The sequence below is a fragment of the Alosa sapidissima genome, chromosome 17 (genome assembly GCF_018492685.1).
Source record: "Alosa sapidissima isolate fAloSap1 chromosome 17, fAloSap1.pri, whole genome shotgun sequence".
Lineage (NCBI taxonomy): Eukaryota > Metazoa > Chordata > Actinopteri > Clupeiformes > Clupeidae > Alosa > Alosa sapidissima.
The window spans coordinates 983,996-1,043,178 of NC_055973.1; the positions used below are offsets into that span (position 1 = coordinate 983,996).

A 59,183-nucleotide genomic window follows, 5' to 3' on the forward strand; every position below is an offset into this window, starting at 1 on the left:
ATACAACTTCATGTGTTTGATCCTAGTATTCGAGTAGGAAGAAGAACCGCTTCCTGATCGTTTGTCAGTGAACGTTGGTTTAATAGAATGGTAACAATTGCCTGTCAGCTTAAAATTTCTCCTAAAAGAGGTAAACGTTTGTGACAATCGTCATCTTGCTTTCAAGTAATAAACAGTTGGAAACGTTTTAAAATAAAGACCTATTTCTTTACACAGTCAAAAGTCTTTGCAATCTTCCTAGTAGATATTTTACTTCACAACACAGGTAAGCACCCTAAATGCAGTTCAGCCACTGACCTAGCCTGCTAATGCTATCGGAATAGCTAGATAGTTATGGTTTGAATTCCATGATACTATCATTGAAAGACCACTTGGTCATAGCCCAATATATATATAGATCTAAATGCAAACACGCCTACCTAGCTATATTTTGCTGGAATTGTACCAGAATGCCTACAGAAGCAGAGAATGTGTGCTGCAAGACTTCTCCGGTAATGAGAACTATGGCTTTGATAGCCTGACATTAGCAGAGGTTAGGAATCTTATAGTATTTTGGGACTAAATATTACAGTAATCTTATAGGAATAATTGGGACATACTGTAGAAGTATTATAAGTAGTATTAAGTAGTATTTGGACATACTATAGGTACTATAAGACTACTATAGAAAAACTATAGCGGTTACAGGATATTATAGAGTTATTAGTAGTACTTCTACAGTATTTCCCAATTATTCCTATAAGATTACTATTATATTTTGTCCCAAATACTATAAGATTTCTATACTACTTTTTCATAAGGAGATTGCTCATGTGGTTAGAAAAATGGGCAACACCAGTACCCCTGTTGTCTGTATGACCCTGTACCCAGGATTAGAACCAGTCTGCCTTAGCATAATGTACTCCCTTCAAAATGCACTAAACATTCGACTATGACGATAATGGCCCTCTGTGAGACAGAAGATATGAAAGGTAAGATAAACCTTTAGCTTAAAAGGGACAAAAACTGATGAAACTCCTAAAACAAATATACAAAACAGGTCAATTTTCTATAAACAACTTTATTATATTTACATACAGCAGTGGTACTCAAAGTGTGGTCCGCAAGCTATCTCAAGTGTTCCACAAGTAGATGTGGTAAAATATAATAGATGAGTTGTTTGCAATATTGAACCAACTTGTATGTAAATCCAAACAGTTCTGCAACACTGATGTAACCTATGCCAGTTTAAATCATATGAATCCTATGACACCATAAGCAAGGTGCAAAGACAATAAGCAAGGTGGTTCAGTAAGAAGGCCTATTGTGTAATACTGTTGAAGTAGGTCTACTGTTTTTTTTTTTTTTTTTGCTAGGTGGTCCGTGAAACACTGACAAATAGTAATATTGCAGTCTATTAAAATAATGCAAACACAAAACAAGAACATCCAAACTATGCACAGAATTAACAATGTCCTCTTTTTGCCAGACGATGCAGACATCTGGCCTACAGATCCTTTGTAAGATGGTGCTGGGATTATTTAAGGAAAAAGGTCTGAGTTGTTGTTTCGGCTTGTATTGTCCTGGGGATCCGAAGGGACAACACACAAAACACATTCGTTGGCTATGATTTTATTACATTGCTCTTTGATTGCGCTGGGCCATAGGTGGAGCCATCAGGTGTTATTGTGGAGATGTCGCTTTCATCCTCCTCTTCCTCTTGATCAACCCGAGGTCTTCTAGCTGGCCTTGGATGAACAGGCTTGATGGCAGTAGAGGTAGCAGGCCCCCATGGTGTATCCAAAGTGCTTGTATCAATACTCATACTTTTCATGAAGTATTCTGTTTGGGTACCTAAAGTAAATAAATGTGTATTACTGTCAAGTTACAAGATACTAATAGTACACAGGACATTCACTATCTCACAAAACTGTACTGGCACAATGGAAACAAAAATATTTTAGTGACTGTGGTAAGGTGTATGATGTACTAAGTAGCACACCCACAAGAAGACCTTCGGTAATATCAATTCTATCTGTTATGGCAATTCATGGGTTTCATCAGGTCCAATTACACAGGTGTAATAATCAAGCACCATGCAGTCTGCATTCATAATCGAGGTGCTTGATTTTATACACCTGTGGAAAGTGACCTGAAGAAACCCATGAATTGACTTTCCAAAACATTGATGAGCACATAAGAACCTGTATTAGCCTACTAGAAAAAGACTTCTAGAAACTAGCACAACAATAAAAGTTAGATCACAAACCTTTGCTTCTAACGTGATGACCTAATGTAGGCTAGAAAGCTGTGTAGTGATAGCAATAATTTTACGGTTAAAATTATTAATAATTGAATTGCCATGTGAACCTTCTTGGTTTAAAACAAAGACACCCTCCCCTCCCCCAATCAAATGCTAATGTGGTGGTTCAAGGCCTATCAGTTACACATGACAAAGGATGTTTCCTTGATATAATATATCCATGCGTCATGAAATGTAAATGTATTCATGTTTGGTATCATTCTGATAGTCTCAGTACAAGGATTGTAATGATTTGATTGTGAGAATGTTTGGAACATTCTATAAGTGATATTTCTGATATATATGATATCTCTCCTCATGCTATTCTGATAAGAATGGATAGGTGTGAAGTGGGTGTGAGTAGGTGTGTCTGATACCAAGTGGAGAACCAACCAAGTGGACTTGTTTTTGGTGCCATTTTCTTCTTTGTTTAAAGCATTTAAAAGTAACTAAACTGCAATGTTTGTAAAAGATTTGGGTTTTTAGACTTGTACTTATAAGATGTAGAACTGAACTGAAGAGAGGAGAAGTTGGCTACAGGCCAACCTAGGCCTTTCAGGCCTGGGCCTACATAGACCATAGACCTTTTTTGTACCCTCTCTGCTTGTAACAGAATAAACTTGATTCCTGAGTTTTTCCTGAAGTTCGCCAGTCTAAGATTAATATTAAGTAATTATTCACCACAATTACTTTCAGTAGCCTGACATGAGGATGTGCTCTGGAAGACATACAAAACACTAAGTAAACAGCAAGTAATCAAACAAAACATCATTGTATGTCAATGTAATAATGGCAAGAAGACATAAATTAGACTGAAGTGTAAATACCTGAGCTCTAGTGATAGCAACTTAGCCTAATAGTGCAGGGGTATTGTGTTTTTGATTTTCCCTGTTTAGACTAGAACAATACCCGTACTTAGTTGAGCATAAAATATTGTTGCTAATATTATTATTTGTGGTTTAACGCTTAGGTTAGAAGATTATAGGTTCAACAAGCTAAATCTCTGGGTAGTGTGGTCAGTTTCTTATGAGTGTAGCTACACCAGGCACGTAACTGAAGCATTCCGTTCGCGTTATGTACTGCAACAATTAGCTTCCAATAGGCCTAATCAATGGAAGTAGCTACATACAGTAGCTGGATTTTACCAGGGCCCTTCCTATTAGGCATTCTCTGGTCCTGTAGATGGCAGTAATGCAACTAATTGGATGCAAGCTGCCGTTAAAATTCAAAGTAGAAGAAGGCGGCATTCTCTGATTTTACACGTCGCGGACAGAACACTTCAGTTACGTGCCTGGTGTAGCTTCCTGTAATATAGGCTAGCCTAAGCCTAGCTTGTACCCTTTTCATGCATGCTAACGTGAAGAATATGAACATGCTATTTTGTAACAGACGTTAGGTGGAAAAGTTTGTTTGTACTTACAGCCTGTGAGCTGGTGGTCGATCGCCATGACTGTACAGAACCAGGTTTTCAGAACATCGATGCAAAACCACTTTCTAAGGCAGTGAGTGTGGTCGAAATGATTGTAACACAGAACTAATGTTGCACTACTTCGGTGGTGGTGTTCCAACGATAAATCCGAACTATTTCTTCCTCAACTCATGTTTCTAAGGCAAGACATTGCCAACATTGATGTGTTATTGCCAGAAATAAAACAGGCACGATTTTTTTTCCGCCATGTTGGCAACTTGCTGTTAGCTCCTACTAGCTGCAGAGAGACAATCCCCTAGCCGCAAAATCTTCCAGTCATCCTGTAGGCGGTCACAAGGCAAGGTGGGCGAGGCCATGAATAGTCAGTTTCCCTTCGGCGTCATTGGGAAGGGCTCTTTCTGATTCGCTTGTTTTTCCGTGTATTTTCTTTCATTGGCTAATGCGGGCAATGGGGGTAGAAGATCATTTTCACGTGCAGCATCCATATGCAACTTGGAGTGAGCTATAGTATTTTAAAAGTAACCAGTATTAAACGGTTTCTCAGTGAATGTGACCTTTAATATTTTGTCACTAGCAACATACATCTGTCCTTTGTCAAATGTGTTACGTTCCAAGTAGCCTAGTGCGTAATTCTGCTTCATAAAGTTGAACAAATTGAACAAAAGTTGAACAAATTTGCTTATTTCACAGAAAAATATAAATAGCCAGTTTGGGGTCTACAGTGCAGAGTTGGTAAGTTATGGTAGGCCAACTTGGAGTGAACGTACAAACAGGGGAAATTCTTTCTCTAGTAGCTGAGTAGCCTGATGGTAGGCAGGTGCGCTCGTAGACATACGGCCGAACATGCAAGTGCCAATGAATCGTGCTCTCACGACAATCACGCCGTTAAAATTAAATAGGTTAACATCACTAAGTTCGCCTTCAAGCAAGGAAAACGATGATTTGAAGACATGTTTCGTTGGATTCATTCGTTTCGATTATTTGTCATATTATTAACCACATATGATTATTTGTGAAATTGTGCAAACAGGTGCAACACATTTGAAAAGGAAGGACTGGTAGCATGCAAGCTCCCGGGAAAGATTGATTTAAGAACGTTATCACAGTGTGTCTTCGCGGCACAAAGCAGCGTGGGCGGAAAACAGCGACAATTGGCAGGGGAGGGTCATATCTTTTTTGACAATTCTGTCGGAGGGTCATTGAACAATTTCTAGCAGGCAAGGGAGGGTCATGCAACTTTTGACTGAAGCACTCAAAATTCCTCCGGTGGCCCCTTCACTAAATAACGAACAGTCCCTAGATTGCTGCAGGGCTATATGTCTTGGTTCATGTCTGTTAACAACTCATTGCCGTCAAACGCGTATCTCGCGGTTGCATCCATTACAAACCAACATGCAATGTGAACGTCTGGGATTGGGGAGGGCACTAAATGCTCTACTGAATAAGCACAAAGTCAAACCTTTAAATGAAAAACACTCTTTAATAATCAAATAAACCACCAATGAAGTAAACTTGTGACCATCAAAAATCGTTTATCGCCTGTAATTCCGTGATAACAGGACATAACATGAAGGCATTAGGCTGAGCAACGGAGGTTAATATGCTCTATATTTTGTCCAAATGATGTCTGTCTATCATCGTTGCACTCGGAGAAAACCAGAATGTTTAATTTGTCCTGCGTTTCTTCTACGGCTGCAAACGGGATTCACTCGCAGTTAACCAAATATTTCTTTATTAGGGCAGGGCAGGCATATTTCTGCCTATTAAATTATTTCTAAACCAGTCTGCTAAAGTCTGTAGTTAAGTCTGTGTAGGGGTACAGGTTAAAAATAGAGACAAGCTCATCAACATTAGTGCATGATGGCAAGTCAGCAGACATGAGTGGGGGCACAAACTGATTGAGTGAGGTTAAAAGTCAAGTCAAGTCAAGTTTATTTATATAGCACATTTCATACACAGAGGTCATTCAATGTGCTTTACATAAACAAAACCAAACAATAATAACAATAAAAGCATAGAAGGGCAATATAGTCAAAGAATAGTTAAAAGGTAAAGATCATAATAAAAAGAAAACATAAAACACAAGGTAAAATCATTTAAAAATAAAGAATAATTAGTAAGCAAAAACAAAGGCAAAAGTAGTAAAAAAAGTAATAAAAGACAAAATAGAATAATTATCAAGGCAGATTCAGAATTTGTAACTCGGCACAGTTAGCAGAAAGCATCTGAGAACAGTTTGGTCTTAAGTCTAGATTTAAAACTGGCTACAGTTGGGGCCTTTTTAATGTCATCCGAAAGTTGGTTCCACAGCTGAGCCGCATAGCAGCTAAAAGCTGCTTCACCATGTTTAGTTCTAACTGTAGGTTTTACTAGCAGGTTTTTCACCTGGGACCTGAGAGGATGAGAAGGTGTGTACTGCTGAAGCATGTCTGACAAGTATTTAGGTCCTGCTCCATTTACTGATTTATAAACAAGCAATAGTGCTTTAAAGTCAATTCTGTGACTTACTGGAAGCCAGTGCAAGGACTTAAGAATTGGAGAATTGCTTGAATTTCCCCTGGGGATCAATAAAGTATCTATCTATCGATCTATCTATCTATCTATCTATCTATCTATCTATCTATCTATCTATCTATCTATCTATCTATCTATCGAGTAATGTGGTCAGTTCTTTTAATTTTTGTTAGAGTCCTAGCTGCTGCATTTTGTATCAAAAGAGTTGTATAAGAGTCGAGTAGTGCTAAAAATTAATTCACCATTGGTTTAGTTGGGCAACAGACATGAATGTTGAAGTCACCAAGAATGAGCATCTTGTCTGAGTGAATGGCCATAGCAGACATGAGGTCAGAGAAATCATGTATGAAGCAGCTTGTAGCTTTGGGGGGGTCTATATACCAGTGCAGATAACAGGGGGGTTTGGAAACAATTTGCAATATAAACAGTTGAACTTCAAGAGGACTAGGTTTTTACAGGAAGGAGTTTGCAATTGAATATATTCTTAAAGGCTGTAGCTAGGCCACCACCATGGCCTGAGATCCTTGGGGAATTTAGGAAACCCACTGAGGAGGACATAATTCGGTAAAAGGGGATAAATCACCAATACCTAGCCAGGTTTCAGTCACAAATAGAATGTCCAACTCGTGGGATGTGATGATGTCATTTAGAAGAAATGTCTTGTTAGCTACAGAACGGGCATTTATAAGAGCAAATTTAACTGGCAGAGTTCGAGTTGTTGATCTAGTGGAGAATGTTCATTAAAACGAAGTGAACGAGAGCAGGAGAAGATTTCGATAATCGGCGCTTCCAGCAGTGCGATGCCTTGACGAGGAGCCAGCGGGCCGCATAGATACGACTGTTGGGATGGTGCCATCGGGATTCCCGGGACTTGTAAGGAAATTGCGACGGCTTCCTCGATGCACATAACGGGGCAGAGGGCGATACACGGCTTGTACACCTTAACGGGCAGACTAAGAGATGGCGACATTAAGTCCTGAAGTTCTTTCACAGAGTATGTTAGGGACATACTCCGATGCAACGCAGTAAAAGTGTCACTGGTAGGAGTAACAATCCACAGTATCCATAAAACGTCGGCGAGAGTCGGAGACGGACGCATTTTAATTCCCCATGGACCTCGGGCACCCCGAGACGCACAGCCAAGTTGAAAACATTGGTAGCCAACTGCCCAAACAGAAAAACCTCAGTGTACAGCAGTGAGGAAGGGGAGACTTACACACGCACACGCCGAGGGGTGATCTGTTGACCAGGGCAGTAGATGGCTTGAGTTGGGCTGGAGGAGAAGGTGCACCCGGGGCTGTCCAAGCTTGCTGGTGAGTGAGAACACTATCTTTGGGAAATTAACTATCCGATCAGGAACAGTGTCCATGCACGTTATAGTCCGATAGGATGAGCAGTGAAAAGCATAAACTAAAAATCCACAATCAGCGTCAGGTAGGAAAAACATACAGCAGGCCAGGTGAGCAGCGGCAGCCAAGTGCGCCAGCGTACGCTCCCGGAAGTGACCGCATAGTCTGCTACACAGCCAATCTCCTGACTGACTGTGAGCAGCAAGACGTAAGGCCAAGCCCGAGGGCAGATGGGTAGCCCGGGTGGATCCGCAAAACCCAACCCTAAACACAGAACAGGGCCCCGCCAGGCGCAAGGGCAAGCACTGTGACGAGGGGCCATCCAGGTTGGCCCGCAAGACAACCAAGGGAAGGGGGCTCTCAGCTTTACTCCGGAGCCACACCCAACACACGGTCGGGAACGGAGGGGCTGGCTGCCACATTCAGACAGTAGAATGTGGAGCGAGAAGTCCAAGTGGCCGCCGCACATATGGCGGAGAAAGGCTCCCCGCCATAGTGCCCAAGAAGCAGCTATGCCACGCGTCGAATGCATGGATTCCCGTTGCTGCTACTGGAAGAAACTGGAATCCATGCATTTCCACTGAATTATTTTTGGAATCTGATCCCTTATCATACCTGTTCATTCTTACTCGTTGCTCGACTTATCGTGACTAAATTCAAGATGGCTGCAAACGCTAAACTTCGTGAAGATACTGTCTGTATAAATCGTCTTGTAAGTAAACTACCAGTGCTTTTTCAAAGTTCTCAATGTCTCGTTTTAAATGTCAGGGCCCTCGGAAGTCTACCAATGAAGTGTGGAGATACATTGAGCCTCGTAAATGGGTGTAAAACAGTGATTTATTTGCATGGCTAGCCCGATGCCGAAGCACCACTATTGAAAAAGCTGTTGGTAGCATCGGCTAACTAGCGCCAGATTTTGGAGTGCAGGGGACAAGCCGAGATGGGCTATGAGACATACGTTCACACTCGGTATCATGTTTCAATACACTTTAGGTCAATATCACACCGGAATTCTCCTTTAACATAGGACCCCTTCATTGATATCACCTTCACAATTCTTGCATCCATTGAACTTGTGAGTTCTTGGAGAGTTTCTGCTTTAATGTCTTTGCAGAATAGCCTCCCAGAGCTGCCAGAATGTCAGAATAGCCTCCCAGAGCTGCTGCTTGGATATGAACTGCCTCCCACCCTCGTAGATCTTTTGCTCGATGATTAGGGTTGGGTATCGTTTGGGTTTTATCCGATACCGGTGCTAAATCGATACTTTTAAAACGGTGCCGGTGCCAAAACGGTGCCTGAACCGGTACTTTGTTTTAAAAATGTTTTAAATTTAAATTTTCTTTTTTTTATTGATAAGACAAATTTGAACATGAAATTGAACTGTTATATTCAATTTACTATCAATATCTTATTGCTCCTACGAATAACACATTTAAATGTTAAAACAGCTTGCCATGCATGCACACTCTGCTTTCAAGTTTACCTAGTGTAGGCGGTTTGCCATAAGGTATGTTAAAACCGCTTGCCATAAAACTGGCAGGTCATGGACATTTGCACATAAAACTGCTTGCCATAAAACTGGCAGGTCATGGACAGGTCAACGGCATTTGCAAGCAAGCAAATCTACTCTACTCTACTTTCCAGTTAATTCAGTGTGTTCCCAAATGCTTCAAGAAATGTTATGTCTTAACCCATAACACGCAGTAGTTTTGCACATGTTAGGCTACATGTGGGTGTTGAAGTGTTTAGATTCCCAGCTCTAGCCTAGTAGACATTTTAACAGCAACTATTGCTATGCGCTACGGAGCCCGTGAGGTGACATGGGAAAAAAAAAAAAAAAAAAAAAAAACAGAGAAAAGGTATGTACTTGGGACAAACACTGACTAGGTTTGCGAGATCTTGAGTTTGTTTTGCGAGATCTCGAGTTTGTTTTGCGAGATCTCGAGTTTCTTTTGCAAGATCTTGACTTTCTTTTGCGAGATATTTAGTTTGTTTTTGCGAGATCTCGAGTTTCTTTTGCGAGATCTTGACTTTCTTTTGCGAGTCTCGCAAATCCATCAATGCATATGAGAACCACTAGAAATGTTCCGGAGAGCTTTAGCCACTGGAATTACGTTGCCGTTCCTTATTTTGGCATCTGCGTTGGTCTGAGGTTGCGTTCCACACTGACAAGCCAACCTAGTCAGGGTGCGATTTGTGAAAAAAGCCGAGGGGGGGCGGGGGCGTCATCGCTCCTACACATCACATCACATCACATCACTCCATCCTAAACCTCGATTTCAATAGTCAATTTGATTTTAGAGGCTTTAAAAATATGAAGTTTTGTTTCCCTTTCTTTAACTTGTTTAGCTGTATTCTCCAGTGCAGTGAACAAGCCGCTGCATTCTGCAGTGAGTCAAGACCAGAAGTTAACGTTACCACACACGCACAGTGATAGTCTTTTGATTTTAGACAGGGCCGTTCCTACATTATTCTGTGCCGGGGAGCAACACGCCCATGACCGCAACAGCCATTATGGCCTAGGTATACGCACGCAGCACAGGCGAGCACAGGCTACTAGGAGAAACATCAACCAATTCAGATCAATTAGTTAAAATAATATAGATGAACCATACAATTGCAAGCGATCATGCCACAGCGGGCTACTGTATTAATGTCATCATTGTCCTACCGTATCCTCGAACTCGTCTGTTGCCCGAACGTGAAGCCAAGAACCATAGGCCTACCTTCTTTGCATTCTCTCCCTCCTTTTTTGTATTTTCTATCCTCTGTTTATGTTCTTTTTTCTGGCTACCAAATTTGTTTACAGACAGACATTTTCCCATTAGTTTTGCCTACCAAGCATACACGTAGCCACGACCGGGCCTGTCTACTTGTCAGTCTTGCCCGCTCAATTAGAGGCCTTTCCTTTGTTTACGTTCACCATCTAAAAAAGACGCGCAAGTCAACACTGCGCTGATAGTTCAGGAATCAGTAAAATCGCGTAGGCTACAGCCGGCAGCTCCGTAATTGTTAGGTGTGATGAAATTCGTTCATATTCCACTTTTTATGTCATAAACGCTGCATGCCTATGAAAAGGATTTGCAGCAGGATTGTCCGATGGTCAAGCTGTTGCTTCATTTTGTGTTTTAATTTATGCGACGCACTGATGCTGGGTTCATGCAGTTTTGCGCAAGTTTAAAATGTTTAGCCGACAGCATAATGTGTCATTTTTGTACAATAAGTTCCACTTTTCATGTCATGAATGTAACATGCCTATGATAAGGCTTTGAAGTTGTCCAATATGGTCAATCTATTGTCTCAATTGTGTTTCAGATAGATAGATATAGATAGATACTTTATTCATCCCTAGTGGAAAGACGCACCCAAGCTACATTCATGCATTGTTTTGCTCCAGTTGAAAATGTCTCTGTGTAATTTGTCAGCTGTGATCAAATGCCTTCAATAAATTCCACTTTTATATCATAATTATAACATGCCTATGATTAATGTTTGTATGGCCACCCATTTCAACATTTCTGGCTACGCTACCGAGAACAGAATCTCTCAACCTCACGTCTTGACAGGTCACGTCTAACGTAGCCTACTACTCCCCACGGGGGAGGGGTAACTTTTGATACATTTTTTAAAAATAAATCGTTATCAGCCAATAGGGAAACTCCCAGAAACAACACGCAACAATGCTTTAAGCTGGTAAGTGAGACACATCGATGAATGCACACTTAATGCAGAATCACCACAAAAAGTGTTTATTTAATTATTTATTTTTCTGCCCGAATTTTTTTATTTTTATGGCTCACCGAAATGAGCTATAGCTATTTAAGCACCGAAATGAGGCACCGAAAACCACGTTGTTATTCGATGCAGTTACTACCGTTTGCGTCGGCACCGGTGCCATATTAGATCCGTGTTTCGGACCCCGTTTACACGAGCATGTGTATTTTTATAAACGAAGAGATTTCCCTACGTTTGAGCCTTTCATTTAGACGCAAACAGAGAATTTGCCCCGTAAAACGGTTATCCAAAAAAACTCCGGCCAAAGTGATTTCTTTGGAAAACTTTGTTTATGCATTTGGTTGTAAACTGTGGTAAACAGAGTTTTGGGCAGCCAACGTCACAGTATGCGATAGAAGTACACCAAGTGTGCGACCAATGTTTACATTTACATGTTCTCACGTGCGACTTTTCAGGGTTCTGATTGGTTAATGTCAGCTTGAGCTTATCGTTAGACTGCCACTGTGGTTTGGCGTGCTCATGACAGCATGTATGTACACGGGTTCGTGTAAACACATTTAAAAAAAAAAAACGGTCTCGTGTAAATGCAGTTTTATTTGCAAACGTAGATGGCCAGATATTCGTTTAGGAAAATACCCTGCTTTGTGTAAACGTAGTCTCGGTGCCCAACCCTATTGATGATGCTCCAAAGGTTCTCAATAGGGTTGAGGTCAGGGGAAGATGGGGGCCACACCATGAGTTTCTCTCCTTTTATGCCCATAACAGCCAATGACCCAGAGGTATTCTTTGCAGTATGAGATGGTGCATTGTCATGTATAAAGATGATTTTGCTATAGAAGGCATGGTTCTTCTTTTTGTACCACGGAAGAAAGTGGTCAGTCAGAAACTCTACATACTTTGCCAAGGTCATTTTCACACCGTCAGGGACCCTAAAGGGTCCTACCAGCTCTACCCATGATTCCGGCCCAAAACATAACTCTGCCGCCTCCTTGCTGACGTCTCAGCCTTGTTGAGACATGGTGGCCATTCACCAACCATCCATTTCTCCGTCCATCTGGATTCTGGACCATCTAGGTTTGCACGGCACTCATTCGTAAACTAAACTGTTTGAAAATTAGTCTTCATGTATTCCTGAGCCCACTGCAACCGTTTCTGCTTGGGAGCATTGTTTAGGGGTGGCCGAATAGTTTAGGTTTATGCACACTTGCAAACTTCTTAAATGATCCCAACACCTTGAGGTTCACGAGACTCCAGCGGCTTCAAATACCTGTTTGCTGCTTTGCAATGGCACTGTCTTAATCCTATGAACTTGTCTGGCAGAAACCTTCCTTATTATGTCTTTGTCTGCACAAACCCACCTGTGCTCTGAATCAGCAACAAATTTCTTCACAGTACAATGATAATGCATACGTTTTTGAGAAATATCCAATGTTTTCATACAGTACCATGTCCAAGAGTGCACAATTTCACACTTTTCAGCAGCAGAGAGATCCTTTTTCTTTCCCATATTGCTTGAATATTATGCACCTGCACATGCATAATAGTGTGGAACATCCTTCTTAAGTAGTTTTCCTTTGATTGGGCTCACCTGGCAAACTAATTACCACAAGGTGTCTGAGATTGATTTCAATGATCCAAAAAGCCCTGAGACACAATGCCATCCATGAGTTTAATTGAAAAAAAAAAATGTTTGACACTTAAATCCAATTTGCATAGTAATTTGGAACACGGTGTAATCAGCCGTGACAACGAGAATACCGCGACATCAGGAGCCAGGCAGCTGGAGTACAACTCACTCGTTCCACTGACAAGGTCTCTGGCCGTACAAAAACAGGCTCAGGAAACACCGCTGCAATTCCCAGTAACCGGAACACGAAGCTGGGCAATCTGAGAGATGAGAAAGCTAGCGGGAGCACCCACCTCGGCTGATCGGAGGCTGCGCCGTTCAGCGGGGAGTCACACTCGGTGCGTGAGCCGTGGGTTACACGCAAAATACACCGACAGGACTTACACAGCCTTTGCTAGAACCGAGCGAGGACACTGGGTATGACTGAGTAATGGTGTCGCGACACTCGCCACCTCCTAACTCGAGACTAACAAACAAAACTTTGGCGAGGACTCCTGCAGATAGACTCCTGCGATCCCACGGTGTCACACCGCCAGGAGCAGGTCACCGGCTTGAGGAGCTGGAATGGATGGGTCACTTCTTATAGCTGACCGAAGCCTGCCAAGCAAGGATACCCAAACAAGGCGTGAGCCACGGGTTACATGCACAATACGCAGAGGGATTTCACAACCTTCAAGCCAAGGAGAAGGATGAAAAGGCTACAATAATCCAGGGAGGCTGCCCGTAGACAGACGCCCAACCTTACAAGGTAAGTAGATTTAAAGTCAGACAGAAATTAGGGGAGTTGTACTGGAATCGCGGTGCGCTCCCGTCAAATAGCTTTTAAGTCAGTCGGAGTCAGTCTTTTTATAGTTTTGCCGTTACGACAATATCAAACATGTTTGATATTATCGCAAGTCTCTTCTCTCTTCTCTCGCTCATGCAAATAGTGACGTGTAGGGCTGGGACAACGCGTCGACGTAATCAATGACGTCGACGTATTTTTTGCAAAATATGAGCGTCGATTCGTCAAGCATAACGTGTGCTGCTAAATATTTTTAATTTTACACCTTCAGTGTTTTCCATACGTTGACTAATCTGTGGCTGGGCACCACGAAATCAAAACCGGCCACCACACATTGATGTTCTATGTTGTAGGCCTACTATTTAAATTAAAGATAAGATAAAATAATTTCACACAGCCTTTCCTCGCCCCGCCCGCTCTCTCTCGTAACGAGCCCGCTGCTCCTCCTCTGCATTTGCATTTAACAAAATATTCACGATTGTTGAAGGATTGTTGTTGCCACATACTGTAGAAGCACTGCATAGAACACAGTGGGCTAAATTGCTATTAAATCCGCTTAGCATCGTGACCATGCTGCGCAAATTTGTTCAAAACTGCTGCATTAAAGTTAAAGTAAACTCTGCTAAGGTCTTATCACAACATAGTACATTGAGGAGACTAAACTAAGTTAAGTTACAGTATGCAATCAAGCAGTATCTCAAAGCTAACGTTAGAATACTGTTTGGATGTCAAGTTTAGCATGCTGCGTCATCTACCTCAGCTTCACGGCGCCTTTCCTGCCGTGCAGCATTACTTGCCAGTCGAGCACTGCGTTCGTAGCCTGCCTCAGCTTGATGGCGCCTTGTCGGCCGTGCAATGTCACTTGCCAGGCGAGTATCTCGGGCTTCAACTGACTGAGTATTACATCCATGATGCATTGCCTTGCGTATCCTTTCTCTGTTGGTATGACAACATGCCGAAAGATGATCATCAGCAAAGGTGGTGTAACAGTAGGTCACAATCAGGTGGTCTGCAAAAGATCAGATGCCCAGGATAAACCCAGAAATGTGGTAATGAATATATGATATGATAATGAATTTGGCTGCTGTTCATAACTAATACAGTGGGCAGTGCTTCGACTTGGCCAGCTTCCCTCGCGGTCCGCGCGCGGGATCATGCGGCATCACGCGACTTTAATTTGTATTTTTCCAGTGACGCTGCAACGACGAGAGCTGGAAAACCCTACACAGACTTCACTACAGACTTTAGCAGACTGGTTTAGAAATAATTTAATAGCCAGAAATATGCCTGCCCTGCCCTAATAAAGAAATATTTGGTTAACGGCGAGTGAATCCCGTTTGCAGCCGTAGAAGAAACGCAGGACAAATTAAACATTCTGGTTTTCTCCGAGTGCAACGATGATAGGCAGACATCATTTGGACAAAATATAGAGCATATTAACCTCCGTTGCTCAGCCAAATGCCTTCCTGTTACATCCTGTTATCACAGAGTTACAGGCGATAAATGATTTTTAATGGTCACAAGTTTACTTCATTAGCGTTTATTTTTTTGATTATTAGAGTGTTTTTCATTTAAAGGCATGACTTCGTGCTTATTCAGAAGAGCATTTAGTGCTCTCCCCAATCCCAGACGTTCACATTGCATGTTTGTTTGTAATGTTTAGTCACAAGCGGTCCGCGGTCGCCCGATATTTTAATCAACCCGACCGCAACTCGGACCGCGAATATTAATTAGGACAAAATTATACCCGACCCGCTTATTTACAAAATGTGTGCTTTTGGTTATAGCCTGCATGCAGTGTGACAGTAGGCCATTTCTGTAAAACAAACTAATTTATTTGCGAAACTTTATGCAGTAGAACTACACGCAGTAGGCATGCAGGACATAATGTTTGAGCAGGAGAGAGAATGAGAATAAGAGCGCAAGCATGCACGCAACCACCAAGGATTAGAACACTAGGATAAGATTTGAAGGCCATGGACATACATCTTTCTTTCGAAAACAGAAATGGTGAGGCAAGGTATAGGCAAGAGAGATACATTGCTGGTCAAAACGTTAGCGTCTTTATTATTTTAACTCGCGTCTTCAGCTTCTTTACTGTTGACTTTACTGTAATGATGCTAGCCTTCTCGTGATATTTGTAGAAAATATATATTTAATTAATTTTAACTGACCCGCCCGCAAATGACCCGAATATCATTAAAATATTTTGTTTATGACTCATAACTAACTGCAGGTGACCGCTTAATTTCTGGCAGACCGCGCAACACTATGCGCTATGTAGATCGTTTCTAATTTCTGTGCGCTATGTAGATCGATCATTAATTTCTCAGAATTTAGGTCTACTAGGCCTACAATAACGTCATCACCAAATACATCTTTTATTTTTAGTTGATCAACCACAAAGAGTAGCATAGGCCTACTGTGCACAGTGCACTGACGACTGTAGCAGCCCAAGGTAACCAGTTGTTGTAGATGAGAGGCAACCCCTGGTTTCAGATAGCCTGGACAACATGTTACCTGCGTGTTGCCTACGTTATTAATTAATGGTAGCCTACAATAGCTAATTGATTTGCGTAACATATTAGTTGGCTCAAAGAGTAGGGAATCAGGATGGAGAGAGTCACGCGTGTGTTGCTTTTGCGGGATCAAATCCAGTTTAATGCTAGTTTTCAAAACATATATTTTTTTAAATGTCTTTTGTCCGAGTGGCTGTAATGTAGCCAAGCGCTCATGGAGTATGAAAAGCGACTTCAAACTGCCTAAAACAACTTGTTTGTGAATGTCTGACAACTGCTGCAGCGCATGCACGCGCAAGGAAACCAGTAGGTGGAGAAACCAGAAGGCACACAACACCGCAACGATTTTAAGGCTATTTCGCATAGGCTACTCAATGGTGCTATTTCACACGCATTATAGCGACCCCCACTCACCGGGGTTAGGTGGAAGGTGTTAGACAATTGGCGTAGCCTACAGTGGACTAGGGCTGTCAAAATTGCTCAAAAATGACGTTCGAATATCCCCTCTAAAATAAACACATGTATTTGAATATATTGGAAAATCTAGGCTATATTATTTGCGCATTATGTCAGTGATGCGCATCATGTCATCTGTTTTTAACTTTTTGTATGGTTATTGCTTGACAGGGAGGATCCCAAGCAGCTTTCAGCCATAAGGCATTTCCTAATTCACCCGAGACTGATATTCAAAATGTTGAAACTATTTCGGCATAGCCTATAAGCAGTTTAATTAAATGTAATGTTAGTTGTAAACAAACGGGCTACTTGGTGAGGCTAGGCCTATTAACTGACCGCCCGATTCACGCTGGCTGGGGGGCAGGGGCGCAGCTACCCATTTTTGAGGGGTATGCAACAACAATATTGGCGCCCCCCCCCCCCCCCCAAAAAAAAAAAAAAAAAAAAACACAAACAACTAAACAAAACAAAAGGCCAATAATTTACACTATTACTGTGCATTAGTGTCTATTGAATATGTTTTTAAAGAAATGCTGCCAATTTGATGTTTAACTTGATGTTATAGGCCTACTTCATAAGTATTGATAAATGGCACATTGCCACTTTAAGAGTCTAAACGGTTCTCATAACGTCCTTTTGCCAGCTATTGCTCACAATGGATAAGGCTGATAGGCACTCTAGCCTTGTTTGTTTGCACCACATAGACAACACACTAAGTTATTACAAGGAGCCTTCATTGTTAGGATATGGAAACATGTAATGAGTTGCTGCTAGCATGACATTTCTGTTTGCAGTTGGCCATTAAAAGTGCAGTATGAGCATGGTAGCCACCCAGCTATCTGAATGGAATAGGCTATGTTTCAATCGGCATTATGCTTAACAAACGCAAGTACAGACGTCATCACTTTAAATCCTACCTGTTGCCTTTCACCGTCCACTTATTTAACTGCTGTTGCATCCCTTGACATGCCATCTCCTTTTCCCTCTTTCTTTTTCTATTTTTAGTCGTCAACAGCTTTTTTTTTTACTGTATCCATCTTTTTCATAGACGGCAACTCACTACTCGTAGGCCTATCTGCTCGCCTGCAGTCACAGCGCCCCCACTCCCTCTTCTATGTCAAAATTCTATGATGGAATCTTATGAGAGGGCGCCTACTCTAGCCTGTTAGTCCTCTAAAATGTTATAGAACATTGAGAAAATGTTGAAATGATTTAGAAACGGACAGCAGTAGCTACATATAGAAAATATGAAATATTATATTATTTTATTTTTATACCATCGCTTTGGCGCCCCCATAGAGCTGCGCCCCTATGCGCCGCATATAGCGCATACCCACAGTATCCCCTGTGGGCAGGGGGGGCCATCAGACATTTGTTCCCAAGGGTCTATGAATCGTTAATCCGGCCCTGTCCCCAACGAACACAACTTTCCACCTCTGAGACAGCTTAAAAGAAGTCTAGAGGACTCCTAACTCACTGACCTACTTACTGTAGGCTGCGCAAACCACAGGCCTTTTTGCATTCGAGGCAGGCTTGCCCAATAATATATAAATCCTGCGCTACCAGTAATCCTCCTACCCCCTGCTACCACAGCTGTGGATAGTGTGGCATGCACACGCTTTATGTCTCCTTCTTGCAAACTAGGCCTATAGCCCAACCATTTACGTCTTCAAAAAATAACAACTTGCCAGATATGCCTTCATATCTTTGGACTTCATTCAGCATTTTGTTCTTCCACTGGAAATGACTCTTCTATATTTGCTGCCTGCTGCATCCTTTCTGTTTGTATTGTTTAGAAAAGGTTTGACGTCTTGAGTTAATGCATTAAACATTGTTTGCTGGTAACCAGCCACAAATAGCCTACAGATTCTTGCGTGCGTACATTCTCTATTCTCTCCAAAATGTGCCCGTTCTATAGGCTGGCCAAGTGCGTAATTCTGCGGCATAAAGCAGATGTATTTGTTTATTGTACAGAAAAATAAAAATCACCTGTCAAGCAGTCAATTGACTACATTGCAGTCAATAAGTAGGGCAAATTACGAAACCAAAATGTGGGTCATAGTTGTCTAAGCCTCTGCTGTGAGGCCAAACCCATGAACAAAAACGCATTGATATTTGTCAAGTTGCAAAATGCTATTCGTTTTAACAAATTTTTATGATAGTATGAAGTACTTTTTGTATAGGGTACTATCTTAATTGCTTTATACTCAATACTTGACCAATGGCTATTGCATCTGTCTATTGAAAGTGAGAATGTGGCATGTGATCTACTGTGTAGGCTTCATAAAATAAAATAAACAGATTGCTAATGGCCTACAAGCTGATCTGGGGTGCGTTTCCCGTACAACTACGGAGGTTAGCTTTTTACTAACAGGATGCATCGTTCAACTAACCAACATGTAAGTTACGACTGTTTCCCAAAACTGTCGTACTTACATAGTACTGTAAGTTTTGACCATGATAGTTTCCAAACTTCAGTAGTCTGGACTAAGGTGGTTAATGACGTTTAGTAGCACGTGAACGGGCACCTGCACATACTTCTGTGGCGCATTGCGTTAAGGCCGGCAGATGACAGCCGCCGTTGAACAGCAGTTACCAGTCCCCTGTCCAAGAGTTCGAATCTGGGTTAAGATTTTGACAACAATATTGACATTGTTGTTTCAAAACTGCCACCATCATACCCGTGCCAAAGAAATCATCACCATCATGCTTCAATGACTACCGTCCTGTAGCACTCACGCCCATAATCATGAAGTGCTTCGAACGGCTAGTCATGTCACACATCAAAGCCACCCTACCCCCCACCCTGGACCCCTTCCAGTTTGCATACCGAGCCAAACGATCCACGGAGGATGCAATCTGCTCTGCCCTCCATCCAGCCCTCACCCACTTAGACAATAAAGACTCATATGTGAGAATGCTGTTCATAGACTTCAGTTCAGCATTCAATACCATAATACCACAACAACTCATCAGCAAACTGGACAAGCTAGGATTCAGTACCTCCCTCTGCAACTGGCTGCTGGACCTCCTGTTGCAGAGACCACAAGCAGTACGTGTCGGGGACAACACCTCAAGCACTCTGACCCTGAGCACGGGGGCCCCTCAAGGGTCACACTGCTAACACATGACTGTTTGCGGACGACACAACACTGGTGGGCCTCATCACTAAGGGCGATGAGGCTCACTACAGAGAGGAAGTAGACCTGCTGGCTAAATGGTGCAAAGACAACAACCTCCTGCTAAATGTCAGCAAGACCAAGGAGATTGTTGTCAACTTTCAGAGAGGCCACAAACAACTGCCACCACTGTCCATCGACGGAGATGCTGTGGAGAGAGTGAGCAGCACAAAATTTCTGGGGGTGCACATCACCGACGACCTCTCCTGGACCACCAACACAGCATCACTGGCGAAGAAAGCCCAGCAGCGCCTCTACTTCTTGCGCAAATTGAAGAAGGCAAGTGCCACGCCTCCCGTCATGACTACATTCTACAGAGGGACCATCGAGAGCATCGTCTCCAGCAGCATCACAGTGTGGGGCGGAAGCTGCACAGATCAGAACAGGAAGACCCTCCAACGCACTGTTAACACAGCTAAGAGGATCATTGGAGCACCACTCCCCTCCCTGCAGGACATTTACACCACCCGCTTCACCCGCAAAGCACTAATGATTGTCAAGGATACAAGCCACCCTGCACACGAACTGTTCAGCCTCCTGCCCTCTGGAAAGTGGTACAGGAGCCTCTGCTCCCGCACCACCAGACTGGCAAGTAGCTTCATCCACCAAGCAATCAGGATGCTGAACATTCTACCCACTCTCCCATCACTGACAGTCCCCCCCACCCACCAGCCAGCCAGGAACCTAGGGAACCTAACCCCCCCCCCCCCCCCAACACCGCCCTGTGGAACTGCACTGTGACTGCGCAGCCTAACGTGTTGCTGCTTCACATCAAGCCTGATATACTTGAAATTACTGCATACTGCATATCAATGTAAATATACAGGTCACACAAGCACAAGTTTAAACTTCATGTAACTGTTAAGACTATATAAATATACAACACAACTACCTCTATTTTTTTTTTATATATATGTCCTATATTTCTATTTTGATACATACATGTTCTATATTTCAGTCTTGCACTTTAATTTAATGTTTATTGTCTATGGCTATGTCTATAGTATGTCTATGTCTGTATGGGAAAGTAAGAAACGAAATTTCAATTCTTTGTATGACCAGTGCATGTAAAGAAATTGACAATAAAAGCCGACTTGACTTGACTTGACTTGACTTGTTTACCTAAGTTTATCTTTTGTGCAGATCATATTATCAAAATCAGAATCCGCCTTCTTGGCTTGGTTTGCGTAAACTAACAACCCCCCTTAGTCAAGCCTTAAGCCATACCCAAGTAGCCTTATCGAGGTAAATCGAGCTTTTTCAGAAGGGCGGCAGGCAGAACGATGTACAGTGGCAGAGCGACACACAGTGGCTGAAAGTGGTACTAAAGCTTCACGCAGCTTCACGCCTCGTAATGCGCGAATGAAGTGGCCATTTGAAAGCGATGCCCACTGTAGTTAAATTAATTTATGCACATCAATGATAGCCTCTTGATACCCTTGCTTACTCCTGCATAGCCTACATAAGCTATACTGTTGAATAGGCAGTGCAACTAACTGTGAACACATTCGACAACATGATCAACTGAGTTTCGTGTTAAAAATGGCTGGAATTCTCCTTTAAGATCGTTTGATTGGTTTTTCCGACTGTTTCCCAAACATGCTCGTAGTGTGAACGCACATGCACGTGCCTATAGTTACACAAAGATAATCATAACTATTCTGCCAATGTCTTGATTCATTACTTAATTGCATTTTTGTCCGATTTTAATCACATTGATATGAACATTAAATGTATGCTATTTTGCACACTAAATTCTGATTCATCACAAGTAAATACATTAAAGAATGGGAATGTAAATTGGATAATTATATTCTTAGTCAACTGTAGATCTACAAGTGTTTTCACGACGTTCTTAAGCAACAATGGTTTCTGGGAACAGTCCGCAAATCTTTAGACGTTCGTAAGAGAGAATTTACGACCTTCTTAGGCTTACGATGCTTTTGGGAAACTGGGCCCTGATACGAGAGCCGCTTGTGACATCGCAATTTAATGGCAGATGTGTACACTGCTTAAAGGTGTGAAATGGCCAAGATCGGATGTGAATGGGGCCACAGTGTGAATACAGACATGTCTAATGAGTGAGTGTCACGCCTCAAGGTCTGGAGCGGCTTGTGAAAAGGCTACAGAATGGTCTGGCTCTGGAATTAGATTTTCCAGCATTTAGATTACATAGACCATAAATATGTATCACCTCATTACCATGCTGGTTTCTACTTGCTGGTAAAGGCATGTGTGTCTGACATGAACGATTTTCCATGGTTTGCCTAAATTATTTACATTTTGTACAGAATAGATGAAAGAACAGTAAATCGTTCCAGAGCACAATCAATTCTGCAACAATTCCAATGTAATGCATTTCCCATGTAAATACTATAATACAGGAAGATATACACATCTTAAGACCCATCCCAACCCAGTCTGTTCCATTCAGGGATGAAAATAGACCAATAGCAAAGAAATGCAGATAAACATAACAGCAAAAGACATACGCGCGCACACACATAAGTATCACATCAATGCAGAAAGTCAGTCTCCAGCACAACTAGAAACACTAAATACATTACCATTTACAGTCTGAAATCAACAACACAGTAATGAAAAATACAAGGAGGAGAATTGCTTTCACGGACTGTAGTATTGTCTGTTAATGTGGTGTGAAACACAGTAGGACTTGGCTAGACGCTCACTATCTTAATTTTTTAGTCCTTTCTGTTCTGAAATGCCATTTGAGCACAAGAAAGATCAAGATTACATGAGCCAAGACAGCCAAATAGGCATGTCTGCTGATTGGCTTAAATGCTCCCACCTTACGTCTGAGGGGTGACTTATAGTACACTATGTGTAGGCTGAGATTTACAGCCTCAGCTTCATTACCCAAAACCTGGGTCATGTTTTAGACTTGATTTAGACTTGTGTTTGGCTGGTGAAACCTGTTTATCAGACCACCAACAGGTTTAACCTTACACACACTCTCTCTCTGTCTTTCTCCCTCACTCACTCACTCTCACTCACACACACACACACACACAAGAGTGGTCTTTCCTTTAAAAGTTTTCTATTTTCAATGGTGTAAGCACTATCACTTGCAATGGTTTTGGTTGTGAGTGTGGCCTCCATATACATTTTTTAATGGTAATTTACTATACACTTAAACATTTTGAATACTTAGATGATTACCCATGTTCTTACTAATTTCGTAAGCCTATACTGCAATCATCTCATGCAGTGTTTGACTATGGAGATGTGATTTATAAAGTGTTGCTCCTTCCTCAATCAAAGCCCTGTACATGGTGTAGGCTATTATTTTGTCTCAGATTTATTAATAATCTCTGGTACACACATTTCTGCCCTTTATGATACAGTATGCAGGTCATCCAGGTGAAATGGTTATTTAGCTGCAACTGTTGGAAAGTTACCATATTATATTTCAGTCATGCTTTATTGGAATTCTGGTCCCTTTCAGATCTGATCAAATGACTGTTTGATGCTCAAGGTCCCACATTCGGATAGTCAACATTTTGCTTTAATGCACCAACATCCTGGAATAATCTTAAACAAACTGTTATCACATCTTATAGGCCTACATCAATTTGTAACTGTAATAGTTTTCCCACTAAAATATTGCCTTTTTGTGTTTATTGTTTTAGTTTGTTTTGTATCTTTAAAAAAATTATATCAATATTTTATTTTTGTTGTACTCTCGGCATAAATAAAAATAGATCTACACTCAATAATTTAGAATTAAATAAAGGTTAAATGAATGAATGAATGAATGAACGACTGTTGCCGTTAACAAATATAGCGGCTATCTAGTGATTACCAACACAAGTGCTGTGGTCCCTAGATTGCAGTTGAAGAGTGTAAGTCTTGCGAAGCATTTCAGCTGCCTTCTTGTCATAGACTCAGAGATAAAGAGCATTCAGACGTGACACGGCACAGGGCATCTTTTCAGGCTTCGTTACTGAAAGTGTAGGCTATCGGAGGGAGTGGGGGTGGAGTAGCCGAACGATGAAACGGGGGTGGGTCATTAAGTAGTATGTCTACTGTCTGACGTTGTCTCAGTTTAGGCTTATGTGTGATGACTCGGAAAGTTAGCCCTCTATATATTTGTGATTGTGTAGGCTACATATAACATTTGTAGACAAGACCAAGTGGCCACCATAGCGATCTCGCCGCTGGAAGACCTCAGCTTCCAAAATCTTCAGGTAAGTTTACAAAGAATGCTACTGTCTAGTCTAGTTTACTTTTATTTCGCAATACTATTTCGTTGACCAATATATTTTACTTATATGATATCTCGTTTGCATTTATATGCAGTTACCTGACTATCACTTGAAGACTGCCATGTTATCTGCTGCTCTAGAGATCCCCCCCAGACGGGGTTCCATTCGGTACCGCCGGGGCATGATTGCTTTCGCCGTCTTGCTCTTTCTGTCAGTGACCGTTACATACGCGCACAGCACAACAGTAGAGCATGACCTCCACATCGTCCATAATGTGGACAACAGAAGTAAGTTAAAGGGTGAACATGAATAAGCTAATTTATTGTATGTTGTTAGTTTATTTTATGGATAGGCTACTGTACATTTGGGTTAGCTATCTAAATATTTGCTTTCAAAATGTGTTTCATAAGTCGGCTACACAACCCACGAGGTTGGCACATACTGTTGTGTTTCTCTTCCGCGCCAGCCTATGATAAAACGGTGTAGCATCAACGGAAAGATGCAGAGTAATTGTATAGCCTCCTCTTAAACAATTCTTATTTTTGAAATTCGTGATGATTAAAGTCTTATTGTGCCCTTGTGCCAACCAGCCTCACAGATTTGAAATGCCTAATTTACTAAAATAAAAACAAACCAAGGGGACACATATTTTAACATAGTTCAAACTAGAACCAGAAAACAACCATTCAACTGAACTTCTGTCAGGTCTTTAGGTTATATTTTGAGCATTGGTTTAAATCGGAATCTGAAAATATGAAACATAACTATTATTTAGTGTTAAACATTTTCATATACCTAATTGGCCTTGTTAGTGAAAATGTCAATTGATCAAGTTATCACAAGCTATAGTGTGTGAAAATTAGTAGCATTGAATGTTGAGATTGCATATAGCCACCAAATGAATACCCCTCACCTCTCCCTTTCCAAATACTGGTTATATCACAACCTTAGTTCTCAGACAGCAAGCAATTTCCATTACAGGACATGTCACCCATGACAGCATATTCTGTCAAGTGTCGAGATTAATTTAGATGTGTATGAATTGTATTTAGTCTATTTTTTCAAGTACAGTACATAAATATGGAAAGTATTGACCATTTGAATAAGAAACCCTGACTGGAAACATTTGAAATGTGCATTCAATTTTGTATAATGTGCATACAAATTTGATTCAGATGAGGGAGGTGGATTCACTGCCCTGACGACTTTACGTCAAAACTTTGAATTTAGACTGGAAGGTTGAATTACCTGTTCAAAACAAGTAACTTCATTGTCACTTTGAACCCTCATCACCCATCTAAGAAATGCCACTCCCTTGCCCTCTCTGGTGGTGGCCTAAATAACATATTTATATCTTCCATTTTAAAAATTGTTAGATACTATCTCAAACCTGTTAGGCTGAACTAGCAACCTCTATCAGTTGCCTTTTACAGCAGTGACTTTTTTGTTTTTTCTAATTTTGTCTTCTGGCCGTGCTGCCATTTAGATGGGAAAAACGCAAACGACGATACAGAATATGTCTGTGTTCTCAGCAATTAACATGGCGGCACATCATAATTTGTTGGTGATATATGTATATCTGGATCATTTTATTATTTGAACAACATATCGTGTGTAGTACCGTTGGAAAGCTCTGTTTTTCCTGTATCACGCTATGTGATCCATATATGGACACTTCCTTTGTATCAGCAACCAATCGCGAAAGTTCAAAGACGAGTCTAGGCTGAGAACGGAATCTCATTGGTTGTCTTTCAAGGCTGTTTTCTCAAAACGAGTTTCCTCTCCCACTCTGAGCAAGGAAACTCCACTTCAGAAGCACTTACATACACCAAACTTTCTAGACTTATGCCTAACTATATTTCGAAGATTTTTACAGAGGGGTTTGTTGATATATTATTCCTAGCCTGACTTACATGACATTTTATGCCTAAAAACATGGCAAAAATCGATTTTTTAGGGCTATTGACATCATATTCTTATTTACAGGATAACTAAAGTAGATATTCATAAATCCCTCTGTAAATTTTTCATCATGCGTGCATCGTGCGTGATTCATGCAGGAAACTGTCCAAACTTAACTGCAATTTACAGTTGCAGTGTTGAGACCACAAAGCTTTTCACATTCTGTGGCAGTGCTTGCTTGCCCTTCGATCCATCCCAGTTGGTGGTTTTGCTCCAGGCTTTATAGTGTTCCTCTGAGATGATGGACCTGAAGAGCAGGCATCCATATCTGCCCACTTGGCCGTAGCTCTGTTGGTGAATCTTAGCGTGGTCTTCGGGACCAACATCACGCAAGGTCATGTCTGGTCTCTCTGAGTTGTTGAAGCTCCCATTTGAGGTTGTTGACCTCTGCTTTCAACCGATCAATCTCGGCGTCTCTCTCGGCTACTCAAGCTTTCCCTGCTGCAAGCTGCGCTCTTCTGTCGGCCAGACGGCTTTCCAGATGTGGCACCCTAGCCTCATCATCGCACAGAGTCAGCTTTGTAACAGCTGCCTGTATTAGAGATAAGTAACAAGTCATGGGTTAGTTAAGCAAGGGTGCTGACCTTATGTAGAGGTACAGTAGGTTACTGTACAGCAACCTGTTATTCCGTTGTAGGCCTAGACTACACAATAACACTTAACGCCTTTTTTGTGACGACGGTTTTGACGTTTTGCTTTCGGTAAAGATGATGGCGGACGTTTAACTGCAGTCATCTGTAACACAGAAACATTACAAAATATTAGAGCCTGTAGATAATATATGAACAGATATTTTAATATACTGCAGTAATAGCGAAGTAACTTCTGATTCTCCAAATAACAACATTTAGGCTACTTAATGTAAAACTTACCGTTTTTTGCCCGCCCGCAGCTCCAGGAGATGAGTTCTCCTTGTGTGGGAAGAGAGTCTTTACCACTTTGGAAGAGGGTCCTCTTGCTTCTTTCCCTCCATAGAAACTTCTGGGGCCGTATTCACAAAGAATTTTAAGGCTAAAAGTAGCTCCTAAGTGGCGAATTTAGGAGCAACTCCTAACAATAATGGGCGTGTCACTCCTAACTTTAGGACTCCTAATTTTTTTCACTAAAAGTAATTCACGAAGCATTTTAGACCTAAAAGTAGCACCTAAGTCTGGGACAGTTTAAAAGAAGTCGAGAGGACTCCTAACTCACTAAGACCTATTCACAAACAGCTTTTTGTGGCATATCACGTCGCAATGTTTTGAAATGCGTAGGCCTAGGCTATGCGGCAACAGGAGCTTCCAATCGCGAGGGAACAATTTTGCATTGTAGGCATAAAAGGGATGCAATAACGCCACCAACAACAACCAAAACTACTCATTGTCAACATGTAAATTAAATGTAACGTTTCATTGTGAATCAAATTAAAATGTTCTCCTCTTTGCAAATGTAGGCATATGGTGACAGATTAATTTAATAATGTTGCAAAGATACTGCATCAATCTGTAGGCCTATGTTTCATTAGGCTACTAGGCTATTCGTTTTGCCTTACTCTTTATTCATTTAGGCTGGGCCTTTTTAATCAGTTATTCATCATCTTCCGTCCTTCGCACTTGTGTAGCGCACGCATTCTCAGACCTGTCACCTGCCACTCATCATCGTATAAGGGAGTTGTTTGGAATCATTCCCGTGTTACAATCATCAGCCGATCAAGGTGATCACTCCAGTCAAGCTCGTGCATGAGTAATGACGTCATCCATAGCAACGAAGACTCACTCTTAGTTTAGGAGTTGTCATTTTTCCTTACTAAGAGTAGGTCTGAAAGGCTTTGTGAATAACTTTTAAGAGAAAACTCCTAGCTAAAATCTTTTAGTGCGATTTAGGAGTACTCCTAGTGGTAAGATAAAATACTTTGTGAATATGGCCCCAGGTCTCCATCACAGTAGACAGGCTTGTAGATTCTATTTTGTAGATCAGGTGTACGCTACTGTAGCTACAGCAGAATAATTTTTACTGTGAGCTGAACATATATTTATATCACGAGTGGGGAGGAGCTGCGAAGGGGCGTAACAATCCACACCTACTGATCAAGATAAATAGCGGTGTTTCACTGCCATTGTTAGAGATAGCTGTGATCAACACGCAAGTCAGTGAGCTCATCAAGAGTCTGCGGAAGAAAGGCTGGACGACTCGGGCTATCGCCAAAGAGACGGTTCTAGAAAATCTGTTTAGGCAGTCCCATATATGGTAACGAGCTGTGTGCGCCTGGAAAGACGATCGAAGATATCTGAATAGCACAAATGTTCTTCCCAATCGTTTCCATAAAATAGGCTAAGTCAAAGACAGAAAACTAAGTCTTATAATGACATAATGGTATAGTCTGTTTTTCATTTAGGATGCGTGAGTGAGGGATAAGGCTTTCATGGTGGACCACACACTTTTTCTTGTGTCAGGAACTCTGCACATAGGCTGGACTAGTCCATAGCCTACTGTAGCTCCAGCGAAGACGGCTCTGGTCATCCCATCTTACCCTCCCCCCACTTCCTCTAGCCTACCATTCAGGCTATGAAGACCTGCAAGTTAAAAGGTAAAAGCTAAACTGCTGTGAAAGAAGGGGGCAGGACTCTCCTTTAGTCTGGCAATTTAGGCTACAGGATATAGGCCTACTTAAGTAAAGGATCTATAGAACGCCTATAATATAACAGAAAATAATAATAGAAAATGCTGCTTGGCCATGTTTGGTCCTTTCACTCTTGTTCGCTAACATAAGCAACATATTGTAACTTTAACCAATGGTTTAAGCTCACATTTAAACTGTAGGCTACACTAAAATGGCCGCCTATGTCCTATGTCTCCAATGGATAACATGGCAAAATTCTCTGAAGCACTTTCCTGACTTTATATTTCTCTATTTTTATAGGCTATCTCTATCGTAGTCTATAGATGTAATGGGCATGAATAAAAAAGGCAAAAAATTATTGGCGATTGGATTGACAATTCCTTCGCTGTTTTGTCGGTTTGTGCCAGATTTGTGCTCACATTTTTCTGTACGGAGCTCCAGGATCGGCCACTCCTTCACTGTTCTCTCGGTTTGTGCTCGCATGCATTTTTCCGACACTTGGCTGCAAGCCCCCCTCCCCCACCCCCTTCTTTCACAAGCAGTGCAGCTTTCTGAAGCTAATATAACAACAAATACCACCAATATTGTTGTGAGGCAATAAAAGTATCCAGGGTTTGCGCAAGTAGCCTAAATATATAAATAAATTAAAGGAACCATATGTAAGAAATGTATTTCAATTTATCATAAAATGGCCCTGAAATGTCACTAGACATTAAGAAATCATGTTAATTTCAAATACTCACTGACAACCATAGTCCGGCCAGGATATGGTCATTTAAAAAGTGAAGTTGCAGCCCTCAACTGATGTTGATGTTGTGTTTTGTCATGTCATGTTGTGTTTTGGTCTGATGCGCCACCCTCCACCTATCTACAAATCACAAAGTCAGTAGTGTTTCGGCATCCGGGTTAGCAATCTCGAGTCAGGGGGGAGGGGGAGGGGATAAACCAGTCTACAGTAATTTGAAAGTGATTGTAGTACCAGTTTTGCCCACAATCTTACATATGGTTCCTTTAAGGACATAAAATCTTAACCGTGAAAAAGCTTAACGTAGCTTAATGTCCCAAAATGGCGCTCATTATCAAGAAAGTTTAACGTGTCCCAAAAACAGCTATCAATTAATCACCAAACGTCTTATAAACAAGTCTTGCCAGGAGCAACACCTTGCAAAAAAAAGATAAAAATAGGCCTAGGCCTAATAATGGTTGGAATGGAAAGATGCAAGTTATGTTTTAAAAACAAATGTTCCCGTTACCCCGCAGAAGTTTCAAAGTAGCCTACACCCAGCCTAAGCCTACTTCAGAACACCTCATCGACTGTCTGTAGGCTACAACTTCGATTCAATAAAAAGATTTCTAAAGAAAAACGTCACATCATTACTCCTGCCTGGATTCAAACTCAGGACTGCCTGAAAGTTGCAGACCTGTTCTGGAAATACGTGCATTAACCCACTCGACCGTCAGACAACGCTAGCTGCATCGAGTATTGGGTAGGACTGTAGACTGGTTGCTGTGGCACAGCCTTGAGTGACTGAATTCGTTTTCCTTTGTCATATGAATGCTGCCATTTTGTTAACATTACTGTTAAGGAGATGCTGTAGGCAAAGGCTATATTTCAACCTTGTTAGTGTAGTAAAAAAAATCAGAACTATTCACAAGGTTTCTGGGCATCTTATGGTCTGTTAGCAAGCAAACTTCTCTTGACTGCCGACAAAGTAGCCTACTGCCAGCTGATGAAGCTCTCATTTTAAAACATTACTAAGAGACAGGCACTGTACAATCAAGAAATCCTGCCACTGAATCCAAAACTATGTTTGACATTATGTACAAAGCTTATACTGTAGGCTACAGTGGACTAGCATGTTGCAGGGGCTGCTAAAAACACCAACAAACAACACACTGAAAACTCGGCCAATCACAGCCCTTGCTGTCGAACGCTCCGTCCAGTTCGACCGCGGAAGGCCACAGTGGACTTATGCTGCCCCCAAGCGGCTGCAGTTGTACTTACATTTCATGTAGCTGCGTGAATCACGTTTTTCTTGAGTGAAGTTTCCATTTTTAACTAGTACCACTAGCAGGAACGTCGGTGTGGGAACAGCTCAATTTATAATCATTTAGTGTACAAATGTTGAATTCTATGTTCATTCATAGATAAATCAACTTAGCTAATTGCATTGCATACCTCTTCTTTTTTATTGTTGTCTCTGAGGTAAACCCATGATTTTAACTCTATGGGCACTATCTTAATGATCTGAAACGCAAAGCACAAGTTGCAATTTTACTGATGGGATAAATGACTGTTGCGCCCGATGCAAATCTAAAATGGGGTGGTCTGAAGTAGCTACATTACTCATGGGTGTGGTTTGGGCGTAGCGTGCAATAAACCAATTGGAGAGTCATCTCACATTCCCTTTAACAACAGGCGCGCTTGTTCCATAGCGGATTGCTATTATGATGGCGGATTTGCCAGGTACAGCCAGGAGCGGTTCACAGCTCTATAAGGACGGTCCAGTTGGGAACAGTTTGCTATTGATTTTTCTTCTTGACAAAATGTAATACAGAAATGTCACAAAGACATACTTTCCGATGTTTTGGGATCACTCTCACTGAATCACAAGGTTATGAATGGTGATATTTTGCAATGTAATCTAACATTACCTCACTATAGACGGTGCAGCTCTTCTGTCAGATAAGGTCTCCTCTCCCTTGCTGCTTCTGGGGCATTTGGGTTAAATGGCATCGGCATGCAGTTCAACATCACGTCTCCTTAAGTCCTCTAATATTTCCTAATTTATGTCATCAACACATCCATGATTCGTGGAAATGTGTACGCTAGATTTATCCTTATTTTTTCACATCTTAATGGACACCACAACGATTTCCGTCGTGTGGTAATATTTTTCCTTGTAATTATGTATGGTTTGCAGAAATGGGAACAACTGCGTCCATATAGATGAGAGGAGCAAAGTGTGCGTTGTGCAGCAGTTTGCACCCATTAACTGCATGACAGTAGGCTATTTACAGTATTTTCTGTAAAGTAGTGTTTGTACACGTTATCATCAACTTAGTGCATGCACAACTTTTGTTTGAGCAGGAGAGAGAATAACAATGCACGGACGCAGCAACTACAGAAATTGTAGCCAAGGCTACTTGCTGCTTTCTTTTACTATCTATGGTTGCTGATTATCAGGACATAATACGCTGATTTAAGCTAATTCACTAACTCAAGACTTCAAGGCCATTATGGATATAAAACATTTTTTGAAAACAAGGAAAGGATGGAGGGAACAAAACACAGCTTGGAGTTATTTCAGATGGGCAACAACAAGGTAGGCAAAATTGTGGTACTTGTCAAAACCTTAGCGCAGCTGGAATAATGCTTAGGCTGATGTTAAAGTGCACACAATGTTTAAAGCCATACAAGGTAAATTAGAACAAAACTAAAGGTAACTTTAGCCTTTATAGGGCTGTATAAAGTTGTCCAAATGAATAGGTCGTAATTAGGTGTTGTTGTTTTAAATATATTGCATGTAGATGTTGTACTATATAGGCTACTTTTTAGGTGACCAATGTACGAACAAAACCGGAAACGGACAAATATTATCAAGGCTTTGAATGTTTCCGTGTGTGCACATGGGTGTCTGTAGATCGGTGTGCATGGCATTCTTTCCTGCAGGCGCCCCTGTGCCCATGCATGCACCCTTAAAATAGCATCTGAATTTGCGCCACTGACTTTAGACCAGGATTTTCCTGGGGCCCATTGCACAAAACTACGATAAGGGTTTAAGCCGGGATATCTTGGTTATCCTGGCTCAATTTATCCGTGATCCAGTTGCACAACACCATATGTTATGGTATAAGTTACCATGGGGATTTATTCTGTGGAGCTAGCCTGATCCAGACCAGGCTAAGTTCCAGGATCTATTTAATCTCATCCCTTATCTCAGTCAGCAGTCACCACAAATGGAAGTTATTCCACTGCCCACTACACATTGTTATCACATATAACTAGACCCACTGTCATTATTTAAACGTTTGTGATCATTAATTCCACATTGAATGCCGCGCTGTTTTCGGAAGCTTTGGCCGAGAGTGCCAGCAATCTTGATCATTGTTGACGATTTTTGTAGAGCCACAGCGTATTTCTATGTTATAGCTATGGACACATACTATGGCTTGTTTGAAAGGTGAGACTTTAAGCTCTCAGTGGGTACAAACCGTTTATTTCTACATGCCTCTGTTCCTAAGATATCCCAAGCTAAACAGTGGCTAGTTTTCATCAAAATCCCTGTTTTATTTCTAGAAATAGAGATGTAGCGTCTTTGATGAATTATGAAGTGTTGCCTGTAAAGTTTCCGGGAAGTGACCTAGCGAGACCTGGCGAGACTGCCACCTAGTGATAAACCCACGAAAATGGCCTGGTTTTGACCTGACGTGCATGTGTCACTGATTCAACCCAAAGCAGCAACCATCAAAAGCAGAGTTTGAAGATTAAATGTCCAGATAAAATGTCCAGATTGTGCGTTTTTATGAGTTTTCGATCGTCATATATTTCATTTCCATTCATCAGAGTTGCCAGAGTGTCTAGTTTCGTAATTTAAAAAAAAAGCTAAAAATGTAATATTACGTTTTTGGCACTCAACGCATGGGAAGGAAAAACGTAATATTACGTTTTTGGCACTCAATGAGTTAATTTCATCATTTTGGATAAATTATGATTTTTAGATGATGTTGCAATCATTAGATAATTTACAGTTTCCCATAGACTATAAGGCTATATACAGTATAAAATGACGGAATATTAGGGCCACAGAGAAAAAAATCAAAATTCCTCTACCACTGCAGGACATATCTAACTGAAATTCACAGCATGCATCTCTACCACTGCAGGACATATTTAACTTAAATTTAAAGCACGCATATTAACTGATTTAACACATATTGGTCCCTCACCAAGTAAGAAGGGAAGATTGCTTTGCTTTATCACTGTGGCGGTGTTGCCTTTCTTTTTAATTATGTCTTTTACATGCTCACCATTCCCGACCTGTCGTGCGACAATGTGACGTCACGGGAGTGCCGTAACCATTTTGCGCGTGGTGGTCGCCACACTAGTTGCAATATTCTCTTAAACAGAGGTGTTGCTGTTGTGAAAAGGCTATCGCCTACCGTAGAAGAAGCAATGTAGACGCTCTAGTTGCCATGGTGAATCTGTGATCGGTGGCGGGGTCTATTTGAGGGAGCCGTAAGCGCACTTATCCAGGATGGGTTTCACCTGGCTTGATGAATCCGTGTCTGCTCATCCTGGCTTGGTCTTTGTGCAACCAATTAAGCCTGGATGCTCTTGTTTTGGATTCATTGAGCTCAGCTCAGTCACTTATCCTGGATGTCTTGATTCTACTTTTGTGCAACGGGCCCCTGGTCTGTGGCGGAATTGTTTTCTGAAACTGAAAAATATCAACAGGGAACGTTTGCGCCGGAGAACGCCTCCTTTTTTCATTGAACTGCCCCGTGGGCGCAATTGCATTCCCTAATTTACTGTCGTGCCTGTGGAGGGAAAATTCCAATATGCGCTGAATGCAAAATAGGAAAGACAAAAGCACCAGTATACAAAGTCAATTGCGCTTGAGTGCACAATAGGGCCCTATATTTATCTATGGTACAACATTGTCACTTAGATAGATAGATACTTTATTGATCCCCATGGGGAAATTCAAGGGTCTCAGTAGCATACAGACATCACACATAACATGCACTTACAGCAGAAATGGTAAACATAACTCCACTGTACAATAAAGACAGTAGAAGATAAGAAAGATAAGAAAACTAACACAACTAAATACTAAATACACTATATAAATTAAATTAAGAAAGTCCAATGTGCTTGAGGGTGATCAAGCATAAGATAAGCATAAGATGCTTGTAGTGACAGGACCGGGACTGGTAAGGTGCTAAAGGGAGTGAGTGTAATGGTGAAGGTGCAAAAGTAGTCCAACCATAGTCCTTTAGTTATGTGTGCATGGCAAGGTGCTCAAGAGAGTGAGTGTCATGGTGAAGGTGCAAAAAGTAGTCCAACATTAGTCCAACAGTGCAAGAGTAAGGTCTAGAGACCAGCATAAATAATATGGACAAATAGGAGAGTAAAGTATAATGTAGACAAGGTAAAATAAAAAAACTATTTCAGTGCATGAACAGGTTGAGGTAATAGGGTTATAGCCATTCATTCATTCAGTATTGTAGCAGAAGCCTGACCGCAGCCATTGATCATGTGTGCTAATATAGCATGAAAAACATTGTAGCAGTAAAACAGTAGTGAAAACATTAGGCTGTGTACATTAGTAAAACAATAGTAAAACAGTAGTAAAAAGTAGTAAAGCAGTAGTGGGCAGTCAGTACTCAAACATGGAGAGGGTGGAGAGGCAGACAGACTAAGCAGAGAAGTCTATCTCTCCTCTTCCCTTTAGTGAGGCATTGAACAGTTCAATGGCCCTAGGAACAAATGACTTCCTCAGCCTTTCAGTTGTGCATGGCAGTGAGCGAAGTCTCCAGCTGATCAAGCTCTTTTGCTTTTTGATAGTGCTGTAGAGTGGATGACATTCATTGTCCAAGATGTTGATCAGTTTGTTTAGGGTCCTTTTGTCAGATATTGAAGTGATGCACTCCAGTTCAGCTCCCACTACAGAGCCAGCCTTCCTTACCAGCCTGTCAAGTCGCCCAGCATCCTTCTTCTTTGTGCTTCCTCCCCAGCATACCACTGCATAGAGGAGGGCGCTGGCCACAACAGACTGGTAGAACACCCTAAATGCCCAAACATTGAACTACTTCCACAGATGTTTATGTGCTATTAACTATCCCTCTATCCTGCTCTTAGTTATTAGTGGGTTTGATCCAGCAAGCCCACTATTGTTCTTCTTAAGTTTTCTTATTTATTATTCCTTTTCACCCACTTTTTGGACGAACTACTGCTCCTAGACCGTTTGAGCTATCGAGGCAGTTCGAACTCCAAAAATTCAGGCCCGAACCGGTGTAACTTGCTTGTTACTTTCGTGTCGCTGGCCCTTGTCGTTTTCGCGGTATTCCCGTTTTTCGGCGTTTTTGGGCCCCATTGAAATGAATGGCGGAATGTTCAAGGATTCTAATTCCGATTGTGACATCACAGCTCTAATTGTTTAAGCTTGCACCTGGCAGAGCTCTAATGGGCTGGGCTGTCTGTGTATATGAAGGTGTGTGCATGTAACTTTTGACCCTTATGTCCGATTTTCATGAATGAGGTTCCGTTGGAATCCTTTAATGAAGCCCAGTTCAATGCCTTGCCAGCACCAAGTGTAAAGGTCATGTAAAAAAATATTTTTTTAAAGCCAAACCATATTCATATAGGTCATTTAATAAAAAAAAAAAAGTATTTTCCCAATCCATTCAACCCAGTTCAATGCCCAGCTAGCTCGATTCGAAGTTAGTTATGTATACAGTTGTATATATTACAACATAGAGATACACACATTCATTCAGATATTATGCACATCCACGCAACACGACTATTCAAGTTAAGTTACTCATCATTGCCCAGCAAGAAGTCCACAATCAATTCAATTGTCTTGCCACGATCTGTGGAGCTTACAGACAACGTTAAATAACTATAGGTTCTGTATGCTATTTAAAGCCGACCTAACGGTGAGTCCCTTCATGACGGTGTGTTGCAATGCATTCTGCATACTGTGCTGTGATGAGTAAAAATAAATCGCTACCAAGGCTCCAAATAGCAACACACTTAAACGTTCCACATACTCGACCCACCCGACCTGTAGCGCGACAATGTGACGTCATAGAAGCGCCGTAACCATTTAAACTCCCGCGTCGTGGTCACGACACTAGTTGCAATATTCTCCTGAACAGAGGTGTCGCTGTTGTGAAAAGATTAATGCTAACTACGTTACACAGCAGAAGAAGCTGCATTAAGAAACACTAGTAGCAGAGAATGTAAACGGGCTCTGCTATTAGCAAGCCTCTGTGATGGTACTTCAGACTTTGGATGCTACTATTCACAACTACCATCATCATTATCATGTAGTTTCCAAGGTGTGTGCACAAGTAGATAGATAGATAGATAGATAGATAGATAGATAGATAGATAGATACTTTAGTCATCCCAAGGGAAATTTTAATAATTTAAACAGTTTAGTTAGCTGGCTAGCTAGCTAGCAGCTGGCTGAGTTTGTGTAATTTCCTGAAGTGGAAAGAGATTTTGTTCAGGCCTTAATAGATATCCTTTGTTTGAAAATAAATCGTTTCTATTCTTTCCTCTTAATTCCATGTGTTGCAACTCTCACTGGTAACTTTTGTTAACTTATCCAGCAAGCTATTAAAAATTCACGACTGTAACAAAACACTGCAACTCTCGCTTGCCCTCGAACTAGTCCATCTTCCTGTTTCCGCCTTGTCGCGCTCGTCTGAAAAAAAATGAGTGGTGCGCTACCTCGCGCTACACGGCCAAAACCCTGGCGCGCCAGAGAGATCTACGTCATTTTGACGTCACATTGTCGCGCTACCGGTCGGGTGCGTCAGGTATGTAGAAGCCATTACACCGTAGCATAATGAGGGTATCTACATGTAAACCGAAGCATTGAGAATTGTGTAAGTCTCCAGGCAGTTTATTAAAAAGAAAAACAGTACCGTTCACGTCTCGTTCACATATACAGACGGGCGCAATATTGGGAAAACACAACTCTCTGGGATGTGGCGTAAATCTCGCGTGAAACCTTGTTGCCGGAACAGCAGGGAAGAGGCCATAGATATATATACTGACTAGATGTCGCCTTCGGCTTCTCTGCATGCGTCAACACCGCCGCCATCTTGTAGCGGGGATCTGAAGCTCTAAACTAGTTCTCCCTTATTGTCAGTGTTACCTATTTAGCGACGTTTGGCCATCCCCAGTGACAGAAAACCTTTTTAGCGATTAGCGACAAATTTGGGAACTTCTCACAATGATGGCAAACTCGGTTTCGTTGTTGTTGTAAGAAAATGACTTTTCTCATGGCTTTGTCATTTGTGAATTAAGCTACATCTCGTTTGCCCATAGCATTGGCCCATGATTAAAAAAGTAACGACTGGCGTATGAAGTAGCAGACCACGTTAAAGCACGGAAGTAAATGTTCTACAGACCTACAGCAACTTCTGGTAAGATTACAACTTATACGAGTAAACGAGACGAGAGGTATGTGGCCTCAACCAGTGCCTGTCTACGGAGAGCCTGTTTACTTTCATTGTATCGAACCTTCACTCATTGTTCCTCTAGGGGCCGCCGCTAGCTAGTGCAGAATGAATGGGAGTCTATGGGGCTAGACGGGTAAAATGTATCTTTATTATCGTCAAAAGCTTAGTTTTCTCTAGACTCGACCATAAATACATGCCTGTCAGTTGGAGCAACCTAAAAAACTAGATTATTGCTGGAGATTTTGACGATTTATGGTGATTTTATTTTCGTTAGATCTTTGCTCAGATTGACCAGAGCCATAAAGGTCGATACATAAATAGTTTATTATTATAATTAGGTTATTAATACTATTACTTTACTACTATTACTGTTACTGTTATTATGACCGCCGCGCAGCGAAGCGGCGGTCATATAGGTTTAGTCAGATTTTTTTTTTTTTTTTTTTTTTTTTTTTCTTTTTCGCATGCCCAAATTTCCGTCAATGATTCCCGGGACACTGAAAGACCGGGGTACACGAAACTTGGTGGACATGTAACCCCACATGGATAGCATGGAACCATCGTTTTTCGTTTTGATCTGTAGCCCCCCCGCTGAATTGGACCCCCCGAAAGGAGGGTAGGGCAGACACAGTTTCCTGTGAATATCTCGAAAACCGTAGGGTTTAGGAGGACCATTTTTTTTTGTATGTTGATCTCAAGGGGCCATGTCAACCCATTCCATAACCACTCATTTCATGTATAGCGCCACCTAGTTAAACACAAAAAAGTAAAAATGAGGTGTTGTAATTGAAGGTATCTGTGACCTAACATAGTCAAAACTGCACGAAATTGGAAGTGTAGGATCATTATGACACCCTCTGTATGCACGCCAAGTTTTGTGGAATTCCGTTCATGGGGGGCCACACAATAAATTAATTTATGTTACTATACACCAACTGACCTGTAGGTGGCCGGAGACAGTTTTCTGTGAATATCTCGAGAACCGTAGGGCCTAGGAGGTCCACCTTTTTTTTGTATGTTGGTCTTAAGGGGGCATGTCAACCCATCCCATTACCACTTATTTCATGTATAGCGCCACCTAGTTAAAAATTAAAAGCAAAAAATGTGGTGTTTTCATCTCAATATCTCTGGCTGACAAGGTCAAAACTGCACGAAATTAAAAGTGTAGGATCATTATGACACCCTCTGAATGCATGCCAAGTTTTGTGTACTTTCGTTCATGGGGGGCCTTACAATAAAATAATTTATGTGTACATTTAGTGACGTACACCAACAAGGATTCCCGGGACACTGAAAGACCGGGGTACACAAAACTTGGTGGGCATGTACCCCCACATGGATAGCATGGAACCGTCATTTTTCGTTTTCATCTGCAGCCCCCCTGCTGGACTGGACCCCCCGAAAGGAGGGTAGGGCAGACACAGTTCTCTGTGAATCTTTTATGGTATGTTGGTGTCAAGGGCCCACATCAACCTGGCTCATAATCACTCATTTGTGATTTGCCCCCCCCCCCCCCCCCCCGCCCCAGTAAAAAATGAAAATGCATTATTATTCTGCTTTAATCGCCCCTATCTTCAGTTAAGATGTTCAGAACTGCACCAAATTTTATGTGTATGATTGACCTGGCATTCTCTGGGGGTCTGGGGGTATGCCAAGTTTCGTAGAATTTCATCCATGGGGGGGGCTAAAAAAATTAGGTTATGTGTACATTTAGTGACTGTACACTCATTGGCCTGTAAATGGCGGTGCACACATATAAACATGCACACACACAGGCACCCACATACTATCGGTATTAGAACGGCCGATACATAATTACAAATTCAATAGGATCAAAAGAAAGCCAAAATATTCATCATCATCATCATGGCTGCATTTTCAGTATTGGCGATAAGTAGTCATTTGTCCACTAGATGGCGCATCGTTGCAGTGAGACGTAATTTTTTTGGAAGTTAAAAGTGGGTTGAAAAAATAATGGACACTTCCTACAAGGACTGTAATTTACCGCAGCGAACATCTAATAAGGACAGGACGATGTTCACATGAAGTGTAAGTGAGGATGAAGTGAGGATGTTTATCGGACATGCTTGGTTTTTACTGCAGGTACGTTAATCTTGTAATATCAATAAGGACCTAGGTAATGTTACCGTTAGCGTTGGTTGAGTGATGGAGGCCCATTTGATTGATTGCATTTGTAGAAAACTATAAATGCGGTTATACCAAGCAAATTGATAGCAGCACTGTTTGTATCTTTCGACTGTCATTTATTGCACGTGCTACAAAATCATTCTGTGCAATGGAAGATTTACCAACGTTACACCGGTCTGATACAGTTTTGCCTATACATGCGTGAGACTGAGACGCCTGTTTATTTTGTTTTAAGTGCGTGCAGGGTGTGAGAGGGGAATCGATGTGCTTTGATTCCAGCTTGGTAGTTGTAGTCTGTGAAATTAAAAAGCACGTGTGTGTGAAGTATCCAAACAATGACACCTTCATTTCATTATGGCTGCTTTAGCAACACACCTTAAGCTACTGTGTAGTGGGTCCCATTTAGAAGTGGCTACTTCATTCGCGCTTTCCTTGACTCATGGAACTGCGTGAATGTTATTACAACTTTTCGCCACGATATGGCAGTTTAAGTCCGCTTGATACTGTAAGTCGTAAGCCATTGGTTTCCAAAGGAGATTTTATTTGTGTCGCCAGCATAGCCTATTGACAATTTATGTTGTAAATAGGCCTACCTTATAATCCTACCTGTAGCTTAGGGAAGCTAACAGCTTTCTATTAGGATCTAGTTTGTTAGTTACAGTTTTGTCATAACTCCCTAATGCATTTTTGCATTTAGAATAGCCAGAGCGTGTATATCTCAATCTGAAAATTAAACAATATCGGGTGCCTATGGACTAGGCTGGGTGAACCCAGCCTGATCTGCCCGCTATTTATTTTTTGATTTCTTAAAAGATTGAGCTTGGTCTGATGAAAGCCAGACTAGCCATGGACCTCAGTTACACAATGCAAGGGAACATGAATCAGCCTATATTTGCACGAACAATAACGGACAAAAGCTCTTCAACTTTGGCCCGTTAAAATGTGTATGAACAGTCTAGCGACGCATTTCATCAAGGCCCATTTGGACATGTCAGTTATTTGCACCACTGGTTAGATGTAAAACAGCATTTCGTTTCAGACTACTGTTACTTAATTTGTGCATTAACAATAACGTTTCAGACTACTGTTACTTAATTTGTGCATTGACAATAAAGTATTACATGAACTAAAGATGACTAAAATCTTATGTAGAAGAAGAAACATTCACAAAAAATCCATCCATCCAAAAATGACCTTTGTTTTTGATAGCTGTTGAAAACGGCATGGAACTGACAGAGATGTTTTTGTTTATAAATACATAAAAAATAAATAAATAAATAAATAACATTATGCTGATACCTTTTGCTTTTCCCAAATACAATGTAGCCTACAGGTGTAAGTGACCTTTCATCAATCCAGTTGCAATGGATGAACTGTGATGACCTGCCCTACTTGTGATTGTTTAGAGATTTTAAAGGTTTTATAACAATGCTACATCTTCTTTGGCTATTCTACAATCTATTCACCTTTTCAGCACAAGTAGGCTACTTTCTGTGCAGCCGCACACACACACTCAGGCATGCCAAACAAGCATACACAAAAGTTTCAAGAGTGGGGGATGGAGTAAAAGATGGAGACAAATTGAAGTGTGATTTATTTTCGCGGAACGGATGTACAGGACTGAGCGGCGGTCATATTTTGTACCGCTATGCGGTACATCTAGTTATTATTATTATTATTATTATTATTCGGATGAGCCAATAATGTAAATCTGAGTCTGAAATGTTGGCTACAAACAGTCTGTAACTGCACTGCTGCTATTATAAATTGTTAACTTTCGGGAACTATTTGAGGCTTCCATTAGCCGCCATTGTTGAAAAAAAATGGAACATTAGCGTTAATGGAGTTGTCGCAACTCTACCAAAGATTGTTAAGGCGGAGCAAGATATTTCATCAGGAGCCACTTCCGGGAACCCGGATCGCACGAGGGGGGGGGTCAAAATCCCCCTTTATGCAGAGCAGAGGCAGCGACTGCTCCATTGAAGTCTATGGGCATAGCTCAGAATTTCACCACATATGCTAAGGTCTTGGTTCTATAGAGTTAGGAATGTGAATTTCGGGCACATTTTCATGATCCTCAAACCCTTCTGAACATTTCAGGTACATTTTTAGCATTTTTGAGCAATCCAGTCTGGAGAAAATCAACCTTATATCAGGTGTGCGCCGGTTATTTCTGCCGCTGCTGTTGGCCGGTTGCAACTTACGCTCGTCAATACGTCATCGACACGCCTCTTTATGCAGACAGGATTCGATCCCCATTTCGCGCCCATAGACATGAACTACGACGAAGTATCTTGCTCCGCCTTAACAATCTTTGACTCTACCTTTATATCAAAGATCCTTGATTACTAGCAAGATAGAGCAACGTAATTCGTTACTATGGGAGCAAAACGGGACAGTTCCGGTCTGCATAAGTGGGAGTGTCACCCTACGTCACTAAATAAACTTTCTCTCTTAATAAGCAATAACAACAGATAAACATAATTGTGTTCACAGTATTATTGTCCATAATCATGTATGATACCAATGAATCATTCTTAAGGACATGATATGAATAATTTAATTAGTCATGTGAACCGAGCTAGCTAGCTAGCTAACGCTAGCTTAAAATGCTATACAAGTGGATGGTAGTAGCTATGGCAATACAGCTATGCGCTAACAAGTGACTAGTAGTTGAAGGACTTCGCTTAAACTTAATATACTGTTGCAAATTCGCTTGAGTATAAACTATCCACTTTAACTAATGTCAGTAGTGTTATTCAGCTAGTTGTCATTTCAAAGAAATTACACTTCTCCGTTTAAAATGTTACCTTAGCTAAGAGGCTAGCTAGCATGATAACAACCGGACAGTAACTGGCAGCAGCATGGTCTAATATTAAGTTATTTTATTACAAATCCGAACACTAAAAAATTACACTATTAGGCTTGAAATGATCCCAAACACTTACAGATTATGACACAATTTTCCAAAAAACCCTCAACAAATCCAGAAAGACAAAATGACCAATTTATTGGTAAAATTCCACAAGTCTCCATTGACATTAGTGCAGCAAGGGCTTACTCTGGTCTGCATAAAGGGGGATTTCCCCCCCTCCCCCTTGCAATAATCGAACGCGGAAATTGTCGAACGTTTGCGCCTCTCGCTCCGCTTGAACCCTCTCTGCTTTATATGGCTCTGAGATTGACGTTAATGCATTATAGAGGAGTGGATCACCGCGGGAAGATGGCGATTCGATTGACGCATTCGTTCCAATGAACAGCAGTAGTCAAGGCGACATCTAGTCAGTTTATATATCTATGGGAAGAGGCAACAGGATAGCAGCACGAAAGATACACAGGATACACACGGAATTCGAACGAATTTGAATACATCGAAGAACGAACCCTTTTAGTTTGATGGACGTCCTTATCAGTCTATGGTCTAACTTATGAACGTGTCGGGTCAACGTCAACAATAAGTAAGTTAGGCTAACGTAAACGTTAGCTATTTGCTGTTGTCATATGCAACCTATTAATGTTAGCTAACATGCTAGGCATTGAAAATGAATGCGTTAGCAATAGCCACTGCTTTTTTTTGAGCTGACAAGCCCTGGAAATGCGTTACCGTAATCAGCCAAATTGACTCACTTCTTAAGACCCTTGGTATGGTGTTACAGCGATGTGGAGTCGAAATGTAAATTGTTAGTATGGTTTTAATGTGTAAACAGACCAACCGCGATTTTGCAATGAAGTGAATGGAGTCATTTTAGGTACTACTTTTACGAGGTCTGTAGTTCTGTCAAAATTAATCTTATCTTTGAACAGACTACATGGTTATCTTCCTTAGACTTCGTAGATGTAGTTTCTACAATTTGGAGTCGAAAGTCGAAGTGCAAATATGGTTTAAATGTGTAAACAAGACGCCTGATGTTTAATATATGTTAATGAATGGGCACAGTATTATTGTGTACAGTAATGGGCTATCAGTAGTATGTAAACAGTTCATGTGTTATGCGATTTACAACTAGTAAACAACAGAAATGTTAAAAGCTGGTATTGTGTTTCCTGAATTCTTACATTCAGGCATTCAAATGAAATGTAATTAAATAGCATATATATACTCTATCAGTGTATGATGCTTGCATGAGGGAAACATCCCAAAACAATGGCACCTATATAATTGCTGTTGTTTTGAGAAGTATTTCTCATGCAAGCATCATGCAACAATGCAAAAACAATGAAACTAGTGTAGGCCTAATTATATTTTACATTAGTAAAGCAGTACTCTGATGTGCATGCTTTCACAAACTTTTGTGAACAATCTTAGCACTTTAAACATTGACTGTTTTGAAGTGCATGTATAGCAATATAGTATAAAAATAATAATTGTGATATCATTACAATTTGATAGGGGTTGGGAGGAGGGGGTGGGTTCATGTAGGTGGGCCCTATGACCCCAAAGTATGCCTTGACTGGGCCTCAGGTCAAAGAAGTTTGAGAAATGCTGATGTAGACGACAAAGCAGCAAGGAGGCGTCGTGTGATCATTTAAACAAGTTTTATGACAAGGTCGATGAGGGTGGGAAAAATCGTACATTTCTGTGCAAACTAGTCACATTGTCTTTTAAGAAAATGCAGTCCATTTTTCGGTTCCAGCAGCCAACAACCTCAGAACTGACCCTTCAGGCCTCTCAGGAGGCACTGGCCTTCTAACCTAGCGACCACCATAGCAACCAGCATGATTGCCCTAGCAACCACGTTATTTATATGCGTTTTAGCTGCGTTAATGCAGATAACTTTTGATCCGTGTGCCCGATTTTCATAAATGAGGTACCATTGGAATCCTTGGATGAGGCCGAGTTCCATGCCCCTGATCAAACCCACTCTTGCAGTTCCTCGGAACCGCAATTTTAGTCTGTATTAGCTATCCCACACACCATGTTAGTCCTTTGTTCTGTTGTTCTTGTTTTGTTCTTGTTCTGTGATGTTACCATTGAAGGTATGCAACTATGGCCTGTCAAACAAAAAAGCTAAGTAATGTCGTTTTACAATCCCATTTACACCCCTATAATTAGGCTGGGGAATAAAACTGTCTGTTTTAGCAGATTTAGCGCCCCCTTGTGGACATCCACATGAATTATTAATTGCCTTCCAGCCAATGACCACTAATGCTGCGTTCCAGTGCTCATCCAAAGCAATGGGACGTGGGACTTATCCTACCTGAAGTGTACTAGCTCCTACTTCAAAGCGTTCCAGGCAATTGAAGTAGAATGTAAACAGAAAACATGGACGATCGCCGTGCTAAACTGATACTCGCATTGTTTTTGTCTGTTCTGGAGCCGTATAAGCGCTGCATTTCGCTAGAAGATAGCTGGGTATACTTTTACCGTGTGTATATATATCTTCATGCTAACAGATAATAACATAATTTCATGCCATAATATGAAAAACAAGTTGTTTTAAAATTGTAGTGTCTAAAACAACCCTACATGCAGAAAAGTAAAGTTTATAGCCTATTCCTTGGAAGTTTTACTTCTCACGACGTGCACGACAGGCATTATCCTCCAACTTATTTTGGTGAGGTCGGGGTAGGTCGAGTTCGCCGGTAGGAGGTTCCACTTCAACAGGCATTCCAGTTCACTTTTCTTAGTTGGAGGCAGGATAGGTCCCACGTCCCACTGGTTTGGATGGGCACTGGAACAAGCCAAAACCATAGCTTCCGTGAATCTCAACTGAAGTCAAACGTTATGCTTCAAAGCGATAGCTCCATGGAGCCATCCATCATTGAGCCTGAATCAGAAAATAAATCAGATACTGATTCAGTCCCTCAAATATTGTAATTAAATGTTTGAGTGTCTTTTGTAGCCTATGTTTTCTCAACTGGCACTTCAGCCAAGACACAAGCATAACCATACCCCTCACTATATAATTTAGAAATTTAATTTATTCATTTGGCAGACACATTTATCCAAAGCGACTAACAGAAATGGAATAACATTTAAGCTATTAACATTTATGCATTTAAACATTAAAACTATAGAGCAATACATGTATACATGCTGTGCCCCCTAAAATATGGATTTATATGCAAGTTCCCCCAAAGAAGCACCAAATTATTTTAATAATATCCACCACATGAGGGAATTTGTTTGTTAGTTTGCTTAGCTGAGCATACAAAGGTAGCATGCTGGGGCTGCATGGGTTAGGCATGCTGAGCTAGGTGCTGTATATTGTTCCCAGGCAGTTGGCAGACATCAGAAAAATTACGAGTGTGATGGTTGTGCCCACACTTGTTGACTGCATTGTTCATGTTTCTCAAGAATCAGAATTACAAATTTTGATGCTTACTAAGTTTACATAGTCAAACTTAGCAAGTTACAACAGTTATGAAGATGGACTTCCTGTAGCTAAGCTGCGTGAAGGGCATCTATTTCGGCAGAAATACGCATGCGCAAGGCTTCACGACAGCAAGGGGGTACATGTGATGTGCTGTGTCAATCCTGTGGATATATGTCTATGTGTAATGGAATGAATGTGTCTACTCTATGTTTCCTATGTGTTTTATACTACTCTTACCAGTGAGACCAAAGATAATTTTCATGCAGACATGACAATATATTCTATTCTATTCTATTCAACCTTGCTCCAGCGGTGAAATCACATCACAATACATGATTGGCATGATGTATTCACATGTTGACTTTTTTGCTACGGAAGGGGTGGGATATATGTAGACAACTGCCATATTCGTGTTACAAACTAACACCTAATGCAATTCAATGGAGGATGTTTTGAGTGCTGTGTCTCCTCATTAGAAAGTCTCTGCTTCCGGTCCATGGGACTTATCTTTTGAAAAAATATGAACGGAAGTCAATGGAGAGATAATTATTTTTGGTCCTGTTCGAATTGTGCCATAAGTTTCACGTAAGATTTGTGTGAATTTAAAGGATAATTTTTCACGTCAAGAAAATGCTGTTGTTCGATAGGCTGCAAAAGTTATGATCCGCTCAGTGAATTACATCCCTCATCTCGAACGATGTACATCACCAATGTAGTGAAACGATACAGCTAGCTGTCATGCTAGTTAACGGTTACATCTTGCTACCAGCTATGTCACTTAACAGTAGTTTATGTGCAGTCTATGGACAAATACACCTTACCTGATGTGTTTTATCCTCTGAATTATGGTATTTTCATCAAGGGAAGCCCAAGTAAGACCTGTTGCTGGTATGCTTGTACATTCTGTGAATAGGCTACTATTACTATTAGTAACTATAGTGACTAGTGCGACTGATGTAGTCGATGGAATTACAATCTTTTACCATGTTGTAATTAAATAGTTACGAAACAAACTGCAAATGTCTTTACATAAAAAATTGTCTTTAAAATTGACAAGGCACAAGTCGATCAGGATTCGCCATTGACTACCGTTCATAATTTTTTCGAAGATGGGTCCCATGGTGGCAAACGGAAAGGGCGGGACTTTGGCTCTCTATCAATTTTACATACCGAACTGCCGTTATTCAGCTACGCCAAGGTAAACTACGCCAATTCTATGACCCCTTTAATATCTACATGCTCATTGTATGTGAAGAACTGAAATGTTGGCACAACATTAATAAAACATTGTATTTATTTGTAAAGATTGATATGAAATGAACAAAAAACAATTTTATAATATCTTCAATGTCATGTAAAAATTTTAATTTTTACAGATATTTCAAATAAAAATAATTATCCTTGATTAGACTATATTGGGTTTTGTAGAAGAGAAAATGGACTGTTTTAGTAGTACATTACATTTAGCAGACCAAAGTAGTAGTATTGGGCAGTATGGAGCCAGATAGGTTATCATGGGCATATTTGGATTTGCTAAATTTAGAAAAACAGAACAGACTGAAAATAAAGTAGGCACTAATATTCTCTTTAAAATCTTGTTTTTCTGTAAATGTTGTCAGTCATTCTTAATTGGTGCACTTGCATGTTTAATTGCTGCAATGTAATGGTACATTATGTGTAAGTTGGCCATCCGGCATACCTTTTGGGCCGATCGAATTAAATTAGTATTTGTTATCGTTATTTTAAAACATTGGCAACAATCGAAATCGGCCCAAAGCAAGGACAGTCAGCAACCCATTGGTACAATATCTATACTGACACTAGACAAACCCAATGGCCGCTCTTATCACGCCCCGCCCCTCCAACATTGGCTCAGAGCCAAAATTCAGTGAGCGTGTTAAAATGGATAAATGAAGTGCATGCAGAAGTTGCGGCAGATAAAGTAGGGATGTTGATTGTGCAGAAATGTGCTGTACCCGACATTCAGGTAGTCTATGTCAGCATCAGTTTGAAGTTCAGTGAGGAGAGGTAAGCAAACACAGACTATTACACGACAGAGGGACAAATAATCAGAAGGAGAATGTATAGCGCGATCAGTCAAACGGCACAGCGTACGTTACTTTAGCATTTTTATTGCTAACATTGCTCCTTAACATGGTCACATTTCCAGATGAACCCAACACATTAACATGAGTTTTTTAAATACATAGCTTTTGGCTAGGACCACCATATCATTGGCTATCATATAACATAATAGCCTATTGAAATTATTTGACTAAGGGTTCCACTGGTAAATGGGTGAAAATACAATATTTCAAGTCATCTTCATGCAAAAGGCAACTGAAAGATTTACATAAAACACTGACAGACATGTGAAATGAGCTCATGGAGCTCTACTATAGGCTACTGTACAGTGTAGTAGGCTACTTTTAGGTTTTTCTAGCAGAGCCTTCTCTTTGATAAGTGCTTGTTGTATTTAGGGCTATACTTTAATATAGAGCTTGTGTAGCCTACTTCAGCCACCTCGGACTACCAATGAGTCAGAAAGGGTGAATTAGTACAGTCTTATTCACTTGCACTGCTCCGTGGCACTTAGTTCAATACACACAAGGGTAGCCTACTGCCAGGATTGCATATTAGTGTGCCTGACCGATTGTAGTGGGCCGTTCGGGGCCAAAAATGCCCGGGCTGGTTTTTTGTCCCAGTCCAGCCCTGACTGTGCGCCCAGATTTTTGTCTGTGCCCCTAAATGTTTTAACCCTTACAAGCCCGACCGTTCTAATTTCGTTAAAATTTTAACGATGACCAATCATCTAATATCTCAGCTGTCCAATGACTGATTTTATTTCTGAAATCTTCCCCGTAATGCTGACAACATAAGCTTCAATTTGATATGATTGGTTAAGGGGTTTATGGCGCGAAATGTTTTGGATACTTGAAGATGAGTCGTGAAAAAAACTCTTCACTTCAGTCGTACATTTTAACATGGACCGCCAGATGCCACCTGCACTTCGTTGGAGTTTACCTCGACTGGAAACCACACAGCTGGATAAACTGAGGTAATATATATTTTACATCGTTTCTAGTTATGGTTAATCTTAATTTGTAGTCATAAAATCATGTTATTTGACAGTAATATGCTTTCTCATCAGCGTCAACATTATGGCATAGCGGGGGCTAAGTGCATCGTCATGTAACTTTAGCTAGCTGCATTACTCTGAACTGCTTGCAGTATTCTCGTTTGCTTTTGATATCAGTTATTTTCATTTGACAATTTCATTTAAAAACCTGTTAGTATATAACCTGTAAGTAAGTTTGTTTTCTAGTACTAATTTGCTTGTTAGGTAAGCATTATATTGGCAAGTCAGTATAGCATACCAAAGCTGAATAAATCAATGGGCGCCGCGTTTCTAAGTTGCGTTCTCTTACATGAAATAAGTTGAGCGATATTTTTACTCCTCTCAATATGTAGTTGTAGAAAACAAGATGTGAAATCACGGATTCTGTCAGAAATGTAGTGCTAATTAACTTATTCCCTCTCCTCGGGTTGTTACCTCGCTAGGCAGTTTGTAGTGAACTGTTTTAGCTTGGTAACTTCTAAATTACAAACATCAGACGTGCTTGTCTCAACATTTTCTAAGATGGCATGACTTGATATTCTACTCTTCTCAATATGTAGTTTTATAGAAAACATGATGTGAAATCACATATTATGTCAGAAATGTCATTATTGCATTTAAGCAGTTAGTTACTAGGTGAAATGTAATCTGTCTTTATCTTAATGCCAGCCAGGCAATCAGATTTAGGGTAGCTAAACCCATGTGTAATAAAATGACTTCATACTTATAAATATTTTTGAGTTACTCAAAATGCTTCAATAGTTTAGGCTACCTCTTCTTGTGTATGTATGTGCACACATGCACACATCTGTAGTTTTGTGATTTTATTTTTTAAATTAATAAATGTATTACATTTGTATGATTTTACTGTTGTTTCAGATGGAGGATGACAAGACCTACACAGACCTCCTTGCAGGCCTGAAGAGGTAGCTGACTGCTGATGAGCTTGCGCTCACAATGTTGAAGACCATGTGAGGATGGAGGAAGAAGGTATAGATTTAGGTGCCGTGCGTAGGGTGGTGTAGACTGCCACTAAAACACTGTGAAATAGACTTGTTATGTTGATTTTTATGTTGTTGTCCCAGGCATATGTGGTTTTACCAACCGGAACGGGTGGGAGGTTGTGCTTAGTAGGCCGTCGTATGCAAACACACAGTGCAGGGGCATGGGACGAAGAGACCCCAGAAGAGTTTCACAGTTTTCTGGGATTGATCATTGACCTGGGACTTCACTTCCCTCCCTAATATCCATTGCTACTGGGTCTCTGAAGGGATCAGGGAGCGTTGACCAAATGAGAAATACATATTGTGTACACTTTTTCTCCATTGACATTGCTGTTTCAGTAGTTTCTTATTATTTCAAGTTTGGCAATGCAGAATCTGGTGTTGAACCTAGGTTTGGTAGCTACAGCCAGAAAGACTTTGGCGAAAATCTATCACAACAGCTGGCAGGCATTTCCGTCAAAATTTCAGCCTCGCCTTCAGCTGCTCCAACTACTACTCTGTCGTCTTTTCATCAAGTACATATTCCTGTACAGCAGGAGCCAAAGAAAAATTGTTGGCTTTGTTATAAAAACAATACATAATAACACTAAAGTAGCTTGTATGGCCTGGAGTTTAGCGGTAGGTGACTGACAGCAATTTTGTTTACCAAAAAAGCAGATTTGGCATTCTACAGAAGGGGATGCGTTTCGTTATGAGTCATAGGTCTTCTGTGTTTAGCCTTCAGGTTCCCCACCCCACCTTTCCCTATCCTCCTCTGTGTGTGTGTGTGTGTGTGTGTGTGTGTGTGTGAGTTTGTGTGTATATGTGTGTATGTGTTTATTCTCAACAGGCTTGTTCTATGTAATCCACTTTCAAATGTTTAGACACATTGATTTTTGAGTGATGTTGAAGTTGATTGTATTCCTAGCTTTTCATAAATAATACATTTTATAGATGTATATCATTTTCATATTACATTAATTTATATAAGGAAGTTGTATCTGTTGAATCAAATGTATTCTATGTCTCTTCAGAATTGATCTTCAATAAATATACAGTATACTTACTTCCTGTATTACTGGTAAGGTACATGTTTTTCTTTTATATATCATTATTGTTGACTGTAGCATTTGCTTATATACAAATAAATGGTTTATTCTTATGGACCAAATAAATCTAAACCATTGTGTCTGACTTCATTATTAGTTTTTATGCATACTTTTATGTTTTTGGTGAGAAAGAGAATGTGAATTCTGTCAACATTCTAAATCCCGTTTCCTGCATTTTTTTACACTTATCACTTAATTTATCATAACTTTTGAAAGGTTAATGATATTCCAATTCAGTCTTTTTTGTTAAATAGCCCACAACTTGCTGAACATGTCATACACTCTATATTTTTCTCTATCTCGTATAGAAATATGATGAAAATTCATTTTTATGCGAATGAAATTCAATTTTAACGAATTTCGGTATACATTTGGAGAGGATTTTCAAAGACTGTTCATTACTATATCAACATTACCATATGTATTTTACATCATTTGATAGAACTGACCCTTCTGATTTACAATGGTATGTATATCCCATTGATGGTATGTATTATACTCAAGAAATAAGGTTTTTTGTGTAAGGAGGTCATCCAGCACCAAAAATGGAATGTTCGGCACGGGCACGAAAGGGTTAACGTGGCCGCTCCGGGAAAAAATGTTAGTGTAGAGCCCTGATGCTAGAAATAGGACCCACGCCTATTTTTCACATGACACGCAAGCGTGTTGGAAGCGTTTCCATTCAAAAGAGACAGTGAAGAGATGTTTTAATAGGCAGAGGGGCTGCCGCAGCACAGCGTCAGACACGTTTCTGGAATGCAAAGACATAGAAAACGCCACGCAGCCACCACGTAACTGACACGCAACAGAAACGCCACGCTCACGCCATGCAGGCAGTGTGCAGCCAGCCTAATGTTTCATTCATACGGAGAACTGTGAAAGTTTGAGCTGGCTATGAATAATGGCTTCCACACACAGTTGCGTTCCGTCAACGCATGCCAGTGGGTGTTCCCGACAGTAGCTATGCAAATGACTGAAGGTCTAATCGTAATTTGATTGGCTGGTGCTGTCCGTCGGTGCAGCAAAAGTTGAATTTCTCAACGCGAGCGACGGGACCAACGCGACACAACAGACCCACAATTCAGTTTGGCAACAGATGACGTAAGCCCATGAAAAGTAAACGGGATGCGTCTCCAGCACTGCAACGCACGCAACTGTGTGTGGGAGCCGTTATACATGCACAAACATTGCTTCCCAGATCAAGTATCATAGTATAAATATCAAGGGCTAAAAAAATATGAAGACATAAGATTTGAACACTGTAAAACCTGATAAGTTATTTGAACTAAAAAATAGTTGAAACCGATTGCATGAGTTCTTTTTGGGTGATACTCACTCAGTTTTGTAAGTAAAAGAATCTTTGCTTTTTAACTTGCTCTTAACTAGGACCTTTTAAGTAATATCAACATTGTATTTTTAAGTTACAGAAACATTAACCATTAATTAATCATTACTAGCTATTTTTAAGTTACAGTATCAATACAAAATGAAATAAAGTGTGCATATATTAATTGGTTTTATTACCTTCATTAAGAAATATTTAATTTCTTAGTAACCAATAGACCAGTTTCAGGTCCCTAACAACCGTAGTCAAGAATGAACTCGGAGGACAAGCACTAGTTTGTTTATACGGACAACGCATAGAAAGCAAGCTGGTTGAACTTGATATAACTGGTTGAACTTGATATAACCCAGACTGATCCAAATCAGTCTGGGTTCAAAAGCGGCCACTCTACCGAAACGGCTCTGCTGTCTGTAACAGAAGCCTTAAAAGAAGCCAGGGCGACCGCTCGGTCATCAGTACTCATTCTGCTTGACTTATCGGCTGCCTTTGACACGGTTAATCACCGTATCCTTCTCTCTATACTCGCTGACATGGGAATCTCCGGAGCTGCTCTCTCCTGGTTTGAATCCTACCTCACAGGACGCTCGTTTAACGCATCATGGCTTGGTCAGCTATCTGCACCTCACCATCTCACCACAGGGGTCCCCCAGGGCTCAGTGCTGGGCCCCCTCCTCTTTGCTATCTACACCACCTCCTTGGGACAGATTATCCGTTCGCACGGCTTCTCATACCACTGCTATGCAGACGACACACAGCTCTATCTGTCCTTTCCACCTGACGACCCCCTGGTTTCAGCACGGATCTCGGATTGCCTTTCAGACATAGCTACATGGATGAAGGCACACCACCTCCAGCTGAACCTCTCAAAGACTGAACTGCTGGTCATCCCAGCTAAACCTACCATACACCACGACATCAACATCAAATTTGACTCCCTGTCTGTTTCACCGACCAGGACTGCAAGAAATCTAGGAGTTGTTCTCGACAACCAACTAAACTTCTCAGATCATGTTGCCTCAGTCGCCCGGTCATGCCGTTTCGCACTCTACAACATACGGAAAATCAGGACTTACTTGACTCAAGATGCTACCCAACTTCTGGTTCAGGCAATAGTCATCTCACGACTCGACTACTGCAATACCCTCCTGACAGGTCTCCCAGCCTGCGCAGTGAAACCACTTCAGATGATCCAGAACGCGGCGGCGCGCCTGGTCTACAACCAACCCAAAAGGGCACATGTTACCCCGCTGCTCATCCAGCTACACTGGCTACCTATGGCGGCCCGCATCAAATTCAAGTCTCTAACGCTTGCCTACAAAGTAGTCTCCGGTTCTGCTCCCACCTACTTGAATGCCCTCATACAGACTTACACTACCTCCAGACCGCTGCGCTCCTCTGACGAACGACGTCTAGCTCTACCACCGGTACGCTCAAGCCAATCCAAACTTTTCTCATCTGTTGTTCCTCGTTGGTGGAACACACTGCCAGTTCCTACAAGGGCAGGGACATCCTTTTCCACTTTCAAAAAACTCCTGAAGACCCAGCTCTTTAGAGAACATCTACTCTCATAGCAACACTTACAACAAGTCTTACTGATCCTAGCACTCACCAGCCGTTTTAAACTGACAAGTAACTGTTAAAATACAGCACTCACCGACGCACTTATTCTTACTGTACTCTAATGTTTTTTAAACTGTCCTAAAATTGTGAGAATTGTTCTAAAACTTACTGTTTACCATGTTGTTAGTCGCTTTGGTTAAAAAAGCGTCAGCCAAATGTAATGTAATGTAATGTAATGTAATATAAGATAAAGAATAAAAGCATATTGCCTAAATATTTTGATGTAGCAGAGTCTAGATTGTTTTCATCTAGAGGTGTAGCGGGTTTACCTATGAAAAAGAAACGTATGTTTTACGGAAGGTAGGCTAAACATTTCGCCAATCACTGAAGTTAGGCTATGCTAGGCTAGGGCTTCGACTGCACAAAGAATTAGTTATGATTTAGATTAAAGTGAAAACATTACCTACTCAAAGGCTATAATGGCAGGATGTGCAATCGTTTCCCCCAGAGGTCAGAGGATAATTACTGGATAAAGTAGGATAAAGTAGCCTATGCCGCTGGCCACACATGAACGATTGACTGAAATACAATGCATAAAATGCATTGTGCTGGATGTTAACTGACAGGAAAGTAGCCAATAGATACTGTACATGACGGATTAGCTAAGATAGGCTACCTTATAGTATGCAATAACGTTACTTGCAAGCCCATGTTTACTTTCTTAAAACAACCTACTCAAATGGAGTGTCAACTTTAACTTTAGGCTACCCTGCACTTTGTCATTTGCGTGAAATCAGTCTCTTACAGAAATGATAGGCTGAGAAATATGCTAAAACACATTGTTAACGTTACTACCCTATTTTACTTAGCCTACATAATTTCAGTTTTTCCTCTTGAGCATGAAGATAACGGGCCCTATCATGACATTCTAAAGCGCATCGTCACTCGTCAAAAGCTTATTCAAATTTAGTAGGATGTCCAGTCCACATTGGGAGGGGTTTCGTTATCAAACGTCGAGTGCATGGCGCAACAAGGTGTTCCTAGGTTTTTTAATCAGTCATATGGGTGTGTTTGGGGCGTAACATCATTTAAACCAATGAGAATGACATCTGTCATTCCCTTTTTTAACGGCGCAAAGCGCGATATGTCAAATAAATGCATCGGTATTTTGCCATTCAACGGCGCATTTTGGCGCATTTGAAGGAGGCTGCTTGTGAGACCGTATGGAATAGTCATTTCACTAAACCATGCTTTGCTAAAACCTAGCATAGCCTTCACACATTTGCACTCGTCTATTATTTGAACTCATTGGCAAAGTGAAACTAACTTCACCAAGGTTTCAGTCAACGACAAGACAGTTATGCAGTTACTTCCACTATTGACTGACAATGGGTTTCCATCGAAAACATAGGCTGAATAAAGCAACACTTACCCAAATATTGCTCAAATGACTGAAAAAAAACAACATTTATCCTGCAGAGGAGTTGCTTATATCTCGTGACAGTGCGTCTTCAGCTGTGCTCCATACGTGTCTCTTGCCTCTCCCCTAATCACTTTTAACCGTCATTACCAATTTGCAAATGATGGTGAATAACTACTCATCATGAGATGTACTGTATTTCGTAATATCTTTATTCTAATTATGTTTCCCATTGTAATCGTGCAATTTGTAATGTTTTGCATGGACGTGCGCTGGTGTGCGTTCATGAATGATAGAAGGATGGTGCGTGCACCTGCCAATATGACTGTTGACAATGCGCTCTTAAAATAACATATAAACAACTCGCCATAGACTTCTGACCAGGTGTACAATAGCGATTTTTAGACAATGCGCCAGGCCCCTCCCTAGGTTGTTAATTGCCACACCCCTGGGCGCATTGTTTAAAAAATAAACGTGCAAAATACCGAATTAAACTTTGCGCGGGTGGAAAACGAGTTTTACGCCATGCGCCAGTGCGCAAAATACAGCCCCATATTTGTGGCCTATTTGAAGACAGAGCAATAACCTACTTTATTGGCGTTTTTAAAAATTTTTAGCGTTGAACTGACATATCACAAAAACATGAGATGTCTCCTGTACTGCACACAGGAAATTCAGTCTGCTTTTCTCTGCCAAAAGTTAACAATTTTCAAGCACCTTGCGTCTTTCTTTCAATGTCTTGCTATAATGGCTCTGGGTTTGCCTGTCCTCCGAGTTTGTCTTTAACGACGGTTGTTAGGGACCTGAAAACCTATAGTTCACTTTCTGTTAACATAAAACCCAATAAGTTATTTGAACTAAAAAAAAAAAATAGTTGAAACCAATTACATATGTTTTTTTAGGTGATACTCACTCAGTTTTGTAAGTAAAAGAAACTCTGCTTTTTAAATTGCTAGGAAATTGTAATCAACATTGTTTTTTAAAGTACATACTACATACATCTTTACAAAAAACACCCTTTTGTGGAAGAACCCTTTTAATGGGCCAAATCCATCATCTGATCCAATCATTCCCGGTCTCTCCGTCCCTTGAATGATGTGGATGTATGAAATGACAATTGTGGATAGATAGAAAAAATGTAACTGTGGATATCTAAAAATGTTTGTTAAGACTAGAAACAATTGAATTACGGGCTAATGGCTTGTCATACGAATCCCCATCCCATTTTTTGGTGATGTTGCTTACAACAGATCTTCCCAATTTTAAAGAAGGCTAGGTGTAAAAGTAAGCTTGGTTTGAACAAAATATGTGCTTGAATTGTTTATTGCTTAGTCTGTGCCACTATGTTTACCCATTAATGTTGCATTAGATGACATGGAAGTCTGATATTTCCAACTTGAAATGTCCCACATGCATTCTACATAAGATATTTCTGACCTCCTACTAGAAAAGTAGAGTTCCAATTTGAGTCCAATTCCATCTGCCATGACTTTAAAGGTGGAATCGAAGTAACCTATAAACCACAATATTTGAGTGGTCTTGAGCAGCATTACACAGCTAGGAATGTGTAGCTAATGAACACCAAATGTTTTTTTTTTTTTTTTATCACACACACCAACTATTACCGCCATGTTAGTATAACGACACATTTCTATTCCAGGGCTAAGTATGATATTTTTGCTTGCAGGTCCAGAAATTGACCCTTTTTGGTATGTGGGACGTGGGGTTAGACCAATCGGACGTTTTGGTAAACGTGTAACAGACAGTGGGAATGTTGGTGGACTACGTCCAGTGCTGAGTTCCTTGGAGCTTTTGCTCACCGCTCTCAGAGAAAAGGAAGACCTTCACCACACCCTAGCTCAAGAAGAACCGGAGTGGTTACAACACCCCTACTGAAAAGTTTTAAAATTGAATTTCCCAGTTATGTACAATGTTTTTTTTTTCCTCTCTAGGCTAAATATTTAAATTTTAAGCTTTATAAGTAGGATAGAAAATGAGAAAATATTGTTAAATAAATAGATTGTCATTTATGTTTTTGTGCCTACTTTCATCTCACAAAAGAGTCCTGTCTACACATTTACTAGGGTATGTGATTAACCTACACTCTTGAAATGAAATATTAAATATATTTAATAGACTATAGGCTATGATAATGTAATGCTCTACAGCTTAGAGAAATGTCATCATAGGAAATGTGAACTTTTTGTGTTAATTTTATGCGATTGCACATTCCAATTCTAAGACACAGTCTAACTTCATTTAAAGGTTATTACCTAAATAATTGGCTTTGGACTGGCCATGGTTTAGTACCCTATGCTGGAATCTTGGGCCTATTTGATATGAAATAAAATCCTCATTTATGTTGCTTAGGCAGCAAGGTCTCTGAACTGGAAGAGTAACTTTGGGGTATAGGGCACATTTTTCATCATCATGGATTATGCCACGGAAGGCTCTTTGGCCAGCACATATATTTCTGGTGGAGCGTCAGTGTAACAGCATTTTCTGTTATATTTCAGGCGGACACTGAATATCTTGTTGATGTCCAGCAGGGCATCAAATAAGTTTTTTTTTTTTTTCCATTTATTTATTCAACTTTGACACATGCATAAATCCTTCGGCATATTAACATGCTCATTCACTAGATGCAGCACCCAACCGGGTCTGTGTAAACAGGTACACTAAAACAAAAGGCGTTACAATACAGGTGACAGTCCATTGGAAATGTATGTGCTGGCTGAAAAGCCTTCAAAGAAGTGCCTGGCATATAGGAAATTAGTCTACAGTAATGATACTACATAAATGACCTATTTGAGGATTGAAGATATTTACAGTAAATTATTATGATTATGATGACTATAAATAACTTATTTGAGGATTGACGATACTGTCTATAAACAATTATCTTGATTGTGGACTTCCAAAACAATGTTTTTCTTTAAATTTCTTTCCTTTTTCAGTTGTTGATGGTTCAAATGGCCTAATGGGGAATAAAGTCTATTTGGTATATTTTCAGAGTTACATACTTCGTTAGTCCAAAGCATTTTCATTTCAAACTACTTACAGCACTGAAATGTACCAATATGGACAACACTGGAAGTTGACATATTGGCTACTGTAATTTTTTGGCTATTAAAGCAGTACTAAATGTAGCAGGGACGATAATTTAGTGACTACTACGCCACCTAGGGGGAGGGTTCACCCCTAGGAAATAGTTTAAGCTAATCCTAACCCTTTAAGTTCAATTTAGGCCACACAGGCTCATAACACGTGGGAAGCTAGAGACATAGATTCCGAAAATATACATTTTATTGTCAGATCT

At 40.8% G+C, this 59,183-nt stretch overlaps 1 protein-coding gene across 1 annotated transcript; it reads left to right on the forward strand.

Annotated features, from left to right (window-relative positions):
* Positions 1–23,956: 23,956 nt before the first annotated feature.
* prlh2 (prolactin releasing hormone 2) lies at positions 23,957–57,894 on the forward strand. Its single transcript, XM_042068094.1, has 3 exons — positions 23,957–24,081; positions 24,194–24,386; positions 57,552–57,894. Exons 2-3 carry the CDS (start codon positions 24,221–24,223, stop codon positions 57,758–57,760), a joined length of 375 nt encoding a protein of 124 aa, XP_041924028.1. The 5' UTR covers positions 23,957–24,081; positions 24,194–24,220; the 3' UTR covers positions 57,761–57,894.
* The last annotated feature ends 1,289 nt before the right edge of the window (positions 57,895–59,183 follow it).

Excerpts from the sequence above, each read along its gene's own strand:
- prlh2 (XM_042068094.1), top strand. The coding sequence starts at position 24,221 with ATGTTATCTGCTGCTCTAGAGATCCCCCCCAGACGGGGTTCCATTCGG. Across the intron at positions 24,387-57,551 it reads CCATAATGTGGACAACAGAA|GTCCAGAAATTGACCCTTTT; the intron begins GTAAGTTAAAGG and ends TTTTGCTTGCAG.